The sequence below is a fragment of the Mus caroli genome, chromosome 6 (genome assembly GCF_900094665.2).
Source record: "Mus caroli chromosome 6, CAROLI_EIJ_v1.1, whole genome shotgun sequence".
NCBI classification, from domain to species: Eukaryota; Metazoa; Chordata; class Mammalia; order Rodentia; family Muridae; genus Mus; species Mus caroli.
This window is the reverse complement of record NC_034575.1, coordinates 102,973,052-103,036,723: the sequence shown is the minus strand read 5'-3', so window position 1 is coordinate 103,036,723 and position 63,672 is coordinate 102,973,052. Positions and strand designations below refer to the sequence as shown.

Here is a 63,672-nt window from a genome sequence, read left to right as displayed (position 1 = left end):
CCAGATATAGCTGTCTCTTTTGAGACTATGCCAGGGCCTAGCAAACACAGAAGTGGATGCTCACAGTCAGCTATTGAATGGATCACTGGGACCCCAATGGAGGAGCTAGAGAAAGCACCCAAGGAACTAAAGGGAACTGCAACCCTATAGGTGGAACAACAATATGAACTAAACAGTACCCCGGAGCTCTAGTCTCTAGCTGCATATGTATTAAATGATGGCCTAATAGGCCATCACTTGAGAGGCCCATTGGACTTGCAAACTTTATATGCCCCAGTACAGAGGAACGCCAGGGCCAAAAAGGGGGAGTGGGTGGGTAGGGGAGTGGGGGTGGGTGGGTATGGGGACTTTTGGTATAGCATTGGAAATGTAAAAATGAGCTAAATACCTAATAAAAATGGAAAAAAAAACTATCAGAGAGTGAGAGAGAAAGGGAGACTAAAACAGAGAAACACACAGAGAGACAAACAGGCAGAGACAAAGAGACAAAGAGACTGAGACAGAAAGACAGAGATACTGAATCAGAAACAGAGAGAGACAGAGTCAAAGAGACAAAGACACTGCGACAGAGAGGTGCAAGAGAGACTAAACACACACACACACACACACACACACACACACACACACACACACACTACTAAGGTAACCCCACAAGATTAGAGTTTGGTGTTAGAGGATGTTGTGGTAGGCTATGCTACAATGCATTTGCTTTATTTTATTTTGGGAAATAAAATGGATGCAATATGTGGGCTTGAGGTACAGATATCAAAGTATGCCTTGTTATTGTTACATCTCTGTCTCTCTGTCGTCTCTCTGTCTCTCTGTCTCTCTGTCTCTGTCTCTCTGTCTCTCTGTCTCTCTGTCTCTCTGTCTCTCTGTCTCTCTGTCTCTCTGTCTCTCTCTCTCTCTCTCTCTCTGTGTGTGTGTGTGCAGGAGCACTTGTGGCATTGTACATGTGTGGACAACCAAGGACAACCTGTCAGAGTTGTTCTCTCCTTCCACCATGCAGTGCCTAGGGCTGGAAGTCAGGCTGTCAGGCTTGAGTGCGCTGACCTGCATGTGGAACCATCTCACCTTGATCTTTATTAGTATTCCTAGATCAGACCTTGTTTGGTACCACACTACCCACAAAGCAGAATTTTGTTCAAGCAAATGAACTAGAGATATTCTGAATGGACAAGGGACAAGTCAAGGAGAGAGTTTGTTCCTGGTTTAACAATCCCAACCCCATTATTTGTTTGAATTTTCTAAGCAAGCACTATCTCCTCCCCCCAACCCCTGGAAGCAGACACTAAAGGAAACCTACTCTAACTGTCGGACACTGTCTGGGACAGGCACAGGCAATTAGAAAAGCCTCACATCTGTTTAATGCTCGTGTTTTACATATCACGGCTGCAGAGATTCCATGCGGATGCTCTAGGGCTTAGAAAGGTCAATCAGACTGCTTTTGCAAGCCATCGCTTTTCTCACCAGGAAGGCATGCCACCAGTGATTATGATGGATGTGAAAAGGAAAGGAGCATAGGTTCACCTGCGACCACAGTCATTATGACTTAGCTTCTTTTCGTCATGACACAGCTTGCTATAACTTCACCCTTATCTCCCACTCTCTACTTCTTGAGTCCTTTCTTCTCCCAGGAAAGCTCCAGCCCAGGCCCAGGAAAGCTGTAGCTGGAGGAACAGACTGAAACCTGTTTAAACTGTGAGGCCAAGATGATAATCTCGGCTTGTGTTGCAAAGGCTGAAGCTGAATAAAGCATATGGTTGTATGTCCCCACTCCTGCCCCTGGATGTTTCTTAATGGGACTTTTATTATAAGTTTCAGTAGCTCAGTTTGTAGTTTTATCAGGGTGTATCTTGTTTTGCATGTTATTTCATCTTCCTTTATTTGGACATCTTTCTCCATGACTGCCACTGAAGGATATGGAAAGCTTAGATTCATTTTCACCCACCTAGAGCTTGATGTGAGATGCATCTCTAGAGTTAGTTCCAGGGGAAGGAATTGTGTGTGTGTGTGTGTGCGCGTGTGTTTATCTGTATATCTGTGTGTCTGTTTGCTATATGTGAGGATTAGATGCCTATGATCATTAATACCCTACTCTGCAAGAGAACTTAGTTATATAAAGAGATACTTGTTTTTTGTATAATAGCAAAAGTATATGACACCATGACATGATTCTAATTTTATATTCTCATGAGTGCATATTGTACAACTCTGTGTATATATGAACTTACAGATGCATATATTCATGTTCAGAGAAAATGAGCACTCCACCAAATGCTCATTTTTTTGAGCCATGGAATCACATACTATTATTATTAATATGTTCTCCACAGTGACCATGCTACAGTTATGATAAGAAGAAATAGAGACACACTAAATGGCTCAGAGATTAAAGGTGATTGCTTCTAAGCCTGATGACTTGATTCCAATTCCCAGGACCCACATCATGAAAGGAGAAGAACTCCTGCAAGTTGTCCTCTGACTTCCTCCTGTGTGTCATGTGTGCACATGCTTAAATAAATGAAAGGCAACACCACATTTAAATGAATGGCACAAAGGATTTATCTTATAGTGGAGGCCAGTTACAATAAAATTGGTGAAATCAAGTGTTATTGATGAGTGTGTGAGATTTTAAACAAAAATTCTTGTGGCTTATGGCTTGTGGTTTCAGCAGTGGTGTGGGAGATATTACAAGCAATTTTCCTCTCAAAGGCAGAAAGGGTGATAAGAGTTTAAAAATCCAATGTGCTGAGATCACAAAACTGTTCTCCCTCAGGGTCTCATTGTGTTCCAGGATTATAGGCACAAGCTACTTTGCTGGTATAAAATTCTCCCTATAGTTCCCGAGGGAGGTTATGCTCTCTATCCAGTGTTGTCCAGAAAGATCAGATGACAAAGGGCAGAACAGTTCTTTGCCCTGGATGACATTATAAACCACACAGTGTGTGTGTGTGTGTGTGTGTGTGTGTGTGTGTGTGTGCGTGTGTGTGTGTGAACACTGCAGTGTATGTGTGTAGGATGGAGGATAACTTTGTGGAGTTCTCTCCCTTTCATTATATGGGCTCTAGGAACTGAACCCAGGGAGCCAGGCTTGCATTGGAAACATCTTTACTCACGGAACCATCTCACCTTTCCTTATTTTCCCATGGCGTGAAATACATTTAAGGAAGCTTTCATGGCAAACGCTTTTCAAGATCATGAACTCACTTTCCAAACTGAATCAGTCATGGAGGTGAGAAGCCTGGCCTAGGACTCTGGTACTTCTTAGTTAGAGAGTAGGCAGTTATGGACCCCTGATGCTAACAGCCCAGGAGGAAACTTTGGCCCTGTTACTTATGAAGCTTGAGCTGAGTGGGTTTCCTCACGTAAAAATATGAGGAGATGACTATTTCTTTCTAGTTGTTGGAAGATTCCACATGATACCAAAGGTCAGGTGCTCATTATGCAGAATTTACCATGTTTCTATTGCCCACATTTCTTGCTCTAATTTTTATTACATCCCCCTACTTTTGCAGCTTCTGTTTCTCCCATTTTTGTCTTATGGAATTAGTACCACAAGCTTTTGAGTGTCTCTTGATCTTTTTCCCATTGGCTCACTTTGATGTCCTTCAGAACTGGTTCTAGGACTGAGTGGTTACCAAACTCCACAGATATTTGCCTGTCCTATAAGAAGGCAGAGTATTTGTATAAAGCAGTGCACATTCTTGCATGCACTTGAGTCTTCAGATGTCTACTACATGTGCAACACTTTCAAAATCCACATTGACCCTCAGATCCAAAATGCTAAGTGAAACTTTTTGAACCTTTTTTTTTTCTTTTTGTAACATTAGAGAGTGCTTTGAACACTGAAAGACTGCTCACACTTTTATAAGTGATGTGTTTCATGTTATGGATGATCATCCAGTACAAATCAGAATTGTGTAACATTAAAAAAATAAAAAGGCCAAACAAACTGAAACCTCAAACACATTTGAAGATCTGGTGTTAACCAAGCATTTTAGACAGAAGGGCACTGAGCCCTTAGAATTCATTGGTTTGGAGGGCTAACATCTGTCTCAGGTTGGAATCCTAAGTCAGACCCTGTACTGGCCTCTCTGGTGGGCATTGCTATCTTCAGCTCCACTGTTCCTGCTTCAGGCACCCAAATATACTTGAATTAATGCATGAGCATGTATAGAGTCGAATGACTACACTATTAAATCATACAGTTGAAGTTCTCATTTCTGATTCTTAGAGGCTGCTTGGTTTCAGGATATTGTCCCACTTTCTGAGGCACATTTGAAAGTGCTTATGTTAGCGGATATGAGGTTTAAGTAAATGATCTAGAGTAGTTCCTTAGAGATGTCTACATAGAAAATCTTCCTCATATTTTCTTTCCTAAGGTGTTGCTCTAAATTACACATTCTTGCCCATTATGACAAGGTCTTCAATTTCCTTGAGCTCATTATGTCTTTGTGTCTATTAGTGAGATGTGCTAATATGCTCTGGCACATTCAAATGTCATCTTTTAAGATACCAGCTTATAAGGAATTTGTGATCATTCTGTCAGGGACCAGGATGGATCTCTCATCAGTGTTGTCACACCAGAGCCTCTTGTGTGCTGCCTCTATCTTTAGCCATATGCTTCATCTGCCAGTCAAGAGATGCCCCACTTCCATCCTAGAAGGGTGCTTGGCAGAGAAAACTGCGCGTGAGCTTGTAACTGGCTGATACCTACCCGGAGAGGTCTTGCTATGGACTGTAAATTGGAAAGAATAACGTGCATTTTACCTGGTTGATTTCAGGAGGATGTTTTCAGAATCAGGAAGTTTCGTGATATACACCAACACTCACTTGAGGTATATTTATGAGTAATATCAAGTCTGAGAAGTTCTATGAGATAAGAAACTCACTCAGTTCTGTGAACTTGTGCTGAAGCCACGAGGATAAAAACATTAGTTTCCCTTCCATCTCATTTCTTAAAACCCTGATGTCCAGTACAAAGGCAATCTGCTCTCTCTCTCTCTCTCTCTCTCTCTCTCTCTCTCTCTCTCTCTCTCTCTCTCTCTCTGTGTGTGTGTGTGTGTGTGGCAGGGGAAGACTGTAGGGGAATCATGTATACACATTAGAGTTGTCAAGCTACCCACAGGTTCTTGGCTAAATTCATTTGAGAGCTTTGGATGCTGATATTAAAACTTGAATATAGAAAAGCAGCCTCTGGGGACTGGAAAGATGGCTCAGCAGTCACAAACATATACTGCTCTTGCATAGGAGGTTCAATTCCCAGTAACTACATAGGGCAGATCACATCCACATTTAATTGTAGCTCCAGGGAAGCACATGTCCCCTTTTGGCTTTCACATGCCACTCAAATGTACACACACACACACGCACGTAAACATACACATATACAAAAACTTTACTATCAGCTATTTGCTTGAAATGTTTTTTAAAAAGCAAACTCACTTGTATTTTCCATAGTAAAAAATGTATGTATGCTTGTGTATACATGCCCTGAATATAACCTACACTGCAATAGTCTCTCCTTCCCCATGTTGCTTGTTTCAAGAGAGCCTATACCTTGGAATTACAGAGTACTAAACCTTATAGATTTTTATCCCCCACATATGCATATGTGTCATAACACTGAGCATAGCTTTCCTTTTGAATTTTTTTTAAAGATTGGAAATAGGCTGAGATAGAATTGAGGTAGTATTTCTCAGTTGTACCTTGACTGTTATCGGAAGTTAGAGTCTCTTCTCTGCGAATCAGAAGGCAGAGCATATGTGTTCCCCAGCAGTGTCAGAAACACAAAGAGCTTTTATTTCCCAAGTGGTGACCACAGTAGAGAAGAATGGGAACTGCTTGGGAAGTGAATGCCAAGACAGAAAGCAAACACGCAAACTGTGCTGTCTTCAGAGACCAATAGTGAGAACAACAGACTTAGGTCCTGTTTGCCAAGGACTGGTTGATGATTCCCTTTTGCTATACAAAGACAACTAAAAACAGTAATAGCAAACATTCATGGCTCCACTTTGCTTTTGTCATTAATTAAATGAACAGATTAGGGAGTGCTTATTTTAAGAAATTGTCCAAAAATAAACCCGGGGAATTAGGTCAGAGGGCAACTGGAAGCAAACGGGAAAATATGAGACTAGAACATGGCCTATAGCAGCCACGTCATGGGTAAAGATGAGAGGACTTCCCTTGTCTAACAGGATCTAGCCTGTTGTCCAATTTCACTGGCTGCCTAACTTACCAAACAAGCCAGAAATGAGTAAAAACTTGACTATAGAGAAGAGCACTCTGCCACCTTGTTTTCCATCAAGACAAAACCAACCTAGAGACATGGATAGGATAAAATAAATTGTAGTAAATTTTTAAGCAAAAGAAATAATTACTCCAAACTGGCCTGGGAAATGTTGTTCTTCCAATGAACATTTGGATTCCCCTGTGCTTGTCCTATTTTCAGAATGGAGGAATGGCAGAGTGGGCTTGTTCTGTGCCAGCTCAGAGCATGGCTTTATGGGTAAATGATGTCTTCTTGTAGCTGCAGCAGCCCTAGGCCTTCTGCTTTGGTGATGACCTGCCTCATGGCTTCCAGATTTGCAATTGGGTCATCTGATGCTCAGATGTCTTTAGATGAAGAATGCCCGCAATTACAGAGGGAGCACCTTCAATTCTGTCTCACAGGTGAACTTTGCAGTAAAACAATGCAAGATACTTTGCTATTCCTCTGGATTGCATTTGTTCTAAACCTTAGTCCAGGTAAATGGGAGTTTATAGATATCCTGCATGTAGGAAGCAAGGGCACAGATGGTAAGAGATATAAAACCACTGGGCCTAGAGGAATCGCTGGATGGCAGAGGAGGCTCCCTGAGGATCATACAGCCTCACTGTGCCCTCTGTTTTTCTCATCAGCAAACGAAGTCTCTGCGAAAGGCTTTTCGTTCTGATACTGGCTATATTTTGGTTGCAGTTTGCTTGAAGAATCTGGGATTCTCTTCCCTACTCTGCCTCTGTCTGGAGATGCAAAGGCTGATCTGACAAAGGGTGATTCACAAAACAAAGCTTGTGATAATGAAAGTCCTGTCCCTTTCTGCCTCATCTGACTTTCTGTTTGTTATCTTGTCCTTTCTTCTTATGTGGTACCAGTCTCCACTTAGTCCCTTTCTACAGTTCCGTGATTCCTGATGCAGCAGCGTGGCCACAGAAGCATCCTGGAACACAGCTGCCTCCTGAAACACAGTTTTTCTTTCCCTGTCTTATCAACACAGATGCTCAGACAGGTCTCTTGTCATCTACCTATACTTTTTAATCTGTTCTTTCTAACATTCATAGGATGCTGCAAACCTAATTTCTCCCGTTCTGAGCTTCACAGACATAGCTCCTATGCAGCCGTAAAACAATCAATTGAGATAAAGTGTGTGTAATATTTGGATGACAAATGCTGACCTTAGAAAATCAATCTGCTTTCTAGCAACCATCTTTTCTAGAAGACATCTCCATAGCGATTGATACCTCATAAGCACATAGACAGCTATTAAATGGGATACTATAATAAGTTTTGAAACATTAGGGAATGTCATACTGTAAAACAAATAAAAGACAGAGAGTGATATATCCTATGTATTGTTATGCCTTGGTTATAATAGTATGCTTTTTTTTTTCTTTATATAAAGACCTATCTGGGTTGTACTTTTTCTTTGTATGAACACTTTCTATAACAGCTTTGGTTCAGTGGAATTGAAAATATAGAAATCTTGTTCAATAAAATGTATCCATTATCTTTTTGCAATGAATTTGTTTATTGTACGTGTGTACGAGTGTGGATACACGTGGGTGTGCATACCACTGAGCGTGTATTGCCATGAGAGGACAACTCAAGGTCTGTCTTCTTTTCCACCATGTGAAGCCTGGGGATGAAACTCAGGTCAGGTTTGGAAGCAGGAACCTTTCTTCACTGAGCCATCTCTCTGGCCCAGGATGTCTTAGTTGAAATGGATACTTCTTTCTTTACAAAAAGAAAGCAACAGACTTTAGGACCTGACTGTAAAGGGGAGCATGAAGACCTATGCTGTAGTTGTCCTTTGCATGGGTGGGAAACTAGCAAGAACTAATAAATGATACATTATTGCAAGTGTTCTAAAAAATCAGAACAAACTAATTTATTATACTTCTGTCTTCATTATACACCAAGTTGGTGAGTTAAACACAACAAAATTATCTTTTCTTCTTTAAAAGTATCTACTAAAGATAAAAAGAATATAGTAACAATTACCATGTAGTTCATTACATTAGAAAATCTGATATACATATTTCTATTGCCTGTTAGCTTGTTCTAAGCCTCTTTAACTATTAAAAAACAAAGAGGAAGGAAAAGAAAGTTGTTGCTGAAAGGCAAACATTCAGTTCAGTTGATACAACATTACAGTACAGTCAACTAACATCATTCAACAAAGTAGCAAGTTTAGTCTTAGCTTGAGTTAAAGTCTGTAGACCAGATTGCTACAAAGGATCTAATGCTGCTCCCAAACCATATGTTAGCTGTTGAGAGGCCGGTTTGGTTCTTCATATTGATGGCTTCAGAAGAAAGGGGTCAAGCACAGGAAAACCCCCCACCTGTCATTAATCATTTTTATTGAGCATTGTAGTTAAGACAGCATTAATGAGTTTAGCACATCAACTAAAATAAAATAATGATAATAATAATATAATAATAATCATAATAATGATAAGGATAAAAACCACACACAAACTGGAAGCTGAGAGTCACCACCAGCTGTGTCCACCCCCTTGCGATACGCTATACTAAAAAACTTTGAAATATCCACCCATCCTCTCCGCTCTGCCACAACTAGCAAAGTCAAAAGTACAAAAGTCTTCTTCACCTTGTTACTTTTGCAGAATAAAGCAAAAATGTCTTTGTGCTCCTTACTACCAGAAGCAAAACACCCACTGAGTTACCACATGTAATAGCTTCTGGATGTGTCAACCTGGGTTGGCTTGGTGTCTGCCGAGCCATCTTTGTCCTTGTCACTGTCAGCTTCCCAGAGGTTAATGAGTGGGGGGTACAGCTCGTTCAGTGGGATGGACGAGGTTTTTTGCATATACTTTTTCAGCGAATGGTGGTAATTTTTCCTCTTAAACCTTTTCGCGATGTAAATAGCGATGGATGCTAGACTGATGACGGCGAACATGGACCCCATCACCGCAGCAAGGGCGGTGCTGGTTTCATGGTCAGAGATGTCCAGGGCGAAGGCAGCGGTTTTGGTTGTGACATTGACACATGACTTCTGAGTCTGCTGATGGATGTTGGACACCGTGAGACACACTTCATAATCCGTAGAAGGCTGCAGATGTGTTAGGTTATATTCATGAACATCTACCGGCACCCTGGCTGTGTATGTTATGTGGGGGTTGTCGATCTTCATAGTGGCAGATGACCATTTCAAGTTCGATGTCATGACATTGGAGTTAACTTTCCAGGATACTAAAATCGAATGAGATTCTGTCTGTTTGACATATATTTTCAGCACCTGGGCACCGTCTAGAAGGGTTCCATTAACCTTGATAGTTGCCACTCGAGTGTCTGCTCCTTGGACATTCTGGGCAACGCAGGTGTATCTTCCTGAGTCTTCAATTTGTATGTTTGCTATCTCCAAGGTACCCTCACTACTCAGCTTGTATTTGTCTGAAAGAGTTTCCACGGTTATCTTATTTCCAACGGGAGTGACCCAGTAAATCTCTGGTTCTGGCTCAGCCATGGCCCGACAGTCTAGGAAAAGTGTTGTACCGATGTCCATGTTTAGATGATTAGGGAATGTATCGTGCGATATCATCGGGAGGCACTGCTCACTTGAGTCCTGGATTAGGACCTCCTTCACCTGCTGCCCCCTGTATTCCGGTGGCATGGCACAGAACATGGAGAGGGGCTCCATGAAGCGAATGTTGGTTTTGTTGGAGTTGATCCAGTGGATGACACAGTCACACCTCAGCGGGTTGCTGTGGATGCTGATCTCACGCAGATTGGGAAGAGATTCCACTGTTTTTTGGTACACGGCATTCAAGGCGTTGTTGTTCAACATTAAGCTTTCTAGAGCCGGGACACTCCGGAAAGCCAAACGGTGGATGTATGACAGTTTGGGGTTATTGGTTGCTTCGAGCTTTGTCAATTCTGGCAAGTTATCCAGGGCATAGCGGTCCACCGAAACCAGCTCTCCCATGTTGTTGATTCCCAGTTCTTTCAACCGAAGCATATTTTTAAAGTCTCCTTCTTGGATTTTGTGAATAGGATTTTTATTGAGGTCTAAAAATTTCAAATTGGGAACTTTTTGCAGGGCAAGTTGAGGGACTTTGATCAGTTTGTTGTCATAGAAAGACAGGCTCTCGAGGCTGTCCAAGCCTACCAAGGCGTTTCCGGGAACATCAGTGAGGTACATTCCTGCTAACACGAGGCTTCTCAGGTTGGAGAGAGGTCTGAAGTTCATGTCCAGGATTCCAATCACAGGATTTTCCCCAATCATGAGAATCTCCAGGTTGGGAGTGGAATCAAACCAGCGGCTATCGATCACTTTCAACTTATTGGAATTCAGGTGCAGCCTCAAGAGATTTTTCAAGCCAGAAAAGGCGTTGGCAGAGATTGTGCTGATCTGGTTGTGGTTGATATAGAGTTCTTGAAGGTTGCTGAGGTCTTGCAGACAGTAATCCGTCATCTCTGAAATCTGATTTTCCTCTAGATGCAGGGTTGTGAGCTGGGTCAAGTTTGCCAACCCTACCTCTTTAATGTTTGTAAAGTTGTTCTGGGAGAAATCCAGCTCAGTCAAGTTGAAGAGCTGCTGCAGCTCGTCCACGGTCTTGGCGATGTTATTGCTCTGTAAGAGAAGCACTTGTGTGTCACTAGAGAGGTTGCCAGGGATCCTGGTTAGGCGGAGGTCATTACAATCCACGGTGGTGGCTTCTCTGTAGGTGGACTGTGGGGTAAACCAAGGACGAATTTCACAAACACAAAGCTGGGGACACTCACTAGTCAGTATGGAAGATTCAGTTAATGAAGTTATCAGCAAGCCCAGCACCACCTGGCAAGCTGCTTTCCCAGTGCTCAATCTGGCCATGGTGGCTTGCCAACCACACCCAGTTCCTGACTGAGATCTGAACACGATTCAGTGGCAAGTAGAACAGCAAGCAGATAGTGTAAACATTCAAGCAAGTCTCATTGGAACAGAATTCCGGAGTCTGAAGGTATGGTTTTTCTGAACTTCCCAAGAGGCAGGAAGCAATCTGAAGTCCTTGAACCGTGTCACTCAATTCCAGGCATGTGCACAGGTCCTTGTGGGAGTTACTTCAGCCAAATCAAAGTCTGGAGACGTGTCTGAAAATCAGATCAGGGGAGATGTTATGCTTATTCTGTAGACTGCCTTTTGTTTACTACAAAGGGTATAGTCACTCATATAGCTGAAGAAATGTGTTCAGAATGCTTACAGAACATCCACACAGACTCTGAGCCTTAGGATGCTCTTATTATGGCCCACTTATTGCACTAACACTAGCTAGAACTCCTTTATCTTTATAATTAGAACTGCACATACTTTAGGATAGGCATTAAACACACACTCATACTTGAAATACCCAGGGAAACCTAAAGATACCATTTATTTAAAAACCAAGATTATTTTAGAAAGTGCATGTTTATGTTTCTAAAAAAAATGAACAGACACTCTTAGTAAAACCAAAACATGGATGGTAGTTCATGAAAGATTCTGCGAATCTTAAATTATCTGTGATATTTTCATTAATACCACATTTGTTTTCAGAGACTCTTTCTCCTCCAAATGCTACATTCTGTAGACGCATTCAGCAAGACTGTTCGAAGTTCAAAAACTTATATGTAAGAAATTAATTTAGCAAAGCTATGGAAGGAAAATAGCAACTATATTCTATTCCCCTATATTCTAATAACCATCTGATCTTGGCTGAATAAAGCAGTGACTACTATGCCTCTCTACAAATGTTTTATAAACACACAAATGTATTCAATATGTACATGCTAAAATATGTCTCAAGCAAAAAGAGATGTGTGGAAGAACTCTAGCAGGGTGAGAATCTAACTTCAATCTCTAGCACCTTAAAAGAAATGTGTATATACCTAATATCTATGTTTTAATGAACTCCTTGGAATTTCACTGTCTACTTAACAGCCACAGGCCAAGGATAAGTTGTATTGTCTCTCAATTTATTCAATTACAAAATAGGGTTTCTCAGCAAGGAGTCTTAGATTACTATTGAAGAACTGAATCTGTGGCAAAGCAAAAACTAGAAATTTATATAAAACCCTGTGTGTGCAGTATTTGGCACATATTAAATGCTCATAAAAGTTGTATTTGTCATGTATTGTCATGTTGTTGTGTTACTATGCATGTGGTCTTAGCTAAATAGTAGTTCTCAGAGGACAAGTATCTGATCCTATTGACTTAAGTATTGGTTTTAACAAAATCCCAGGTAGAGTCTGTGTCTTGCTAGTTTATATAATACCAGTAGTTATTGGCTCTGGTGTTATGAATTCCAAAAATAATACAAAAAAGCCACTATATAGATAACTGGCAGTAATTTTGCTTTTCTAAGAGGAGACTGGGCACTTGCTAATTACACTAAGCATAGTTACATGTTTCCTTATATTTTTCTCTTATAATGCACTTCAGTTTGAGAACTGAAGAACTTCAGTTGGAGAATTTTAATCCAGCAACACAGCTGCTCTGGCAGAGGATGACATCCAAAGAACTTCTAGGTGTCTATGATCTTTACAGAAAGCCAACATGCCCTTGAGTACAGGGTGATTTGGTTGAAATACAGACATGCCCTTACTACACACCTTTAATCCATAACAATGAAGGTAAGGCTCGTTTGTAGAAGGAAGCAGTCATGTTTGAAAATGATATCTAATTGAGAGGCAGACGAAGTGACAAATTAGAACAAGATTTGAGAAAGTAAGTCAGAGATAGGACATGCCCAACTCTTAGGAGAACAGCACAGGGGAGAGAGACCATTTAAGAGTAACAAGAGAGAGAAAAGGTGGTGTGTTTCTGAGTGTGTGTGTGTGTGTGTGTGTGTGTGTGTGTGTGTGTGTGTGNGAGAGAGAGAGAGAGAGAGAGAGAGAGAGAGAGAGAGAGAGAGAGAGAGATATTTACTGGGACAGTTTTATAGAAACAGGTTACAGAGAGAAAACACTAGACACAGGTGAAGATATAATGAGCCAGAGAATGAGGAGAAAGAAGATTAGAACATATTGCCAAAGATAGTACGAGGCTAGGCAGACAATTCAGTTAGAAGCTAAGAGAAGCCAGATTTATTCCATCAGCTTGAATTAAACTGTATGGAGGCTAGAAGCTTCTAGGCCTAGGCCTAGGGATAGTTAAAACAGGGAAAGAACACTCTCGGCTCAGCCCAGTATTCACTCAGTTTGTGTGTGTCTCTCATCTCTTCCCTTCATCTGAAGAAATAAAAGCAACATTTACATTCAATAACAGACAGACATTGACTAGAAAAATTAGTAAGAAGAATGTACACAGCTCCAGCATTCAGAACCACAGCAAGGCCTTACTCTGTGTCAGCATCCTTTTTACTCTGTAAAGGACATGCTTGAACTGTAGCAAAACCCACAAGAATATAAATAGCCAGGTGAATCATATTTTAGTACAAAAATTATAAAAATAACTAACAGTTGTTGTTTTACTATGTAAATCTTGTTACTAGTCTCACAAGGTAATGACCATAGCATTTAGATTGTGACAAGTAAGAGGTGAAATGAATTTGTGTGGCTTTGATGCTAGAAGCTTTCAGGCCTATGGGGAAAGCTACTAGCATTGTTCTCTCATTCACCCCCAAATATGGTTACCTTGCCATTTATTGTGTATTTGAAACTTTTCAAAAGTATTAAACTACCTGATTTGGATGTTTGTCAGTGAATTCTATAGAATAGAGCCATGCAAATAATTTTTTTCAAATATCATAAACTGCACAAATTCATTCTCTGCCAGTTTCTGTTTAGATCAGTAGCTCTTAACCTTCTTAATGCTTTGATTTTTAATACAGTTCCTTACATTGTAGTGACCTCCAAACCTAAAAATGTTTTGTTGCTACATCATAACTGTAATTTTGCTACTGTTATGAATCATAATGGAAGTATCTGATGGGCAGGATATCTGATATGTGACCTCTAAAGGAGTTATGTCTCTCAGGTTGAGAAACACCGATTTAGATCAATTTTACAAGTTCAAGGGCATTATAAACTTTACAGAAGATCTGCTAGAGTGTATTCCTCTATCTTAATTCACACTAGAGAGGCAAATGTAAAATCCATCTTTCAGAACTCTGGGATGGAATAAAAGAAAACTGTTATGTTTTGACTGAATTTAAAGAAATATGTTAGGAAGCAAAATATGCATTAAAATTATTTTGGAAACTCTACAAATAGTGTATTGCTATTGAGAAGAGCATTGATGGGTCTATAGTCTCACTGGAGTTATGAGAAATACATCATTTAGATTTAATTACAGAATAAGACAATTATATTCAAGAGTTCAAATTTGTCTTTGCACATACATAGCCCCAACCAACTGACCAGCCATGAGCCTCAGAAACCAGAGATCAAATTTCATATGAAATATGTCTCCCAACCCTGAATAGTTAGTTCTCTTTTGGTAGTGCACAGTGACACTTCTCGAATACAAAGGAAGACACAAGATATCTAGACCAATGGGGCAGTGAACCCAGAACTAAAAAAAAATCTCTGACAAGGACTGCACAATGGGAAAAGCACAGTTCTTTAGACAGAAAACACTGGCTGAACTGGATATCCACATGGAAAGAATAAGGCGGGGACTGTAGTTTTACATTGTCTTAAAAAATTAACTCAAATTAAATCAAGGGCCTAAGTATAGCCTAAAAAATATAAAATTCCATGAAGAAAGCAGAGAGGGAAAATTTCAGTGTTGAGTTTCACAGTTATTTGTTGCATATGACACCAGGAGCTTTGGTACAAAAGCAAAAATAGACAAGTAGGATGATTTCACAGTTACAGCCTTCTCTGCATGGAATAAATCAACAAATATAATGGCAGACTAAAACATATGAGAAAAAATGTGAAGTTATCTATTGGGAAAGAGCTTAAAAAACAGTATTAGTAAGTCCAACAATTGAACAGTAGCCATAAAAACAAACAAACAAGCAAACAAACAAACACCATAACCTAACTAAACCTGGGTAAACAACTAAAACAGTTCTTCAAAGAAAATATTCAAATGACCAACAAGCAATAAAAAAAGATTAATATCACAGATGATAAGATAAACTTAGATGATAACCATAATGAGTTATCATTTCATGCACATTAGAATGGTCACTGTCAGAATGTAGAAAACAGACAGAGAAAATAAATCCTTTATGCATTGGTAAGGATGTACAATAGTGTGGCTATTATAGAAAACAATGTAGGATGGTCTCAAAAAATTATAAGCACAATATGAAATTCTCAAGAATTAAAAAAATATATATATAAAAATTATATTATCATGTGAGGCAACAATTCTACTTCTGTGTATGGACACAAGATATCAAAATGCCTTTGCTTACCCATGTTCACTGCAAAACTGTTTATATGTCAGGAGTTGGTGGTAACCTAGCTATCAGTCAACAAGACTGATAGAGAAAAACATGGTATACACAATTGACTTTAAGCATCCATGGTGTTCGCATCACTGACTCAATCAACCTTGAGTGGAAAGTATTCAGAAAAAGTGTGACTGTATTGGATAAGTACAGATGCTTAACATTATTTACATAGAATTCAAATAACTTGAGTATTATAAGTAACACATAAATGTTTTAAAGTATTCCTTACAGGAAAGTATGTACCAAATTTTAGGCAAATACTTCATCATTTTATGTTAGGCATTTTAGTATTCATTATTTCTTGCTGAGTCATCCTCTGACCCATTCTCCTAAGGACAGGGGATTAACATACAGATAATAGATTTGTGTGTGTGTGTTTCTGTCCACTTGACACAAACTAGAGTAATTTGTGAAGAACATTTAATTGAGGAGATGGCTCCAACACATTGGGCTAGAGACAAGTCTGTGGAGGCATTTTCTGGATTAATAATTGATGTGGGACAGCCCACTCTGAGCAGTGTAATTCCTGGAAAGGTGGTTCTCAGAGTATAAGAAAGATTGTTGAACATAGTCCCCGGGAGTAAGAGGGTGAATGATAATCCCCTTGGTCAGTGCTTCAGTTACTGCCTCCAGGTTTCTACCCTGCTTGAGTTGCAGCCTTGGCTTCTCTTAAGGATGGACTGTGATCAGGATATGCAAGCTAAATATACATTTTCTTCCAAGAGTTGTTTTTTGGTCAGGGTCTTTATCACAGAATCAGAAAGCAAATTAGGAGAATCATTGCAAAGCCAGACATATGGTACAACATGGACAAATTTTGGAGACATTGACAAACCAGACACAAACAAGTACTGTATGACTCCATTCTTAAGAAGTACGTAGTGTTGTTAAAATCTTAGAACTAGAAAGCAGAAAGCTAACTACCACGAACCAGGTGAAGGGATTAGTGTCTAAGTGGTAGCTTCAGTTATGGATGCTGAACAGTCTTAAGATACTGAGTTAAACTGAACATGGAAATGGGGTAGAGTAAATTTAATGCTGTAAAAATGACAGTAAGCACATTATAATTTAGTGTAACTTTTATCACATACATGAATTAACTATTTTAAATTCTGTAAAAGTAAAAATGGCTTGTGTAGATTAGTTAAAAACAAATGTACAAAACAAAAATCGGCTTTATTCTGGGACTGGCTGGTTAAATCTGTCAAATGTGAGAAGAAAATGTTCTGCTAATTATGTGAATAATGTTCCACAAACAAAATCTGGCAGTTTCAGGAAACAATCCCTTAAAGAACAAACTGTAGCCTTAAAGGCTCAAACTTGGCAAGGGACACATTTCAATAGAGGTCTTTAAAACAATTAGAGGATTACATCTGATGCTCTTTTCTCCCAATGAGGTGTGTGTGGGACACTCTGCTCTGAATATAAAATCCCAAGGGAAATGGAAAAATGCAGAAATACAGAAATGACCCAAACTCTCATCTTCCCGATTTGTTTTAGTTTACCTTCAGATGGAGTTGAGAAAAAAGGAATACACATTTGCCATAGAATCGTAATCACACATATCTCTAGTTCTGCAAGAAAAGCTAAGCAAACAAAGGCTCTAGGAATGTAGAAAGTCTCTCTGGGGAGGAGGAGATCAACTTGTCTATATCCAAATGCTGACTTCTCTATTTTGCAGATGTATTGCCTGATGCAAACTCCTTGAAATCTTTTTTTTTAAGTCCCTGTTCATAGTTAAAATTAAGGCCATTTATATATTCCTCATACATGAAAATTATTTTAAGTAAGTAAAGTAACCTATGTGGAAATGTTTAGCCTAAGGTCTAAGAAACAGCACCACTCGTGGTGGGCTCTCAAAACTTACTTGGATCTCTGGCCTTTCATTAAGTCATTTCATCCCATTCTCAGCTCATGAGTGGGAAGTAAAGAATGAGCAAAGGTTGTGAGGACCTGGAGAATGGAAGATGTGTGGGAGCATCCATACAACGATAATTTACCACTTCTGTTTTCAACTAGTGTTAACTAGGATTAATAGCTAGAAAGCTACAGACCAAATACTGCACCAGACCTCAATGAATGTCTGGTGTGGGCAAACAAATAAAGTACCAATGGCAAGCCGAAAGTGAATGCAGTGCAGTGTAAGATTGCATTGGGTGCATGGCACATCCAAGGTTGATCCCCAGTACTACAAAAACAAACAAACAAACAAACAAACAAACAAACAAACAAACCCAACCAACCATAAATTCAAATCTTTTGAACCTCCAACTTGGAATTATCACCAACCCTGGGTACTCTAGTTACAACAATGGAAAACTACATTTGATTCCCAAGTGAAGATAGAATGACTTAAGTCCTCAGCTTTTACTTGCACACTTTCTTTGATGTACAGATAGATGGTTACGATATAGTTCTGGCAGGCTAGAGAGATGACTCTTCAGCTCCTTGTTGCTCTTTCAGAGGACCCTGATTAAGTTCCCAGCACCAATATGGCAGCTCACAATGGCTATAACTCTAGTGCCAGAAAGTGCTGTCTGTGTTTGTGTCAACTTGACACAGAGTCTTCTGCGAGAAGGAAAACTTCAATTAAGAAAATGCATCCATAACATAGGCTGTAGGCAGGCAACCCTGTAGAGCATTAAGTTATTGATGTGGGAGGGTCCAGCCCATTGTGGGTGTGGCCATCCCAGAGCTGGTGGTCCAGGGTTCTATAAGAAAGTAGGCTGAGCAAGCCAATAAGGAATAAGGCAGTAAGCCACATCCCTCCACAGCCTCTGCATCAACTCCTATGTCCAGTTCCTGTACTGCTTGAGTTTCTGCCATGAATTCCCTCTTGATAGAAATATAAGCAAAATCAACCCTTTCCTCCTCTTCTTGCATTTGGTCATGATGTTTCATGTTTCAGCTCATCAATAGCAACCCCAAGAACCTTCCATAGGCACCAGTCATGGACATGGTGTGAGTACATACATGCAGGCAAAATGCTCATACACATAAATATTCAAGTTAAATATCATTTGGCTCTCTCAAGTCTGCCAGTCTGGACTACTGCAGTGCAACCTTTATATTTTCTCATAAGAATAACTTCAGTAATGATGAAGTGCGATTTTGTTTACTATAGCCATAAAGGGTTAACAAAAGGATTATTATATCAATACAAATTACCCCAGTAGCCCCTCCCATGTGGAGGCAGTACTGATTTGATAACATGAAGTCAGCACTGTGGGCTGACCTTCTGGAAGAATGTTTCCTGGACCTGAAGTCCATGCTGACTTCTGCTGCACACACAAGTGCTTACTGTTAGCACTCTCAAGGACTTTAAGCTTTCAAACCAAACAGGAACCTAACTTTAGAATTAAAAGTAGGGTTTTGAGAAAGCCTTGGTTTTCATTTCAGCCCTGTGACCTTGGACCAATTACTGGAACTTCCTAAGTCTTGGTTTCTTTCTCTTTTTGAAAATGAAAATCATAAAATCTATTTTGCAAGCATAGTGAGAACTGAGAGAGCAGATGTAATGCTTTTGACAGAAAGCCTGGCACATCGCAAGCGCCCAGTAGTTGTTAGATATTATCTTTATAGGTTTGTTGCCTCTTATTGAATCTAAATCTTTTTATTTGTTTGTTTGTTTGGACATTGAGGACAGAAGGAATCATTGAATAGGTGTATCAGCAGAGGATGCCCACTGATGTTTGGAACCTAATGTAGATGGATACCACAGGTGGAAACAGAGAAAGAGATGATATAAAATCCCTTATAGGGCATCCGTCTTATTTCCCTTCTAAAGGAAACAGGATGTGGCAAGTGCATCTGAACTGTTTATACACATTGGCTAGACATTAATTTTTCAGTCTTTTTATTTCATCTTTGACCCTTTCTCCTCTTAGATTTCTTTGTCTAGCCAGTTTTCATAGTGATATTTCTGGTTCAGACACTGTCCAAGGTGGACCACTCTGTCTTGTTAAAAGTCATCACTGTTGTTAAATCCAAACAAGAGGAAAAGATCTTTCTCTACAAGGCATTAGCAAACAACAAAGCATATCCCATCACAAGAGCTGAAGGGAGCTTGCAGGGACTCTTTTGCATAGAGAACTCTCCCTAGAGAACTCTCTCTGGAGTCCACATTATTCATCAGCTAGCAATGCAGCAGTATGCCTCAGTGAGCCAAACAGCACAATGAAATACCTGCCAGAGAAAGGATTCCTTTTCTCTTCTCCACAAACTTTCTAGGTGACCTTGAACAACTCCTATAACTAAGTAAGTAGAGGACAGAAGTCCCCATAGCTTCCCAGGCTGAATGAGACTCAGGATCCATTGGATCTATCCATTCTTGTGATGCCTTAGAAAACAACCCTCCCAGCTATTTGCAAGAGGAGTCATGTACCTTCTGCCCTCTGCCCTCCTTTCCTTTCTTGTTATTAAACTATGAGGGAGAGATGGCATTTAATTTTTCAATATTTTCAAATTCAGAATTTCTTGGCTTTCCAGGGCCAGGAATGTTAAGGTTGGAGGATCTAACACAGTAGAAAACAGTGGAAGAGAGAGTAAGCCAATCTCATTCAAACATTTTTTAGCTCTGCAGGCTGCACAGCGTCAGCTCTCTGAGGCCTTTTATAGCACGCAGGCACGTTGTAACTTCTGAGTTATAGACCAACGTGATCACTGATACTGCTGAGTTACAGGGAAAATTTGATAGCTAAATGATTAGATAGAAACGCCTGGATATTATTTGTAAAGACTGCATGTGTGAAAACCCACAGTTGTAAACATGAAGGTGTGAAGCTTTGCTCTGAGGAAAATGTCATTAGATTTAAAAAAAAAGACATTTTGCCCCATTTTTACTTTTTTTGGGGGGGCCCTATTAAAAAAAGAAATGCAGATATAACTTTAGATATTCCCTAGGTGATCAGAATGACCCAGTTATTTGGTAGAGAGACAAAGCAAATCCCAAATGCTCCAATTCAGCATTTCTGAAGCTCACTTTAAATATCTGCGGTATTTTTTTCTGGCTCTCAAAGCAAAATATAATTGTTCTTTCCCACATTTTATTTTTTTATGCTGTAATTACTATTTAATGGACTCCCAAATTCTCTGGTGGGTTTGAGTGGTATAAATACACTAGTGTGCAAAGAGGATGGGCACAAGTAATCTTTTGATTCTCTTCTTTCTCCTTCTTCTTTCAGGCCAGGGCAAATTCATCACCCTGCAGGTGCAGCCTCAGCCAATGTCTCTGGGAAAAGCTCAAAGGCGCAGCTGGTCTCCAAGCTAAGCATAAAAGCTGGGGTCACAATTCATTCAGCCCCTAAGAGGAGCTGAGCATGGCCAGCACCATTAGTCCTTTGAGGAGTGTTGGCCAGGCATGGTAAACAGGGCAGGGCTGGTCTGGGTGGACTGAAGAATTACCAAAGAAAATTATAAGAAAGGGGGAAAAAAAAGCCCAAAACAAAACAAAAGAAAAATGAGAAGTCAATAGTCCAATGCCAGCTGGCAGGAGTTTAGTCCACGTGGGTGGCTTGGCATGGTGGACAGGAGCGTTGGGGAGAGAGCAGCAGCTTCAGACTGTGACTGGGCTCCCACTAATCGAAGGCAAGTCAGCTGCTTCTCTGCAATCTCTGGTGAAGCCGAGTTGGAGGAAGGCTTCCGAGATGGCCAAGAGCATCGTAACCAACCTTTCCTTTCAGGGCACATATGTGGAGAGGAACTCTGACTTCATTCCAAAGCTCCAGCCACCTGCCTTTTAGAGAATGCCGTCCCCTCTTTATTTCTTAAAAAAAAAAAACCAATAAATTACATTTATTGATTTGGGAGGGGTATGCCATCCTGTAGGTGTGTGGATCAGAAAGCAACCTAGAGAAATTGGTTCATTTTCAGCCTCTGAACTGAGGTTCTCAACCTTGGAGGCAAACACCATGTCTCTAAGGCCTCTCACTGGCCCTGAATTCCATACTTCTTCACTTAGCATATGCTAAGGCTGTACATGTTCTTTTGCTTCTCCTTCATTCTCAATCTTGAAGGTCACTGGCCCTTAGTGTCCTACTAACCAACTATGTATTAGTAACACATGAAAAATACCACAGCCAGATTAGCAATAGTTTTGTGGTTTCTGAACCCTCTCACCATTACCTCCCCTTTAATTTGCTTAGGAAAATCAGGAGTATGGTAGATACCTCAGTTATTCATGCAGATGGCCAACAATTTAAAAACAGTAGTCAGGTCAGCTAAACAATGTTTATTGCTGTTTTTTTTTTCTAAAAAAAAAAAAAGCACACCATAGAATTGATCATAATTGTTGATCTGTTTTATATAAGGAAAGCCAGATTACAAGTTTAATCTTCAAAATGCATAAATTAAAAACATTTGTATTGATGATTGCCCATGTGTTGCAAAATGTGTAAAGACACAGAAATTCAAATGAAAGACAGTTAAAGAGAATATGAAAAATGAGGGGGGGGGCGGTAAAAAAGCATGGATTTAAGACTGAAGAGCCTCAGGAGAAATGTAACATGTCATAGCTAACTTTTATAATAGCCTTAATTCAGGGATGTCCCATGCATGGTATGGAGTGACTAAAATACAAACAGAGTAAAACATTAGCTACAGTTTGCAATTTTTTTTTTATCCATTGGTAGCTTAATCCCATAGCAGTAATATTGAGAGGAATTTTTAATCTTTAAGAGGTGGTTTTGGTGGGAGAGTCTTAGGCCATTGTGGGTACTGACCTCAGAAAGAAATATTGGCTCTCAGGAATTGTTTAAAAACCTGAGTCTGACCCCTGACCCTCTGCTTCCTGATCTATCACATGACCATTTCTGTCTCTAATGATCCATCATGAGTCTCCACTAGAAGCCCAGTCTTGAAATTCTATCCTTCAAATCTGTGAAGTATACAAATCTCTTCTTTCTAATAAGGTTCTGAAACAGCAACAACAGTATACTGTCTAAAGGTCCTGGTGTTTCAGAAACAAAGTCTAAGGAATCAGTGAGTCATGGAATAGGGGGCTTAGGACCTCCTGCTACTGGAGCCCCAAGTCCTCTCTAGTTCTCAGGTAGCATAAGGTTTATAGCCGTGGAACTCCAGTACTGGACCAAAGTCTAAGCAATCCGAGTTTTTCCCTCTCGTGTTTGACTCTGCTTCTGAACTGAGTACGCATGTCTATTTCCTGCAGATACTCAGGCTGAGCAGAAAGCAGATGATGGGGAAGGATCCATCCTAGGATTCTAGATGAGCATTGCTTCTTTCAGATTCTGACCTACATGGGCAGCCCCTTATGACTCTTGGCCCTGGCTTCTTCAGAAAATTGAGCTTAGTTGTTTATTTTTAAAGAATATCCAGAGAAGTCTCAAGAGGAGGGCACAGTTAGGTTCATGCTCTAGCACTACAAATTGGCACAAAAGACAAATTACTTCACTTTCCTGGGTCTTGGCTTCCTTCTCTGCCAGCAGGATAAATTTATAGCTCATGTGTAGTTATGCCTCATGTGCATGTTGTGAGAACTGTATGAAGGAACATGTCTTAAGCAGTGTTTGGTATAAAGCAAGTTTCCCACAACGTATTTTCCTTTAGAGTTACCATTATAGAAGATCTAAGTCCAAGCACTGCAAACACTAGTTAGTGTCTACTCCCCCCTACGAGCATATTAATGTGTCTCCTGAAAAATTATCTGGAACAGCTTTTCCTCTTTTTCTACCTGACACTTGCTTGGCACCTATTTTTCCCTTATAACACGGTAGGAGGGTAGGGACACTAAAGAACTGACTCAGGCATGCGCTTCCAAGTGGTCTGTTCGGAAAGATACAATTAGAACGTCGTTTGACTTTAAAGCTTGTCATCTGACATCACCTCCCACGGGCATTTGATGTTCCCAAAGGAGCCCTACCCCAATTGTGCATCAGCTGAATGGGCATACTGAAAATTATCAGTACAACAGACGGGTTTCTTGCACTGGGGTTGGGGTGGGTGTTGAAGACAATGCAGATTTCTCCCAGATGATTTATCTCAACAAACCACAGAGAAGCCTGGAATGCTCTCTATCCCCAGAAACTTCTAGAATATTAAAATTGTAGAGCATAACCAGTTTAGTTTCCATTGAACTCAAGATGGGGATGTGGCCACTCCCAGAATTTAAATCAACTTTATCATAATGTATGGGTATAAGCCAGTGTCTTCCTGGGCAGGTCTCAGGAAAGGTCAACTTGCCAACTTCCCATGAATTATGATTGCCTCTTGGGGACTGGTGAGATGCTCTGTGGTTAAGAGCAGTAACTGCTTTTCCCAAATGACCCAGGTTCAATTCTCAGCACCCACACTGTAGCTCACAACTGTCTGTAATTACAATCCCATTGGACCTGAGACCCTTACACAGATATCCCTCAGGCAAAAGCACCAATGCACACAAAAACAAGTAATAATGTTTCGTATTAGGAATATTAAAAATTCGGTGGCTCTGTGGAGTTTGATATTACCCTGAATTGTTGGTGATGTATATAGAATGTATTTGTTATTTTAAAAAAAGAAGAAAAGAAAAAGATTGCCTCTTGAAAGCCCTCCCTTCCCCTTCCTACTTTCAGAATGCATTTGCAAAAGTGCCTTTATTTTGAAGATAAGAAACAAGTCATAAAATGTTAATTAAATCTTCACATTTTAGTTACTTAGGATTTCAACTTTGTAGACCAACAGGAAATTTCTTTAAAGAAGTCTCCTCGGCATGTACTATGTTAAAATGCCTTTATATGCCTCTTTGTTGCAAGAGTGGTTGGATAACGGACAAACCATTCACATTTCTGGTTATTGTTAAAAATAACGTTGTCAGCGAGTTTCATTCTCTACCCATCTACCAAAAAACAGAACATAAAACAAAACTAACAACAGAAGGCAGAGATGGAAGCCCACCCTATCTCCTACCCACATCTCAGCTCTTCTAGATGGAAGCCATAAACTAAGGGGATTAGCTTGCAAGTTTGTGAAAAGACAAGATGACTCTCTGAAGTAAGGAATCATTTTCTAACCTCGCAGACACTCTTAAAACATTTTCTTACAAAAGAAACAACAAACAAACAAATATCCCTCTTTCAATTTGTACAGACATGCTCCACCCCATCCACACATACTTGTGACTGAGAGAAATCCTCTCTCTAATCCACCCTTTTCTTCCAGTCTCTGCTGAAATCAGTGTCAGTTTTCATCGGTACATCCACCATGATGGTACTGACCAAATCTGACTGACTGAATTCAGTTAAAAAGACCTTCATTATTTATAATGCTACAGGGCCAGGAACATGAACCAGATCTTGCCCTGAAAGAGCTTATAGTCTTATGAGATAGAACAAGATATACATATATACCAGTGATATATACCAGTGATGCTAGAAGACAACATATGTCAAAAGAGAGGAGTGAATATGTTGGTTCTCTGAAGCATACATCAGAATTGCCATCCTGTGACCACCCTGCTCCATCAGTACCATCACACACTGACTCCCTGCCATGACAGAGACATTCTGAATGTACATATCCCAGCATGGCTGCTCTTGAGTACCTATTCCGTACTTGAAATGTGCCTGGTGGGAACAAGAAATGGAATGTTTATGCTTTATTTTATTTTGTTTGACTTCAATTATGTTTAAATAGCCAGATGTGACCAGCAACTACCATTACAGACAGCCTGGCCATCATTCTCCAAATCCAGCTGTTCATTAACCTGGGATCATTATATAGGCTGTGAGTTCTGTTGCCTCATGGGAATTTGATCAACTACATCCAGATGGGTTCTGGAGATGCACAGGGTCCCCAATAGAGGATCTAGAGAATGGATACAAATTGTTGAAGGGGTTTGCAGCCCCATAGGAGGAACAACAATATGAACCAACCAGTACCCCCAGAGCTCCCGGGGACTAAACCACCAACCAAAGGGTACACATGGAGGGACCTATGTCTCCAGTCACATATGTAGCAGAAGATGGCCTTGTGGGACATCAATGAGAGGCAAGGCCCCTTGCTCTTGTGAAGGCTCAATGCCCCAGTGTAGTGGAATGCCAGGACAGCGAAGCAGGAGTAGGTGTGTCAGTGAGCAGGGGAGGGGAGATGGGATAGGGGTGTTTTCAGAGGAGAAATGAGGAAAAGGGATAAAATTTGCAATGTAAATAAAGAAAGCATCTAATAAAGAAAAAAAGAAAAGAAAAAAGAAAAGGTGAGATTGAAATGGGATACGCTACAAAGTGAATATGACTACTTTTCTTTAAACATAATGCTTTTACTGTTTAATGTGGTGTGTGTGTGTGTGTGTGTGTGTGTGTGTGTGTGTGTGAGAGAGAGAGAGAGAGAGAGAGAGAGAGAGAGAGAGAGAGAGAGAGAGAGAAGTATATATCTAAGGACATCTTGTGGAGTCACTTCTACTCTGTGAGTACTGGGGATTGAGACTGCTTAGGTTTGGAGTCAAGCACATTCCCCTACTGAGCCCAGGGCACTATTAAGGAAGATCGAAGTTGAAAAGGCCAGAGAACATAATGTTAACTATGAGGATCTGCAAGCCAAATCCCCAGAAGCTTGGAAGGGGCAAGCTAGCTTGAGGTTGCTGACACTGCAATAGCTTTATCTTGGTCTCTAGTCTCCATAACTGTGAAACAATAAATTTCTATTGTTTTAAACCATCCAGTGTGTGGTACTTTGGCCTTAGGGAACCAATAACATGTGTGGTTTTAATACACATAATAATTAGTTTGAGGCCATTTAAATTACTTGTCTATGATACTCATTTTATTAATACTTAAGGCACCAACTGTTCTTGTGTGCCTTCTCCCAATACACACTATGGATTAGGAAAGGAGTCTGTGCTCTGCACTGTCTGAGGTTCTCATGGGTACAGATAGGGAAACCCAGTTCTTCATTTCAAGAGCTCCAGTAAACTCAACGACCCCTGCCCCTTTATTTCCAAGGAGTTCATGGCGAAACCAGCAATTATTTATGAGCTGTCTCAGGCTATGCTTAAACTATTCCTTCCAACATTTTGAAAGCCACATACCAGATATAACTTGGAAAACTCTTAAATCAGGACTGACAAAAGATATTTTATTTTTCTTTCTGGTTAAATCAGTTGTACAATTAAGGTTTGTTATTCCATTGAAAGAAATGGGCTATTTGCATATCTTGAATTAAAGAAGCAATTTAACATTATTGAACTGAGGAACTGACAGGGGGCTAAACAGAACAGAACCAAAACCAACAACTGTGCTGTTTATATCGCTGCTTTTAGCAATAACAATGATATTAAAAACTATCATGAAACTGACTAATTTTAGTCTTTTGCAGACTATTTTAATTTTCATCTTGTAATGTGTCTACATGAAATAATTGTTTTCAAATTAGTAGCCTGAGTCAATGTTAAATATATGCCACATCTTTAGTTTGGCAACAATAATGAGCCTGCAAGGGCCAGCTTTGTTACTTTAAATTCTTCATAGAATATTGCTCATTAGTTATAGTTTAGACATGGATGCAGCTTTCCCTGTGCTGTATTAAATAAGTGGGACAATGGAGCAGATGGCTACAATACCTTTGAACACTCAACAGTATAGCAGAACCTATGACAATACAAGATTCACCATGGTCGATACAGAAAATGCCATGTACAGTCTGTTAATGCTATGCTATAGAGTTCTACATGCTCACCAAGCTGAGCACCTCCTTTAGACTTCTTTAGAAATCTCCCTTAGCAGATTTGATTTCACTCCAAGGCAGAACTAAAGATTTGCCTGTAGTAGTAATAAAAATACTCTCCTCAATAAAATACACCAGGCTTATATTTATTTTAGAATCCTTACTGCATTTATTTCTTTGCATTACTAGGGTTCTGCACTGTCTCCGATCATTTTAATCCAGCAGTTATCTGACATTTTAACTTTTTTTAAAAAATGACATATCTAATGAGATAGAGACATATCTCTGATGTAGTATCATTCTCTAGAGTCTGGCTGGCTACTTGAAAATTTCAAATTTCTAAACTTTAGAGAAAAGTCAAGAATGTATGTCTTCCACACTGAAGTGTTCCTTTAAAATCTGAAGCGAGTGCCTGGGCTATAGCTTGGTTGGAGTAGTTGGTAAATTGCTTGCTTCACATTCATGCAACCTTGGGTTCTGTCTCCAGCACTGCATTAAGTAGGTGTGCTGATGCATACTGGCAATGCCAGCACTAGGGAGGTGAAGGCAGGGAGATCAGAAGTTCATAGATCTTGGCTACTAAATAAGTTTATAGCCAGTCTGCAACACATTGACCCTTGTTTCTAAGTAAGGAGATAGATAGATAGTGTCAAATGTATGAAATTATATGTATGTGTCGCATAAAATCTTCTGTTGGTCAAGGTAAAACATAGCAGTATTTGGTGAATATCAGTTGTCCTTTGGCTTGTGTGGAAGCCAGCACACTGAGCTGTACATTTTAGAGCAGCAAAACAAAGCCAGCTGTCCCTGAACTCTTAAAATAAACTTAATTTCCAATGCCTCCTCTAAACTATTTTTATATAACTTGTCTAATAGGATGTGAAGAACTGTGTGACTTTATCACATTGAGTGAATAAAGGAAACTCTATGCCTATAACTGGGAGGAATCGTGTGTTGCAATGGGTAAAGTCAGAAGGCAGGGCCAAAACCATAGAGGGACATTGGTGTGGAGGAACATGGTTGGGGGCGGGGGACCTACTCTATTGGTTCTGTTTCTTTGGAGAACCCCGGTTCAATGATCTATCATCTACCTATGTATTCATCTATTATCTATCTATCTATCTATCTATCTATCTTCCATTTATCTACCTACCTATCATTTATTTCCCCATTTACCTACTGGTTCTATGTTTTTCTTTGTTTGTTCATTAGAAAGCCATGACTAATTGAAGTGTCAGAATTCCCATAGGACAAGGGTTGAGTTTAAGCCAAGTTTGCTAGCTTTTGTGATTTTAGTATTTCATGTGATAAAATACTAGCTTCATGTACCTAACTGGATTTTAGTGAACACTGGGACACACTGCAGTGTTGTACTCATTACATAAAAGAAATCTAACTTTTAGTGTAAAATCTACAAAAATGGTAGGCTTGGGAAATTTGCAAATTTAAATTTCTGGTTAGCTCAAGTTTCCTAGAAAGCTTGTAGTTTCAACCTTTAATATTTTCTTTCTTCTCCATTAAAGTTTATTTTTAACATAATTTTCTTTAAAACGATGATAATGAATTCCTAATGGATATATTTATTTAACTAGAGGCCTTGTTATTTATTTTCTTACAAGTTTCCATTTTTGTTGCAAAAGTAGACGTGTATGTGTGTGTGTGTGTGTGTGTAAGGGGTATCTAGTTAATGAGAATTTCTGTTAATCAGGTTTTTAAATTGTTTTTTTAGCAAATTATAATCAGGTGAAAACTACTTCCATGAATTTGAAACCATTTCTTATTATAGCATCTCCTTGATACAGCTGTGTCCCCCATCTTTATATGCATTTGAAACTAATGGTCCAGTGCTCAAGAATGCTCAGAGCACCGATGACCTGGGCACCATAAACCCACCAGAGCACTTTAGTGGCTGGTCCTTCATTATGCAGCTAAGGTCTTATCGAATCAGACGGTGCAAGGGAACAGCTGAAAACATTAACATGCCCACAGGTACTATAAATCACGCTGCCCATGCATTCTCTTCAATTCATGAGTTTTATTAAGTTGTAAGTAAAAAGAATAACCATCCTTGAATATCCAGTCTAATTCTTAAGCAATAAACTATAAAGTAACCCAGTGTTATTAGAAGATCATCTTTATTACGTACTCAGCCCCTAGTTTTCTAATAGAAATTACAGTTAACATTTTGAACTTTAAGAATAAAAGTCATTTTAGCAATGATGCAAAAACTAAAGTTACCTCTTAAATAAAAAGGTTCTTTCTTAACAACATACCATTTGGACTAATATCTCCTTTTTTCTGCTATTCTCAATGTGCACTTGGCTTTCTTTTTCTGAAACAACCATGTCATCTCATGAGACTTTTCGGATCAAGCTATTACTGGAAAAGAAACAGCAAATTCATCTTGTTCCTCAGCAGGTTTGGGTGAAAATCAGAAAAAAATCAGGCACAACACAAAGACATTGGGGAAGAATTTTAAAGGAACTGTGTATGAAATCACATACATTTACACTGTATCTGTTTCCTTTCCATCCCTCTGTCCCTTCCTTCCTAACCGTATCAAGCCGAAAACATTGCTACATCTGGACAGTTGGACTTGTCTTAACTACAAAAATTCATTCTCTTTGTTTTGGTGCTTTGCACCAAAAACTTCATTGTCATCTGATACAATCCATGATAACTATGCACCTTACAAATTTTCTGCAGGATTTTAGGTTTAAGGACAAACAAAACTATGGGATATTCAAATAATTCAAATGCTTACAACAATGAAGGAATACACATACATGCATATATATGAACATCTATATATTCTCTGGTGCTGGGGATTGAACATGAAGCCTTGCACATGATATACAAGTGCTCTGTCACTCACCTATATTCCATTATATTTAAAATGTTTTTATACAAAATTTCTCCAAGCTTGTTTTGAATTAATTCTGTAGCCCAGGCTGGCTTTGGACCTGTGATCTTCCTGGTCCTTGATTCCTAAGTGCTTGGATTATGAGCTTGCATTACGGAGTCTGGCTGAATAAATGTTTAATATTATTCAGAATTGTATTTAAAATTGGATAACAACAGCGGATTTTAAAAGAAACCCAGAAAATTGGTCCCTCCCTTGGAGAATCCAGTACTAGATTCTAGCATGTTGGCTAAGAATGCAAACATGTAGCTGTGTGGCTTTTATGTCTCAAAACCTAGGGAGCACACAAATTAGTATAATATTTGGGACTGATAAATATTACCACCAACATGTGCTCGTATTAGGTGCTCCATGCATCCCAGTTTACTGAGGAATGCTTCTGGAGCAGAGGAGTGGAGGAAGCTGCACAGTGTTCTTCAGAGAGGGGAAGGTATGTGTGAAGTAGTGTTTTTGGAGCTAACTGCTTCTTTCCAAATCTAGTCCACAGACACCCTGGTGGCCTAATAGCCTACAAATTGGAGCATCTAAAAAGAGGGTCAGCTGCTCACTAGTGAATAGCACTCTACTGGTTAAAGTCCACAGCAGACACCTGGAATAACTGTATGGCCCAGGAATTATGTAACATCTGGGTGGGATTTAGGTTGTGCCACAAAAGGGATGGGAGTCAAGACAGAGAAGTAAACAAAGGGCTTTGAAGAGTTTGCTAAGGTATTTTTCACTTACTTCTTATTGGGGAAACTATGGGATCATTTCTCTAATAAGGATCAATCTACTAGCTATGTCAAAGTTGAGGGGAAGAAGCAAGAATAAAGAGAAATCTTTGGGAAGAGGTTAATAGGTCTCTACACAAGCTAAATAAAAATGTAAGGAGACCTGGCCTGGGCATGATAGGGAAAATAACAGGGGTGTGGCAGTGATAGTAACAAAAAAGGGCCACATTTGAGGAGTATAAGGGAATGCAACTCCAGCAGCATCTATTAGGCACTACAGTGGACGAGATGTGAATAAAGGAGGCGATATTAAATGCAGAGGCCACTTGTGATAAGGGTGGGTCCCAGGCTAGCAGACAGCCAGGCGAGCACATTTTTGGAAGTGAGTTTCCACTGGAGTGACAGAGAATGGGAAATGATAGTTCGGGTTTCTCCTGCTCTGCACCCATCCCCACTGGGCCAGCTCACAGTGTTGTTCCTCTTATGCAGAAAGCAAACTCTGCCACAAAGATGCACTTGATTCAGGATATACACACTGCTATTTCCTCTTGTACCTCAGGGTGAGAAGGTCCAGCAGACATTTGAGTGAAGACAACAAGGAGTTTGGAGTGAAATTATTCTCACTTTTAGTACTGAGATTGAAATATAGGAGGCTATTTCATCAGTATCTGGCTGGACCCTTAAGATTTCAGGGTGTAAGGGAAGAAAAGGTGAGTAGCAAAAGGGGTCATGTAGCAAAAATATAAAATATAACTGAACATTGCTTAAAAAACAATGACGTGGAAAAACCGGGTGATAACTCAGTCAGCAAAGTGTTTGCCTTGTAATCCCAAGGACCAGAGTGTGATCCACTTGAGTGTTTAAAAGCTAGGAGTGGTTGGTGGATATTTGTAATCCAAGCACTCAGGGAGGCAGAGACAGGTGGATTCCTGGGCCTCCATGGTCAACTATCCTAGACAACCTGGTGAGTCACAAGTTCCATCTAAAACATTGCAGAGAGAACTGGTCGACCTGTAGCCTCTGCAGGTACCCACACATGCATTCCCATGTGCATGCATAGCTTCCTCCCAGCTTTTGCTCCTATATATTCATGAACATGTACATACACACACACACACATGCACACACACACTGATTATATCTCTACCATCTCTTAAGGTAACTACTTGGTGACACTATCTGATTATAGTTATAAGTAGATACAGCAGTGATGATAAAATGATTATGGGGGCAAATGATTACTTCCTCATTCAGTGTGACAATGAGAGCTGTGAGCCATGGTGAGAGGGATTAAGCAGGGGAGTAGACCTTATCACTAAGGACAAATCTCTAATGAATACCTGTGGTCATTAGTGCTGAGGAGAAGGTAGTTTGCATGCAACTTTCACAGAGGAAAGTTAGGGGCAACATAGGTGCTAGATTGTCAGTTAACTCAGCTATACGAAAAGGAAAGTACAACAGAAAGGGGTAAGATGGCCATGAAAATAAGTCAAAAGTAGAAAGCTAACTTATAAGATACTGCTACATTTGGCACTCATTTTTATTTTTTATTCTTTTAATTATATGCTATGGTTTGTTTCCTGATAAGATTCAGATAAATTAATTGATACACCCAAGGCCACACATAGTACAGGAGAGAACCCCCAACCCCTGTGACCATTATACTTAGATCAGGACATATGCTATAACACACATGTCAGACACTGGCATGAGACAGCCAGCAAGGAGTCCATGCTATTCTGTTACAAAGCAATTCAAGCCTTCTGCTCTTTCCCCTCCCAGGACTACACACCATCCATTTTATTTATTATTATTAATTGTTGTTGTTGTTGCATGTGTGTATTCCTGTTCACAGATACACACACTCATGCATGCATGTTGGCTTCCAGATACTGACATTTGAGTGTCTTCCCCCAACTCTCCCTCCACCTTTTGAATTTGGAGACTGGGTCACTGATAGAACCATGAGTTCACTGATTAAGCTATTGAGGACAGCCCACAAGACACACCTATTCTGCCTCTCAGTGCTAGGGTTACAGGACTGCACAACTGTCCCATGCCTGGCTTTGCCATGGGTGCTAGGGATCTGAACTCAGGCCCCCATGCTTGTGGAGCCATATCCCCAGCCCCACCTCTTCTCAATGTCCTCAAACCCTTCTATTCCGGTTCTTCACACCAGCTCTGCCATCTCTGGTCTTCCGTCATGCTATTCTGTCTCCTGCTCCTCAAGCCCACCAAGCTCCTTCTCACCTCTGGGCTTTCACTGGCAAAGCTCTCCCTGATCCACACACCCTTTGCCTGGGTAGCTCTTAATAGTCCTACAGGCTTTTGTTCAAAGATTGCTTCTTTGGAGAGATCTTCTCTTAAACATCACTAGGTCATATTCTTCAGGACCCATGTTCACTGGACTTAATACAGCCATGCTCTCATATTTACATATGTAATGGATGGATCGCTGCTTTTCTCTTCCAGCAGCTGGCAAACTCCACATGGGAAGGCAGACTGGATCAACCACTTTGCTTGCCACTGTATCCCCATCTTATGGGGGGAAAAAAAGAGAATCTGCTCACAAATGGTGCTGTCACTGTTTGCCAAATGACTGAACTGCAGACTGTCAGGTTCTGAGAACTGTTCCAAGTCCTTTCCCAAATATACTCCTATCTGCAGATGAGAGAGGGTGGAGAAAAAAAGCAGTCTTTAAAACCAACCAAGACTGCACAGCCAGTATGTCTTATAGGGGAGAGGCAAACCTAAATGCATCTGGCTTCATCTTCTGTTTTATTTGATTTGCTCAAGAGCATTGACTGAGGGTCACTTAATTATTTTGCCTTGCTTCCACTCGCTATATCTCTTTGAGTCTGGAAGCTCATTTAGGATAGAAATAATACTGTGTAATTTTACATATCCCACACATTGCCTTCCTAAGAGAAACTCTGAATTGTATGTTCATGTAATGAATGCCTGGATTAATGACATTCTTTAGTAATAATATCATGAAAGCTTTCTCAAATTGAGTTCAATGTTCTTTAACAACCTCTCTGAGAGAGACACGCACCCTAACATCTGAGTGTAATGCAGGCATATGAAGGACTTATCTTCTATCTGAGGACAGAGGAAATACCTCAACATGGTTTAAAGATGCAGCATTGGCAAAATGAAACAGACACGCTATGGACATCTCTTCTACTCACTGAATATTTGCTGAGCGCATTTTCCCTATGCCAAGTACTCTTACGGGTGCCAGGAACCAGAGACTAAGTTGTGGGCTTTTCCCTTATGGAGCTGTGTGGTAGCGACTGTGTTACAGTGATATAAATAAATAATCTTAAATTAACAGCATGGCCTATACTTGAGTGAGGCGAGAACAAGGAGGAGACTCAAGAAAAGCAAAGGCAGCATGAGTAACTCAGACTAGGGGGAAACAAGGCTAAGAGTTCCTGTTCTTCTCGATTTATTGACACACGCTCGGCATGTTGGGCTTTTTCTTTTTTCTCCCCCACTCCCACATCTACAATACCTAACTTTCATGTTGCTGCATGATCCTCTCTACATACTTAGAAAATCCTACTCATTAGCCTCCAGAGGTAGGCAAGTAACCATCTGTGAACAAGACCAAGAGCTAAGAGTGTGTATAAATTTCACCAATGACCAGTACATTCACCCACTATCAAACAGACGACCTGTTTATGAGATAAACAAGACAATATATATGCGGCTCTCACAGAATTCAAAGACGATATTTCAGATTCCCCCATCAGGTGCCAATGAAGATCTGCTAGCTGTAACTGGAGAGGCTGTGAAGTTAACCAGACTCCAGTGAAATGACTGCTCTGAAGCAAGCTCACTTCCCTGCCCCACTTGTCTGACGTCCTTGTTTACTTATAACAGTGTCCATGGAGGGTTTTCCTGCATCTTATAACACAACGGGTGGACCACAGTGTGGTAAATGACCCCACTGTGCTATGTGGACTTTCCAGTCAGCAGAGTCATCAGCCAAATCAGCTTTATTAAATATACTGCCCAGGGTATTTTGTTATAGCTACAGGAAATGGACTAGCACAAGATATGATCTGAAAATAATAACAACAAAGGATTGAATGTATGCATCTACTTGACAGTTCTTAAATGTAAAGTGCCCTTATGCTCAACAACAAAAAGTGCCAACCTTGTAAGCTAGTGACTTCACAGAACACCTATTCTGAAACTTCTTGACCCTTAAATTATTGTCTCAGAATTAGCATCCTAAGAATGCAGACATATAGAAAGCAGAAAGGTCAGTTGTGGCATAATCCCTCTTCTATGCACTGCTACTATGTACTAAAGACCATTTACTGTGCACTAAGAGAAGGGCTTTGTATGCACATTGGTGGTACAAGGCAGGTTTTACCATTACAATCCCGATTTTGCAGATGGGGATACCCAGGCTCAAGGAAGTACCTCCAAGCCTCGTAGATTGTTTTAAACTTATTTTTTCCTAATTCCAAAAATTGTTATTGCACCTACCCTACTGACTTTGGGCTGTACATCCTGAAACACTCCTGCACTGACTGGCATGCTGTTCTGATGTGTCACTATGACTGTGGGGCACCTTAAGTGAGTACAGTCTTTAGAAACAGCTCAGGTAGTTGTTTTAAACACTGCTCACAGCTTGAAGCTCTGGGAAAAATCATTTAACACTCTTCCCCAAGATTCCACAACTTACCTCTGCAAATGTTAAACACAGTAATCTTTTTCAGTGTTAAATACTTTATATCTGCCTTTTCTACATGTAACAGAACCGTGCCTTCAATGGTTTGGTTGTTGGTGTCTGTGTGTACATGATCATGCGTATGTGTAAATGGGTGGGAGAATGTATGCTCTTGTGGTGTGCATATAAATGTGGAGGTCAAAGGTCAGAATTGGATGTCTTCCTCTGTTGGTTTCCACTTTAGTTTCTAAGGCAGCCGTTTCACTGAGAATGCAGCTCACTGGCTGAGCTAGAATGATTGGCCAACAAGCTCCAGGTATCCCGGTATTTTGGCCATCCCCACTCTGGGATCACAAGAAGTTTGGGATCCAGACTTGGGTCTTAATGTTCATACAGCAGGCACTTTACCGATTGAGTCATCCTCTATCCCCTAAGTTGCCAATTTTGAGAAACCAAAATTGAGTCAGTGATTATACAACAATATACACTGTGATAATGATCAGAAGAACATAATCTTCAAAGATGCATTTTCATCCATTCCAATTACTTTAGGTGTAGTTTAAAAATTCGTGGTTAGTAATCTCAATATAATTTTAAAAGACAGTTCAATAGTTATTAGGTAAGTAAAATATGAAACTAGATTTGAAAATTAAAAGCAGTAAAATATTTTGTTTTATTTAAGTGTTACTTTATGTGAAATTATAGAATACTGTAGAGTATAGATAGGCTACTGGAGTTCACCTAGTCTAGTATTTTGCTCTAGAGCTGCAAACTAAAGAGGGAGAGATATATCAAGAGCTTCCCGTGTAAAGATTTATAGTGAGATGGAGCCAGGTTCATATCTTGACTCTGCCTCTCACCAGCCCTGTAAGTCACAGAAGAGGGTCTTAAAATGCTAGGCTAGAAAGTAGAAATGCTATAATTGTAATAAAGAATTCTCCTCAAAAACCTAACTCAGTCATTCATCCATCCATCCATCCATTCATCCCCTCATCCAACAAATATGTATTAAGATTGCACTAGTGTTGCTTCAGGCAAGTTATTTAGCATTTTCTGCCTTTGTTGCTCAAAGAGCCATAAAGTAAGGATCTATATGACAGTGTCAAACAATCTATGTGACAGTTGTAAAAAAGTTATTGTATATAAAGTGTTTCTGGTTTCTCCTGGTACAGTGCAGAAAGCTGAGAACTAGTACTGGAGATTATTATCATTCTCCTACTACCCTGTGTGTTGGGGAAAATGATGGACTCTGGGGATATAATTTAGGAGCCCTATGTAATATTTTCCTTCCAGTTACTAAGCATCTCATTTGCATAGACCCAATCTCTCATTCTAGTGCTCAGCTGCGAGAACGAAGCCATTTGGAAACTTCTTCACGATGGTGTCTGTTTTGACAGTGCTATCCTTCGTATATGAAAAGAAAAACACTCCATATGGAAAATCTGTGCATAAAACTTCGTGCTTTCCTGAAAATATCTCTGCAGACTCAGTTGGCCTCCTGGGTGAGAAATGATGAGCTTGTGAGTGCATGAGGAGGTTAGCTGTGTCCCCACAGAGTAAAGCAAAGTTAACTGGTCCTCTGGAGGATTGAGCCTTGCCTGTCGTCCTGGGCACTCAGCACCCTAATCAGCAATAACAAGACACAGAAATCCAGTTCATTGTTCTCGGTTGTTCTGTGATAGCCAGGTGAGTTAATGAGAATGCAGATTCCATAACTCATGTCTGATGAGTTCATGTAGATTCCCTTAGCAGTGCCTCGGAACTCTCAGGATGTGACAGAAATTCTATGTAATCTTACTTAAGATTGTGTGTATCACAGAGAATGCATAAAGCTTTGAGTGACCATATAGCTTAGCTCTCTTCTCCCAAGAAAACATTACCGTATCCAAGAGAAGCAAAGGGTCAATATACCTTTACGGCCTTGAAAGAAAGCTCTCTTCAAAACTCACTTTGATGTGCTAGTCTTACGAACAGGAAATGAAAAGGCATAAGCTTTTAAGTATGCAATCTCTGTCTCTCTCTCTCTCTGTCTCTGTCTCTTTCTGTGTGTGTATGTACATACATATGAACGCACTCGGGTGCATTCACGCACATCTTGGTCATCATTTTCTCATAAGAAACTGAACTACTCCTGCCCAGGAAAAGAAACAATCAAATCCAGAAAGCTACATTACTGAGGCCAGCAAGATGGCCTAGCATATAAAGGTGTCTGCTGCCAGGGCTCTGGCCTTTTCTTCAGGTTATTATGTACAAGTTGAAGCAGTTCTTCTAGCATCTGGGTGGTGTTTGGTCCCTGGGATCTACATCATAGAAGGAGGGCTGAGTTCTTAAAGTTGTTGTCTTATTTCCACACTTTATGGCATGGGTGCACAGGAGGGCACACTTGCAAGTGTGTGTGAGCACGTGCACACACACAGACACAGACATACACAGATACACACACAGACATACATACACAGACACACAGACACACACACACACACACACACACCCCAGATCATTGCCCATTTTCTCAGTAGGTCATCCTCTCTTTGTTTTTTCTTCATTTTCTAACTCTGCTGTCATTCTCTTACAAGCTTTCTTGCCAATTTATCCCTGGTATTTTTTTTAAGCTGCTGTGGTCAGCTTAAGACCTTAGAAAGTGACATCCCCAGCCCCCATTCCTCTGCAGGGGGTGGTAACCCAGTTTAAATCCCTCTGCTTAATTCCTCTTCACTAAAGCATCCCAGCTTTTGACTTTGGTAACCAGGAGCTAGAGTGCTGAGTCACCCTCATAGAGTTACCTGTCCTACAGTCAGAGAGGAAGAGGCAGTGGGCATGAAAGAAGCAGAGAGCCTTGGATCTTCTCGCTTCCTTCACTCACCATGCTACCTTAAAGACAGTTTCAACCAGGGCTAAGAAGCAAACCCTGTTCTTTTACAGAAAAATATCATAGAGATATGTTAAGTGACTTGCTCAGCATCACAAGGAAACTGTTCATGGTTCTTGTTCCTTTAGTTATTAGAGGAAAAGAAGAATGATGATACTTACCATTTCCAACTGTCACATGTCAAGTGAGATGAATTTTATGATCGTGCAAAGTTTAAAGTTCAAAGACATGAGGCATTCTTAGCTTTTATTTTCAACTCAGCCATATCTTCCCTCTATGCAAGCTTTTGCTGTGTTACTTATTGCTATAGACTTTCTATTTTGTACCTCGTGTGTTTACAAGACACACTGAGTACTTAGAGTCCTATAAGGAGCAAACAAGCAGTCTCCAGTCTGCAGTTCTTCATACACTAAGGGAGCCTTTCCTCAAGCAAACCTGTGCTATATCCACTCAATGGAACTAGACTTCAAACTATCTTTTGCATCCCTGTTTCTGATGATACCTCATTCTTCACATTAACTGGTGTGATTCGCAAAGCCTTTTCTGGCCGCAATTATATGAATTAAAATACATCGTGAACTTCCACAGTACACTTTGCTCACTTGTCAGGGTCCTTTCTGGAATCCCAGTTGGATATAAGTTCAGTGGAGGCAGAGGCAAAGTCTATGAGAAGATGGTTTCACATTCAGGGTCCTATTGATGTCAGATCAGGTAAAAATCTTCATTGAAGGAGACCAACTTAAGCATTTCAGAATGCTTACCACCTTTGGCTTCTTCACACTAAATGCTTTCAATTGTTTTAAAGATAGACTTGAACAATTTTCCAGATACCCCGTGTATATGTGTGGAGCTTGCCACTAGTGGAAATCTGCTAAGACTATCTTTTTCATTCTGGGCACTGAAAAGTACCAATGACTACAATGACTGATAGACACAAGACACTTGTGCTAGATTTTGATATATGAGCTGTATCTTTACTTGGGTTCAGGGCCTAACATGACATCTTGCATGTACCTAGTGTTCAGATTGTACTCATCAGGTGAACTGATGTTTAGGAATCATAGCCAGCTTCCTATTTCTTCCTTCAAACTCTTGCCCCTAAAAGGGTCTCTCATGCCAGGGAGTATGAAGCTATCAATATTGGGGGAGATTATATAAGTTTGTTTTAACTTAGGTTTATGGGTATTTTACCTGCATGTATATATGTGCACCACCAATGTGCTTGGTGCCCATGGAGGTCAAAAAATGGGATCAGGTCCCCTGACATTGGAGCTATAAGTGCTTGTAAGCCACCGCATGTGTTCTGGGGACTTAATCGGAAAACTGCGGTTTTCCTCAAGAACAAACAGTGATCTTAACCTTGGATCCATCTCTCCACACACCCCCAGAAATTTTTTTAAAAGAAAAACAAGAACAAGAACAATAAGAAGAAGAACAACAATAACTAGCTTAGCTGTAGGGCTAAAGACCAAAAAATCACCTTGTAGGAAAAAGGTGCTGTTGTTTTCTTGACCATTAGCTATCAAAAAAAAAAAAAAAAATCACAGCATCGGAGCAGGGTCCTTGCAGTAACAATCCTAGAAGCATTTAGCAGCTTCCCTGGATCCTTTACAACAGCACTGTGACAGGGATAGAAAGCATCAGGATATTTGCAGGACATCATACATCAAGGAAGGTCATACGTCCTGGCATTAGTATCAGAGCTGGGAACTGCTCTGAGCTTTCCTGACTGTGCACTGTACTTGATTATGCTGATTATGATGGATACAAATGAAGACTCACTACTATTGTGATATAACAATGCAGGTTAATGATATTCTTTATTCCTAAAGGGGGAAATTACAGACATGAAACCAATTAAGCCACCTTTCTCTCTTTGCAAAGCTGTTTTAGTTGTCCTAAATGAAGATCCTCACACTGTGCTCACTGCTAGTAAAGAGAGACTAATTTGTTCTCCTATCTCAGATTTTTACTGTGATAGGCACTGATATTGGGGCTGGGCAGGTTTTCCCTTCTGAGTTGAAAATGACTATGTTAATATGCTAGCTCACAAAAGGCAGTACTAAATGGGAAAACCAAATATTTTGAAATGAATATTCAACAGTTGATCCCTTTTCAGAGGTCCAGCAATGGTGCTCTTGGAAATCTCTATTAGGTAAAGGCTCTTGATTGCCCTTTCCTGAACATGGCTATAGGAAGGCTGTCCTCCTGTGATTGACAAGGTGGCTCCAGAGAACAATGGGACACTAATTTATGTGTTCCTCAAACTTTAAATAGTTGTACTTTAACTCCAGGGCTTCAAAATATCTGCCACAAAAACCTTTCACATAGAAGGATGTCATGTCACATGTACATTGTTAATGTAACTATGGTAACCCCCCAAAAATGCCACCAATGTGTCTGTTTCATATACAAATGAGGTGACAGCTGTGGAGTTCATGTCTGACTGTAGTATAATAGACGTGAGCTAAGACAGCCTGGGTCAGAGATTACAACTCATTTACAGTTATCAGAGCTTTCAAATAACATCATGACTCTAAGCTAGAAAGAGAGTAAATGGAAAGTAAGAAGCCACTGGAAAAGAGGGCTCTACTCCATAGCTCTCAAAACTAAGTGCCTTAACCTAATGCATTTGTAATTTTAACAGGTGCTCCAAAATTAGGGTTAGCAGGACCTCTGATGTGTATTCCAAGTCAGCACCTATTTTCTCTGCTTCTTAGGGGCCATATTTCAGTTCAGTGGGTGAAAGAATTCCATCCAAGTTAAATGTTTTATGGTAGTAATGGTACTGGATGAAAAGCTTCTACAATCATCCTGACTGATTGTGGTAGTTAGTCCTTTCAACCCCATTTGCCCAGATACTCTATGTTACAACTAAGGAATCTCAAAGTTGGCAAGGTAAGAAGGACATACCAAATCATTTAGGTATAATTGGTAATAGCCTATTTATCAACCAAGTAACTGGTAAAATCATACAAGGTCAATAAACCATTTATTATGACTATATCTCTTCCTTGAGACATGCAAACTAAACCCAGAATGGTGATATGAAAGATATGAGAGAGTGAGAGGGAGGGAGGAGAGAGAGAAAGAGAGAGAGAGACAGAGAGAGAGAGACAGAGAGAGAGAGAGAGAGAGAGAGAATGTTTTAAAGTGAACTTCATTTAAAACTTTAATGGCAAATAGTTCACTTGTGCTCTCTAAAATCTTGCAATTTACTGAGTTTAGCCTTTGTTCTTCGAGCCAAAACAAGAGAGACTACATGTTTTTCTGACTTCATCTATATAATTTTAATTTTATTCTGAATAAAATATTAATCAAAGCTCTATTCATGAGTTAAAGATATTTCCATTGTTCTCAGAAACCAAAATATGATTCTAAAATGGAAGCAGCTTTATCTTCAGATTGGTTTAACCCAAAATAGATGTTCAGCATAATAATTTTAAAAACTTAAATACAATATTGGAGCAGCCTTATATTAGTGCCAGAATGAATCAGAGAATAACTATTTGCAGCTGAAAAAGAAATTGCAACAAAGAACCATGAAAGCCTAGTAAAAGCAGTATCTATGCCTGTAATGTATCATACTTTATAGACAGTTTATGGCTTATTTAAGGTGACATAAAAGTCTCTAATATGATAATTGATGATTATTTATAGTTAGTCGAGAGGAGAAAGAAATATAACTGTAATGGTAGATTTATTTCTTAGAAGTATCTTTAAATATGTTATATTCTCTGGCTATGTCACTGAGAGAGAATATTTGTAATAGAACAGTTCAGTTGAAGAGTCCAGCAGTATCAGAGTCTACACAGAAGCTGAGGGGCAGTTTTCTCATGTTTGCCTTACTTGTTAATACACAGACTCTCACAGGAGCTACCTATGACTATTTTGTTAGAACTACCGCCTGTGGTTGGCGCTGGCTTGTGTTTCTTTTATTTAACAGAGTAATCTTTTCTAATAAGCACCTTACTGCTTTTATTTACAAAGGAATGTTCACTCCGTCTTTCCTGCATGAGACTTGTGCAATAAAGATCTCTCCCAGGGAGGCCAATGGTTTGACAGTTCAAGGCTGTGATATTGTGCCATCTTAGTTTGATTTCAAAACTATCCTGTGATAATTTTTACAACAAAGGGGCACGTGGGCTCAGAAAAGCCATCGCTCTCTCTCTCTCTCTCACTTTTTTTTTAGTCATCCCTCAATTCCATCGTGAGGACAACAATGCCAGGTTTGAAAGTCCCAGAAGAGCTCAGCATACCAATGCTACTTTCTGACTTCTGCATAGCTTCTAGACACCAAATGCACCAAGCCACAAGATAACACTTCTCACTCAGATTGGACTCGATTCATTTTTTTTTTCCTACGTGAAGTAGGTGGCTTTAAAGATAAAGGACACTGGACAAGAGTATAATTATAATAACAACAACTTCAGAAAACATGGGAAACAGCATGCCAACTTTTGTTGTCCACTCCTATTCCCAACCAAGCCCCTCAAAGTAATATGGTCTTTCTGTCATATTTTATGTCTCCTTTGGTGACTATATGGAACACAGGGGCAAACGTTGTTCCGTGAATACGCTTCTTTTTCCCTTCAACAGTGTTTAGGACTGACAAAAGAAGAGTTTCTGGTGCTGGCTTGTCAGGGGTTAGGACTGCAAGCCTCAGATGCAGCACAGGATGTCCTGCTTTTGTTCCATTGGTCTTAACACTATCAGGAGGTGAACAACATAGCAGACTGGCTCATACTATACAAGACAGAAAGGTCCTTGCTTTGGGAGTCCATTGAATGACTTCCTCTGCTCGCTGTTCTGTACTGAGACGCCCTCACACACAGAACCAGGTCTATTTCCTTTGCTGGAATTGGATGCCCATCACCTGCAGTTCTCTAACTTTAGCACCTATGGAACCCAAATGAGGTTAAATGGACAGTGACCATTCTAGTAAGGTCTTCCAGATGATCAGTGACAACTGCCTGTTCCTACATTACTTATCTTACAGGGCAGGGAGAAAATGTTGGCCAAGGCAAAACATCATTCAAAGAAAAGGAAAAAGAACTTTAAAAGTTTCGAAGTCTGTGAAGACATCACTTCAAAGCCCTGGAAGTGGATTGATTAAAGTTACCGCCTGCAGGGAAACAGGCCCTATATGTAGCCGGCACATCTACAGCCAGGTAAGAGCCAATGTGGCTTTCCATATAATACCACACTACAATTTTGGCTCGGGAATAAAGGTATCAGCAAGCCATGGAGTCCCCAAACAGAGAAACTCACACTGCGCCTTTATTCCACGTTCTTAAGGTCTATTGTTAACTGAAGACTCCTTGTCTTTTCAAATTCCTTCATGTGAATGGATGAGGCCAGACATCTGCCAGGATCCCCTTACATTTGCATGCAAATTAGAGACTTCATGACACACAGGGCCTTGGAGCCAGTAATATCACTTGGACTCTCGCTTTATACAGGTCAAAGTATAAATCTTCGTGAACTTTCCACTCAAGTTCTGCCTTTTAAAAATGAAGTAATGATCATTCGTGAGTAATATTAATTGCCTAGATGTCTGTGGTCAATTGAACTACAAAACAAGATAACAGGATAGACTCAGAAGATCCTACAGGAAAAAGTCCAAGTCAGCAGTTGTTGTTTCCTTGGCAAATTTGAATGCATCCACATTTGTTTTATTATCTGGGTCTGCGAATGAACATACTAAGGACAGGATGCGATCTAGGAGCTTTTGCCTACGTGATTCAGGCACTCGAAGGCGTTTACACTCTGATCTCTCACTCTTTGCTCAGTTGGCTTTGAGGCTATTGCTGTGGATACCGCAGACAAGGTCCCTCTGGAGCAAGTACTACTACGGAATCTTCCAGCCTGCGCATCCGTGCCTGCTGTCCGGCAAAAGACCCAGGACGAACTTTCCAATCTGCCCAGTGTGCAGGGCACCTCTTGGCTGCTAGGCTTTCGGTGGGGGGGGGGGGGGGGGGGAGGGGAGGGAACCCAGCCAGCCAAGGACTTCCCTCTGAGGTAGCGGTGACCGCAGGAACCTAGGAAGCACCAGTAGGCAGCAGCCCACACCCCTCTCCTTGCAGCACAAAGGACACTCGCTGGCAAACTTTCCTAGTCACTGACCCCAGAGCAGAATGCCTGGAAAAGATCAAGACTTCCCTGAAATTTCCACGTCTATAGCAAGCCTCCTTAAGGGAGCTTCCTCTTCTAGGCTCAAAACAGTTTTCTCCTCCTTGCACCACATAATAGTTGAGTATGTTCTCCCCAATGCTCTGACTTCAGTATCCTCAGTGTTTTGTTAATTACACTCCTTGCTCTTTATTCTTAACATCGTAGCCTCTGCCGAGACCTTTTCCTCTCCCCACAACCTGCCACCTTTCTTTCCTTTTGACCCCATTCCCAACTCCCTGGGTCTTCTGTCTGCTCTCTTCTCAGGCCCCCAGCTTCTTTCCCTTGATCACAGCACCAAGCCTCTCTTTCCCCCTCTGATGGGTCCCTGAGATCCTGGGGCCTCAGCTCCAGTCACTGCCTTTTGCCCATTTCTATCTGGCCTTTCTTCTCAACTATTGCTCTTGCTCGCCCTGCTTCATTTTGAAGGCAAGAGGGTGATCGGTAGATTCTCCTTTCCCGACTTCGTTTTTCCTCCTTGCTCGAGAAACCGCGCCCCCTTGTTCCCCTTAGCCCTGAGATCTTATCCCGAGGTTTCTCAAACGCTGTAGGGTCCGCCAAGCTGCCAAGTTTGTCCCTACTTCCTCCCTGCTGCCTCCCACACCTCCCGCTGCCTCCCACACCTCCTGCTGCGGCCCAGTTGGTCCGGGCACTTACCCTAAGGCTGGGCTGACAGGGGTGTTGGGGTGCGCACGGAGCGGGTGGTGGTGGCAGCAGCAGCCACTAGCCGGAGGATGAGGACCGGCAGAGCAGCGCCTCCACCCAGCCCGCAGCGCGCACTGGCTCCTTGGGGGACCCCCAGCAGAGCACCAAGATGCAAGGCGAGACAGCCCCGGGAGCAACAGCTGCTGCGCGGGGCTGGGCTAAATCGCGTTCTTGGGGGTCGTGGTAGAGACAGGCGGGAATAGGAAAGAGGGTAGAAGAAATGGGGTGCAGAGGGCGGGGCAACGAAGGATCGGTCTCAAGGAAGGCGCCGGAGGCTCCTCGGAGTGCGGTGGCAAGGATGCCGCTGCCTGGGAGGACGCCGCGGGCCCCGGTCCCCGCCCGGCAAGCGCTGCAAACCGGGGCGCACGGCCCTCGCCTGGCTCCACGGCTTGCTGCCCGCGCCCTCCGTGCGCCCCGCTTTGTGCTCCCCGCAGCCGGCGTGCACCTGGTGTAAGCAAAAGCGGTCAGCTGATGGGCTGCGCGCCGATTGGCTGCTCAGCCGTCTCCTCCCCTCCCGCCCGACCCCCTTCTCGGCCTCCCCCCTCCCGCCCTCCCGCCCGCTACGCCCGCCTAGGCGCAGTCCCGCGCTGGGGCACCATCTGTAGCCCGCCCAACAAAGGGGCAGCTCGGGCCCGCCACCCTGGGCCTGCCAGATCGCTGCAATGCCACTACAGCCGCTGCAGGGAGCAGAGAGCCACTCCTTTTTTCTTTCTTTTTCTTTTCTTTCTTTCTTTTTTTTTTTTTTTAAATAGGAACGAAAGACTGTGACTGGGAGAGGAAGACAAGGACAGGGGAAGAACCCTTGTAGGAACGCCATAGTCTCCATGGGACTGCAATGGAGTTTTAAGTATGAGTTCTGACCCATCCTTTGGAGATAGTTGGCTATGTGGTGCATACATACATACCCGCAGTTGAAATGGTTTATGCCTTTGCCGAACCCAGGGTAGTTCTGGGACCCTTAATTGCACGGCAAAGCCACTGTGAAATTCTGGAGGCTTTCTGGAAACAATTCTGAAACTTTGAAACTGTAGTTTCTGTTTGGTTAGGTGTGAAACTTGTGTTCACATTAGCAGAGGATTGATTGAAAGTGCAGACTGCAGAGCGGTCTGAGGGCAAGGGTGGTGGGAGGCAGGCAAGAGTGTGGAAGTGAGGGTGGAAGTGGTTGAAGACTAGACCTGAACCAGGGTCTCAACTTCAATGTGCTATTGGGGGAATCAGCTTTAAGAGAGAGAGAGCATCATTAACTTTGAGAAAGAGAACCTGATTTTATTTCCCCGGGATACTCAAGTCAAGAAATTCTGGGGAATTTGGAAGACTACATTATCGCAGAAATTACTTTTGAAGTCGTTAATGCTAGGAGAGAGATTCAATAACAGTAATCCTGCATTCTTGATCCCTATAGCCCCCCCCCCGCCCCCGTCCTGCATAGATATCTGAAAGGTGTTTGCTTACACTTGTCAATCTGCTTTATAACGTCCCAATAGTATTTTGTAGCCACTGGTAGTCAAATGGGGTACCTTAATAGGTTCTAGGGAAAGACACTGTTAGTATGAAGGTTAGATAATGAGTGAATTGTAGAGATAGCCAGACAAAAGAAAAAGAAAAAGAAAAAATAAGTTGAGTTTAGATTAGACTAGATTATCTGTGTTTTTTTTTTTTTTCTCTTCATTTTTCATGTAGACTGCATGTAGGATAGAGTTTAAAAGGAGTTACTGGTAGACATAGAAACGTGCATGTGGTCTTTCAAGAGGACTTAGAAAGTCTGTATCTTCTTGGGAGATGGAGAGAGATGATGCTGCACTGTGTGATGCAGGGTGGCTCCTAAGCCGCGGAAAGGTGGGGCTTGGATGGAGAGGGTTTACTCCAATTAGGGTCCATGTCCCCATGGGAAAGTTACTTTGCCGCTTTAAGCCTTAGTTTTCTTGGCTCTAAAGTGGGACTAATCACAATCCCAGGCCCAAGGAAGTGTGTTGCTTAAGTGAGAATAAGCAAGTACAATCCCTGTAGATGTCTTACTGTGTGGCAGATAGTAAGCACTGACAGACATAATCAGTAGGCATGATGTAGCTAGGTTTTACAGATTAAAAAAAAAAAAAAAAGACATCGGGTCAGATGGGGGATTGTGATGCCAGCGCTGTGTACTCCAAGGAACTGGCAGAGCCAGCAAGAGAAATGCTATCTCTGCCGTTCGAGTCATTTCTTTTAAACCAGCATATCATTTATTTACACTAATTTCTCTTTTCCCCAAAGTAAGAGTGAGGAAGGAAGCATAACCTACTTCTACTTGGTCACTGCATTTCTTTGGCTCCAGTCAGAGGAACACTAGGAAGACCATGTGTGCCAGCAATGGGGGCAGGAACTTAAAGCTGGAGAATGGTTACTGCTGAGTGGAGGTCCAGAAGACATGGTGATGATAAAGTTGGGGGTGTGACCTAGTTGTTGGATATTGGATGGATTCTTTAGATTGTTAATGGCTCTACATTTTACAAACTGTCATCTTATAACTGTGCAAAGGGTGTTGGCAAATACTGTCTGTGCTGCCACTTAAAAGCCTTTGGCCATTGAGATGAGTGAAGCAGAGAGTACATGACTAAATCTAATTTGTTCCTCGCTTAAATCCTCTAGTACATCCCTAAATGAAGCCGTGGTGAATCCATCCTGTTCTTGGGGCCAGAATTTATTTGCTGGTCAAGTAAGTGCTTGGAGGGCACTGATGAAGACTGGCATCTTCAAAATGGAATGGAGTTACAGAGAGAGGAATGAGCATCCTCTTGAGGCCTGGGTCTTCATGTTAATGCAAGCAGTTACTCTAGCGTTTTAGAGTTGGCTATGTTGAGACACTACAACCTCCATGGTGTTCCTCTCATTCATTCTTGAGTTTTATTTAGCTTTGAAAAGCAATGTTTTCGGTATTCCTCTAATTATACTAATCTATGTGGTCAATGCAGAGGAAGGAGAGACAGCACTGTAAACGGTGGCCATATTAGAATATTCTTTTAGTGAACACTACATTTTGAGAACAAAATAGGTATATGTCACTTAAAAACCACATTTTTTTTAGAAGTCAAAAACTCTAACTAACAGGACTCTATTCCTTGCACTCTCGAGACTAAAAGATTAGTCTCGAGATTAAAAGTATTAAAACAACTGCCACTAAGCTTTGAGAGTTTGCTGCATGTGAAACCCTCAGTATGTAAGTCTTGTGGTCAGCATTAACTTTCATGCCAAATGTGTTATGTGTCTAAAAACATTGGAAAATGGAATGAGTTTTTACTAATACACACAATCCTTGTTCTTTTGTTTAAAAAAAACTATAAAGTCATTCTAATACAAAAAGTCACTAATTGAAATTTGTAATTATAGTTAGTTTTAGCATTTAAGGGTGATTATTTGAGATGAAGCTAAGGAGTCTGAACATCTGCAATTTGCTCAGAACTCTCTCTGCATTAGGTCTAAGAGTCTTACCACTCAAGAAACCCCCTTCGTCTTGGTTAAATGAAGATATTAAGCACTTTAAGTAAAACTAATGTTAATGGGTTTATAGCGATGAGTACAGGTTCAGTTAAGCCAAAAACTTGTATATTTACCAATTGGTATTTTATGCTCTACTGAATAAGGGATTCTATTTCCACATGCAGAATATAATTGCCCTAGAGACCGTAGCCATGGTCTCTTCTAACATCCTTATTATGTACATAAAGAAGCCAAGCCCCAGGAAAGCAATTTTGTCAGACTTTTGAGAATGCCTATACTAGAAAGACAGACCATACACCCATGGAGGCAGGGCCCATATGGCCAGATGCTAGGTTTATACCTAGCATGTAATTGGTACCCAGCGACACTTTTGAATGCCTGATTTGCATTAATTAATAAACTTGTGTAGTTATATAATTGAATCTCATTGTATCATAGGCATTTCTTCGTGCCATTAGAACATCTTCCATGATTGGATGCTTAGTGATTATGGAAGTCCACAAGTCTTCTCTTGGTGAGAAATAACAGCTTTGTCAATTATTTGCTATTACAACAGATATTCTTACAACTGATAACCTCATTTTTTTGTTATTGAGCTACAGAAATTAATCACGATTTAGGCTACCAATTTAACATTAATTTAAAATTTCAATCATCATTTATCTTTATGTTGTAGATCTTAATAAAAACAAAAAAGGAAATGTTTTCTTTACTTTTGTAAGTTTTAGTTAGGATTTTAGAAACATATTTCTTGGTTTTCACTTGCTTGTCCTCCATTCTGAATTATCTTTCAGCTGTAAAAGGATGGCTAACAAAAATTAAGAAGTAATTTTTTGCCAGGCAGTACACCTATATGTATTTCCTATATTGAGAGAAGTAGTGAAGCAAAATGGTTAAGATCCTGAAACAGTTTAACAGAGCAGTGTACATTTGCATAAGTCATTAAGCACTCTGAGCCTCTAACAACACTTATACTGTGGGGTTTGTGGGGACTGAAGAGGTGCGTGTGTGCCTAGCACATAGTAGGGCTTCATTAAATACTGAGATATTCATTAGTGTAATTCTAACAAATAAATGAGGGAATATTAGTGGCTTAAATAAGGTAAGTCTATTTCACCCTCTGTAACTGTGTCCCTGACTTGGTGACTTCCTCATGGTCAATTCAGGTCCAAGATATTTCTACACTCTAACTTTCTTTTAAGTCTTCAGAATCCTCCCCCTTCACACAGGATGGGGAAAGAGTAAATAAAGAATCTTCGAGGAAATTCTGTGGTCTGCAGTAAGAAATGGCTCCACGCTCCTCTATCTAGATTCTATTGGCAAATTCTCAGTTAAATAGCTACGCTGGTTGATAAAGGAACAGAAGTGGTCACTACCTAATGTGTCTAGAAGGTAAAAGATCTCTATTAGAAATATAGTAGCATATATCATAAATGTAAACAGTTATCCTAAGATAACTCATTAGTTTACTTAGTCCCCAGAATAAGTTTGGTAAGAGAAGAAATGATAGCTCAAATCAACAGCAAATAAAGGGATGACTGCGGCAATACCAGCGTGGATAGAGTGGATAGAACAGAAATTGGCTTAGGGCCTTACCACTCAGGATTTCTTTTAAAACTTGAGCCTTAAGAGATGCTCAGTGGTTAGGGGTGCTTCCTATTCTAGCTGATGACCCGAGTTCAGTTCCCAGTTCGAATATTAGACTACTCACAGCTGCCTGTAATTCCAACACTAAGGGATCTGGTGCGTTTTTCTGGCCTCTGAGAATATCTGTCCTTACATGCCTGCATAGGGACATATACACATAATTGAAAATAAAATAAATAAAACAGAATCTTAAAAATAAAAAAAAGGTCTTGGCTGATTGCTAACCTATTCGTTATCTACACATTGCCTTGGCACCATTCCCAGAGTCTAGGCAAGGACAGAGCGGCCTGTCTTCTGGTACTTTACCTTTATACACTTTTTGATTTCAGTTCACATTAGTTCCTCTAAGAAAATGCTTAGAAATCACTATACTAAAATTCACTACCCCAATTTTCTTTTCTTTTTTAAATATTTATTTATTATTATACATAAATTCACTGTAGCTGACTTCAGACATACCAGAAGAGGGCGTCAGATCTCATTATGGGTGGTTGTGAGCCACCATGTGGTTGCTGGGATTTGAACTCAGGACCTTTGGAAGAGCAGTCAGTGCCCTTACCTGCTGAGCCATCTCACCAGCCCCCCCAATTTTCATAAAGCTAACATCCACATTTAATTTTAGATCTGGAGCCTAGGAGGCTGTAACAGAAAGGCTGGGACATAGGAGGAACATACAACCTGTTTTATGTACATTTTATAAACATGCTCACAAAATTTTCTCTTTATTTCATCATGTAGTCTGCCTGCCAAGTTTGTCCCCATTTTTCATGGACTTTGTTTTCTTTTTATGAAAAAGGACTCTCATGCTTTTTAAAGCACGTGTGAGCACTTGAACAGTGTCTTCTGATAAATCACTAACCACATTCCATCTCATAAATAACAAATACCTCATCTGTGGAAATCCTCCCTGTCCTGCTTTCACTTCCCATTCTACCCTTGGCTATCCCGGCTCAGACGTTACCTTTACCTGAGCTGTCTTGTAGACCTGAGACTTAGTACTTAAGTTTTATGAGTCTGAAGAAAGAGCAGTCCAAGTAGACATGCAGTGTAAAAATTGTAACTTAGCTAGATTTAGCAGCAAGGTTATTGCAATTCAATTCAGCAAGTGCCATAGGGTTTGGGATCTGAGAAAGAACTTAAGATATCATCTACCTTGACCCATTTGTTTTATAGATGGGCGACTGAGGTTTCCAGGAAGTGCCTGCTTCTGTGATCTCAGAGGATCTAGGAAACTTGACTGCATTTAACCTCTATAGAAGTCTGCCAGGAGCAGAGCCAAGCCTGAGACTGAAGTTTCAGATTAGAGTTCTTTCTTGATTATTTACAGAACTTCAGCTGGATCCTTAACTCTTTTTAATGTTCATGCATATTTTCCCAATCTCCTTGGCTTAAAAATTGTCCCATAATTGTTATATTTTAAGTCTGTCTTCTTCAGTATTTAAAAATTATCATACTATACATATAGTCTGCTCGATTGCTGTGTGTGAAATCAAGACATCAGGTAACAACCTCAGACAAATGGTAGACAGACATACATGCAGGCAAAACATACATACACACACACACACACACACACACACACACACACACACACACACACGAGAGGTGGGGGGAAAAGAGGGAGAAAGACAAAGTGGAGGTGGGGGTTTGGGGAGAGGGATTGAGAGAAACTTTTCAAGATGGCTCAGCAAGAGATGGTGTTTGCTGCCAAGATTGAAAACCCGAATTCAATTTTTGGACCCATATAGAAAGAATATCTTGTGTATTGTATGGAGCCATCACCTGTTAATTAAAAAGTCTGTGGCCTATAGCTTAGGCAGGAAATAGAAGTTGAAACAGAAAGAATTCTGGGATAGAGCCAGGTGGGAAATTTGCCTGGCAAGATGTGTGGAAATGGATGAAAGGTACCTGAGCATAGGTAACCAGCCATGTGGGAGAATGTGGGTTAAAATGAATGGGATGTTTTAAGTTAGTCACAGGAGAGCCTAGCTACATAGCCAAGGTCTTTGTAGATAAAATTTGAGTCTGAGTCTTATTTCTGGGAGCATATGGCTGGGAGGAAGAACTGGACTTAACTTCTACAGACCCACATGATGGAAGGTGAAAAACAAGTTCTTCAAGTTGTTCTCCGACCTCCACAGGCATATGGGGGTACGCATGGCCCCATAAATAAATACATGTACTTTTTTTTTAATGATGAGGGGAAAACTAATAAATGAGAATGTGAAGAAAATGGAGCCCTTATACAAAACAGATAGGAATTTAAACTATTACAACCATTATGGGAAGTAGGAATGGAGGTTCCTCAAAAAGTTATCAATAGAAAAGCATAAGATTCAGCAATGGGGCAGATAAGTGTATAAACAGAAGATAATTCTGTTTGTAAAGGCTTTCACCCTGAAGGGTGTTTGAATGTATAGGCTCTGATATATAAAGTACTTAGGTATAATAGTCCAAATATGTTATTGCTTAAGGTGAGATCTTAAATGACTCTCCAATGGCACATATATGAAAGGGAGACACCAGCTTGGTGCTATCGGAAGGTGCTGGAAACTTGATAGGCTGAGTGAGAGGTCTTCTGGTGATAGAAGGCAAGGGCTTCAAAGGAGGAATAAGACCCAGTCTCAAGGAGCTGGATCCAGCCTCTTCCTACCCCTTCTTTCTTGTCTTGTCCATGAGGTAAATGGCTTTGCTCAACCACAAATCTGCCACAATGCGCTGCCTCCCCACAGACCTGCAGCAACAAGGCACATTCACGGATTTGAAATGTTAAGAAGTATGGATCCAAACAACCTCTTTCTCTTTAAAAAATTAATTTTCTCAGGCATTTTTACAGTAATGAGAAGCTAGCCAACACAGTTACACACTTTGTATGCACACCTGTTTAGAGTCAGGGATCAAAATATCATTGATCAGCCTTGCTTGCACAGGCACCCTGAAAAGTCAGAATAAATATGTGTTCAGTCTGTATTCACAATTTCTAATAGTCTAAGCAGTCACTGTATAAATGATGGAATCTGTAGATAACTTTTTAAAAATACTGTCAGGAGTTTTTTAAGTTGTCCTAGAGGTAAGCTTGCAGAATGAGGTTCCCAAGGATTCTGGCAGCCTACAGCTTGGGATGATGGCCAACAGAGAATGTACTGACCAATGCTACCAACTCCATTTCACCTGAGTTCCTGGGCAGAAAACTACCAAAGAGCCTGAGAAAAATGACCAAGTGCTCTGTAGGCTCAGATGCCTGAAAGGACAATAGGATTAATGTGCTGGAAGCAATTGTCTATGGCACTTTTTTCCCCAACATAGATCAAGTTTCATGTTGATAATGATGATAACAATGACCATAATTTAGCATGTATTCAACATGTGCTAAGCACATACAAATTTTTCATAGGTCCAACATAATTCTCACAACAATCCCATTAACTGGGTATTATTATCACTGATACTTATCAGACAAGCTAACAGAGATCTGAGTGAGGATGGACATCTTGACCCAGGTCATCAATTTGATCTCTTCAGGACCATAGTCACTTAACTGTTACATGATCTACAGTCTCTGGTGCTTTCTGCTATAGTGCACTAATCTGAAAATCCTCTGACATTTGAGTATATACACATAGATACTGCAGTTTGGTGAGGAAATAACTTACAATCTCAAAAGCTGAAACAGACTGAATTAGTACCCTAGAAGCTGTCCCCAGGTACCTGAGTTCTTTCTTCAAGGAATGGCATTCATATTTTATCACAATAATGGTGACATTTACAAAAATAGCAAGATTTGAATGTTGGCAGCAGGGGATTTGGAGAAATTTCTAATGTAGAGGCAACAAAGTTTCCGTTTGTAACACTAGTATATAAGAAGGACCAGCCAACGACAGCTTGTTTTTTTTTTCCTTTGGGGATAAACTTGTGTATGGGACTTGTTTGGCCAAGGCCACGTTTTGGAATGTCATCTGTTGAACCTATAAGAACTGGACACTAGATCTTTACAGTTAATACCTTCATTTTTTTTTTGTCTCAAAAACTTGGCATGTAAAATAAGGCATAGACCCTTGTGAGGTTCATATTTTATTCTTTCCCCTGGGTCTCATTGGTTAAATTAACTCATAAGGAAATACCAGGCTATGGTTAAGCAGCACTCAAGATGTACTAGGAGCTAGAGAGAACAAAATGAAACACAGTAAAATGCTGCCCTAGGTACAATTGTTGCTTATCACACTAGGTAGGCAGAAACCATGTACAGGTCACCAAAACGGTGCTGCCGTTGTCCTTGCTGGGAGATCTATAAGGATAGCCTGTAGGAATCTGTGGATGTAGCTTACCTGTCCTTTATATTGTAACCACACCTAGCTGCTCAGTGCTAATCCAGCTAGGAAAGAGCAGAGCTAGACACAAAGATATTTAAGCAGCACTGGGTGGGGCCCATGGTCCCTGCCCTCTGTGCTCACTGAAAGTGCCCAGAGTGGTAGCCCTTACTCTGTTCTTTCCTGGCTCTTTGGGTATTGATCATGTCTCAGTGGGTTGCTCATCACTCCCTGAATAGGCTTACAAGATCAAATTAGAAAACCATCAAACTAGGTAAATTTTAAAGTTCTCTTTGATGCTGACATCCCTTGATTCTATGGATTTCCAAAGTTAAGGTTGAGGTGTTTAAACAAGTATTTCCCTACATTCTTTATAATTACCAATACTCAAAAATATTATATTCAGGGGATGCGGCTTTATCTGCATTTATGTTTTAGTTGAAATCTTAATTTCCATATATCAATGTAGAAAATCCAACTCAAACTACAGGAAAGGGAATGGAGTTAGGGGAGGAGGTGGAAGGAACACTTAACAAAGATGTTGTATAGTCTCTCCTTTCCGAAGCTTGTATTTTGGCCTTTCAAGAGAAGTTTTTTTTTTTTTTTTTTTTTTTTTTTTTTGAATCAGGCATACTTGCAGATGTAGTTAAAAGAAAACTGCTCGCAGGATTTGGCAGAGATTCAAGTTTATAAGCTCCAAACATAAAACTCCAAGATCAAAAGAAAAAGTAGGCAAATATAAACTACCTTGAATTATACAGATAAGTTTATATAATCTCTCACTCTTTAATGTCTCTGAATCATCAAATAATAATAATTGAAGTTATCACCAAGTCACAAAAACATCAGAAAGCAGCAAAGTTCTATTTTCTATCTTTATTTATGTATTTATGGGTTTATTTATGTATTTATTTATGTATTTATGTATTTATGTATGTATGTATGTATTTATTTATTTATTTATTTATTTATTTAATGTACAGGTATTTTGCCTGAATGTATGTCTAAGCACCATCTGTGTATCTGGTAGAACATGGAGGCCAAAAGAGAGTTCATATCCTTTGGAACTGGAGTTACAAATGGTTGTGAGCCACAATGTGGATGCTGGGAATCGAATTTTGAACCTTTGGAAGAGGAGCCAATGCTCTTATATACCAACCCATCCCTCCAGTCCTCCATCTTCTAAATTTAAAACAGTCATTATTATTGGGGCTGGAGAGGTGGCTCAGTGGTTCAGAGTACTGACTGCCATTTCAGAATACCTAGGTTCAAATCCCAGTACCCTATGACATCTTTCAGTCATTTCTAATTCCACTTCCAGGGAAACTGAATCCTCTTCTCCCTTCCATGGGCACCAGGCCGGCAGGAGATGCATAGAGATATGCATGCAGGCAAAACACCTTTACACATTATATTAAAACATTTAGGATACTTGAATTATTCATTATTATTGTACATGTGTGTATGATGTCTGTGTGGAGATCAGAGGACAGCTTTGTGGAGTCAGTTCTCTCTTTCCACTTTCACATGTGTTCGGTCACTAGGCTTGTACAGCAATCACCTTGCCCATTCAGCCATCTCCCTGGCCCCAAATTTTATTTATTGTTACTGTATTAGGGCACATGCATGCAATAGCACACATTCGGAGATAGATGACAACATTTTAGAATTGATTCTCTCCTTTCACCCTCATCTGGGTTCCAGGGATCCAACTCAGGCCATCCAACTTTCTTAGCAAGCGTTTTACCCTTTGAGCAATATTGCCAGTCCCAAGGTACCATATTGTTAGTCATGGCATATCTGTCAGTTATTTTATAACCTAAGATAAGCTATGCTACTATACCCACAACCTTGGGCTCTAGATTCAGGGTCTTGATTTCTAGGAACCTTTGTTAACGTACCAATAAAATGGTCATGCAATGGTAACTGTATCAAGGATACATCATAACAATGCATGCCAAGACATGACAGGTGCTATGTGATAAGATCACTTGGCACCTTGTCAGTTATGTTCTGTTATCACAAATGCCTAATGTGATCAACTTATAAAGAGAAAAATTAGTTTGGCTTCTCAGTTTTAGAGGAGGTTCCAGCCCATCATTGAGAGGCCTTGTTGCTGGTAGAACTTTATAGTGGGGGTGTATGTCAAGACAAAATCTCTCATCTCTTGGCCAGGAAGTAAAAGAAACGCATAGGTCTGGGCTTCCTCTGTTCCCTTCTAGGGTATGCTTTCTGTAGCTTGAAGATCCACCGTGGCACACCTCTTGCGAGCTCCTCTACCTCCTAGTACCATTTAGCTGAGAACCAACCTTTTATTGTATGAACTTTTGGGGGATATTCTGGGGTCCAAGTTCTGGAAGAAGTCTCTTTTGATTTCTGGCCTTGGGGGGCCCAAATGGTATTGTCAGATGAGGAGAGGAAAGTAACTGCACCTTTGTCCTTTGAGAAAAGACACATGCTGCTTTCCCTCAACCCCCTATTCTTGGCCATCAGCAAGACACACTTCTTTTCCTTGGAGTCTTCCTTAACATTGAAGCATCATCCCTGATGTTTATTATGAGTGGTTTTTGTCTACCATAGTTGATTCATTAAATATTGAGAAACATTAGTGACATGTAAAGTTAACACATGTGAAATGGAAAAATAGACCAATCTAGGCACCAATTTGAAGAAGTTTTGTTAAGTTTGTTTTGTGTTCTAAGGACTGCTTTTAGCTCTGGGCATTAGCTAGGCCAATAGGAAATTATTTTTAAGAAGTATGCATTAGGATTGACTGTGCTCACAAATACAGTAAAAAACAAAACAAAACAAAACAAAACAAAAACTACACATAGTAGAATTGATGTATCAGTTTTTTGGGGACTGAGGGGTTATCTGAGACATAAAATTTTGTTTCCTTCAAACCAACTCTGAGTGGTTTCCCAGAGTACAGTATTTCGATATTGAAAACAGGAATTGTGTGGCTTAACTAGAAGAGCTTGGTAGTGCTAACAGGTTTTCTTTTTTCCTATTGGGCACTGTTCTAGTTTGCTTTCCCATTGCTGTGATAAAACACTTTGACCAAAGCAACTTGGGAGAATAAAGAGTTATTTGTCTTAGATTCACAGGTCATAATCAATCACTGGGAGAGAAATCTTGGCAGGAACTGAAGCAGAAACTGGAGCAGAAGCCATACAGGAAGGCTGACATACTGACATATGCCCAGGTCTGCCTAGGGATGGTGACACCCACAGTGGACAGGGCACTTCAACAACTATCAGCAACTTCACAGACATGGCCATGGGCAAGATGATTGAAGCAGTTCTTCAGCTGATATCTCCTCTGTCCAGGTAACTCTAGGTTGTCTCAACTTGAAAATAAAAAGTAGCCATAATAGACAGCCTTTTTCTATTCTCAGCCTTGAGAAATGCCATCCTTGAATTTAAAATCAAAGACATTTGGGCTGGGAATCTAGTCCGCCATAGAGCATTAACTTAGCACATGTAAAGCCCTGGGTTTGGTTCTGACTACATATATATAATAATATATAATCAATATATAATATATTAATTAATATACACATAATATATTAGACCTTATGTTTATATATTAGAATAAACAATAATTATAGATACATTGGGCCAGCAAGTGACTCAGTGAGCAAAGGCATTTGCCAAAAATGTCTAGTGACCTCTGTTCAATTTCTGAAACTCATGTAAAGGCGAAAGGAGAGAACTGCCTCTAAGTCATGGCATGTGCACCATGACATACATAACATGCATACACACATGTGCAATAATAATAATCAATCTATTTAAAGATTAAAGTGATTCCAAAGAAAACGCTCTGAGTTGGGATCCTGAGGTGACTAGGATGCATGATGACATGTGGAAAGCTGTGGAGCCGAGTTAGGCTAGAGCAGAGTCTGGCTTTACTTCTCAGCATTGTGATTTCCTTGAGACATTGTGAGCCTCTCTGAACTTAGTGTCTTTCAACAGTAGATGTCCTTAAAAGTAAGAAGCTCTCTATCTACACGTTTATCTGTGCTAACATCCATCATGTATGCTATATAGCCCTGAAAATGCTATTTGTGTTTCAGCTAAGAATGTTCCAAAGTTAACCAAATTGTTAGCTCCTTGGCTGCTAGCATGGCTATGTCTTGGGTGTCTCCTAAAGGCTTATACACCTTAGTATAGTCAAATTCTGAAGAGTACAGTGTTCTGAATTTGGTATGCAGTGCCCTGGGGAACATTTTTTATTATCATTTTAAACTACCCATCTACCATCATGAATGTTAATTTTATATAGATTAAAGGAGCTAGCTCAGATCATATCCTTTGAAGTCCCTTCTGTGCCTAAATCATTACAATTAAATCCCTTTATCTGTGTGACTCCTTGTCTTGTGCAGATTCAATGGCAGGAGAAGGTGGCAGAGGAGAGGCAGATGCATTCCTTGCCTTGCTAACGAGGCAGAAATCCTTCCATGCCTCCAAGCTTGAGAAAGCACAGTTGAAATGTCAAAGCTAACAGTATGAGTCCATGAGTTTATAGGCAGCAACAAGCAGCCTCTTGCCACCCACTTGTCCAAATAGAAGTAAACTTTGTAATTTCAGATTTTCTGTTAACATACTGCTAGTCTGCTCATTTAGAAACTTCCAAGAACTTTCTTTTAAAGTACCAGTTGGAAAAGAAAACATCAACCATCAGTAACCTTTACTCTTCTCATTTTAACGCTTCTCTTCCCCTTTCCTACTTTTCTTTGTCTCCTAGTTCTGGCAGTTTCTGTGACTGGCTTCATGCCAAATGTCATCTGATATCTTGCTGATCTTGTTGTTTGTTTTGTTGAGACAGTGGGGTCTCATGTATTTTAAGCTGGCCTTTAAACTGCTTTGTAGTAGAGGTGCCCTTGAACTTCTGATTGTCCTGCCTTCACCTTTTGACTATGGAGATTATACATGTGAACCATATTGTCCAGTTTCTGCCATGCTGGGGACTAAAATCAGGGCCTCAGAGATACTAGCAAACCAATTGTGCTACATTCTCAGCCCTTCATCTGGTATCTTTAACTCATGTTATCATATGATGGTTGCAGAGCTCTCTACTCTGGTCTCTTGTCTATTGTAGCAGCTGGGTCAGGTGCTCTGGCGTCTAAACATACAGCATATTCTGTCAGCTAGCTCATTACCAAGATGTTGAGCCTCGCTTTGCATTAGGGTGGAAAGTTCTGTTAAAACTGTATAATGAACATCCCGTCCTCCTCTAATGCTTAAAGGTGCTGGCAGGGTTGTGTCTGGATTCTAAAAGGTGATTCTCTGATCTCTGGAAGATTCTGGAGGGATGAGGGAGGGTAATTGAATGTTTGTAATTTCCCAAAGAGCTAATGTGACCCCAGGTTTCATTAGAAGTACTGCATTTGAAAATGGGAGCGCTTTTAGCTACACATGCGCTATCTTCAAACTAAATTATTCATTTCTTCAACTAAAATGCATGACACCTAGTCTGTGAAAGGCACTGTGCTGTGAGAGATATGAAAATAATAAGTAGCACAGCTAGGCAGACATAAATCCTATCAAATGAGTGCTCTGTCTGGGGACTACTGCTGCTCTGGTTTGGCTCATGGAACTACCATAGATTTTTAAGCAAAGCAGTGCACAGCCCACATGCCTGTAGAGGCTTGGCAGAAAAGAGGAAAGTGGCCCAGGAGAAATGGGGCCAAATTGGAGAGGATGTGCTCGCCCTGCTTAAAGTAGGCAGCATTTGTTCCCTTCTCTTAGAGTGTCATAGTTTAGAATTTGGATCTTGTTTTGCCAAAAGTAGCTAGACATCCAGATTGTATGAGAAGTATATTAGCATAGAGATGTTCCTCAGCTTTTGATGGGGGTTGTGTCCTGATAAATTTATCTTGTTCAAAACATCCAGTTAAAAGTTCATCAACTAAACCTAATCTATTACCCGTTGTAGCTTAGCAACACAGGGTAATGTTTATTCCCCTGACTAAATGGCTAGTTGTGAAATACAGCTTATGGATACTATTCTATATCACTGGAGAGGTTTATGCTGGATTGCATTAGCCTGGGGAGAGACTAGAGTCAATGGTTTCTATTGAATATATATATATATATATATATATATATATATATATATATATTCCATACCACCCCCCAGAAAGGTGAAAAGAAATATCAAAATGCCATAATTTGGATTGCTATCTGTATTGTCAAGATAGCAGCTTGATAATGTTCTTTTGTTAAAATCAGAGGAAGGGAGAGTTGAGAGATGGCTCAACAGTTAAGAACACTTACTGCTCTTCCAGGGACCTGGGTTTGTTCTTAGCAGCCATATCCAGCTATTCATAACCACCTGCAAATCCAATTCCTGGGGATCTGATATCCTGTTCAGTCTCCTGTGTGCATGTAGTGCACATACTACATATCTTCAGGCATATATACAGCACATGCACACACATACATACACATACATACACACAAAAATACACACATACTTGATACACATGCACACATACTTGCATACATTCATACACATAGAATACATAAATAAATCCTAAAAAAAAAAGACTGGGGGAAGGAAGGGAGGAAATGTAGGTTGAAAGATACAACATTCTAAATCCATAGGATGAAAAGTAGTAGAAAGAACTAGTACAGCAGAAGGCTGTGCCTTACAAGAGTGTATGTGGTCAGGACTTTTGTTAAATAAGTAAATTATACCTGTTCTTGCAAGGTGGCAAGATGGTTTGCTATAACCCATTTAGTATATATGTATCTTGTCATATGATATACTCTAAATATATAACAAAATATATTTTAAAAAGAAGAAAAATGAGTTAATTGATAAGTCTTCTCTATAGGAACAGTAAACTCAAAGTTATAAAAGCTCTTTAAGGCAACTTTCTTTGTCTTTGGGCTAACCTATGTTGATACTATAACAATATCTCTAGAGCATCACCACCAATACAAAGAAGATTATTTTCTTTGTAACATGACAAAAGAAACACATGTGACTGATTCTTAGCAGAGAAACTCTTGAAGAAGTTTTGGAGCTTACCAGTTGTTGGAAATTTAGTTTCTTGTATAATATAATAACATCCTCCAATTCTAACTCTTATTTAATGATTTGTGCATTGATGCTTGCAATGCCTTTTGGGGCCAGAAGAGGGTTTTGAATCCCCTGCAACTGGAGCTACAGACAGTTGTCAGCTACCTTGTGTTTGCTGAGAATCTAACCTTTGTGCTCTACTATGGAAGAGTAGTCAGTACTCTTAACCAGGAAGCCATCTCTTCAACACCCAATTCTTAACAGAAAGTTTTATTTTTATTTGTGTGTGTGTGTGTGTGTGTGTGTAGCTGCAGGCTTTTTGGAAGCTGAAGATTTTACTAAAGTCAAGTCATTATTCAACCAGAATTGATGTTGGGAGTAAATAAAAAACATGCTCAAGATCTTACGTTTGGTAACTTAGTGCATCAGGAGGTGAACCCAGCTGTCTTCTCTTCATAGCAAATTCACTGCAGCTATGAAATACATTCACAAGTGTTTCCATCTCAGTTGTATTAAATTTTTATTAACTTTTACCAAGAATGTAGTTAATCTGAGTCCAGATATTTTTAGCAAATCAATTTAAGTTTGGAGTTAACACTTAAGAGTTGAAGAGACAGTACAGCAAACAAGTTCCCATTACCTTTAAAGTAGGATAAAAGTGCAGTGGACACTCGTGATTTCAGCAAACTAACTGGTGCAGCTAAGTAAAAATGTTTCTCTTTTGCATAGAAATGTCCTACATGGGTTTGTGGTCTCAAAATCTGGGGTTCTTGCTCAACATTTGAATCAGGAACATGAGTAGGCATATGAGTAGAAGGTAATTTTAGATGGGTCCTTAGGATGTGATTTTTTTTCTTATTTGGGTTTTATTGCTAAGAAAAGACTTCATGATCAAGGTAACTCTTATAAAGGAAAATATTTAATTGGGGCTGGCTTACAGTTTTGGAGGTTCAGTCCATTGCCAACATGGCAGCTGGAAGGCAAACAGTGCTGCAGGAGACAAGAGTTCTATGTCTTGATCCACAGGTAACAAAAAGGGACTCTATTCTGCATTGGGTAGAGCTTGAGCACTAGGAGACATCACATCCCTCCTACAAGTGACACACATCTATTCCAACAAGGCCACACCTACTAATAGTGCAACTTCTCTTGGGCCAAGCATATTCAAACCCCCACAAGGCATTTCAACCAAACACAGCATAACAAGTTACAGAAAGAGTAGACACCAACCTGAGCTTGCACAACCCCACAGAAGAGGGGGAACAGGAAGGTAGAATTGATTTCTTTCCACTATTTAATTTTCTCTTCATAGTTTCCTTTTCAAACATTCATGTGATAAATGTAAATCATGCCCAACTTTCATTCCACTCTTTCACCACATCCAATCCTATGGAAATTCTCTTCCCAGGATGCTTCCCTCTCATTTTCCTGTCTTCATTTTGTGTACAACCCAGAATTGATTTTGGAGTGGGTGGGTTGGTGAGCAGGGGGAGAAGGGAAGGGATAGGGGGTTTTCAGAGGGATAACATTTGAATAACTAGGAAAGGGGATAACATTTGAAATGTAAATGAAGAACATATCTAATAAAAAAATCAATTAGGATGTGATCTTATCCAAAAGGACAAATGAAGCCATGGGTAACCCCTCTCCTATGCCTGGCTCTCTGTTATGTCAGTGTATGTCTGGTGTTACAGAAAATAAAATCAAATGCAATTCAAACAATCAGATCTTTATTAGCATCTGTTGCATAATGTCAGGTCAGAGCAACTTGAAACTCTTATGCCTTCATGAATACAATTGTCTTCCTTCCTTCCTTCCTTCCTTCCTTCCTTCCTTCCTTCCTTCCT

General features: G+C 40.3%; 1 protein-coding gene across 1 annotated transcript; it reads right to left on the bottom strand.

The window, feature by feature from the left end:
• Window positions 1-8,125: 8,125 nt before the first annotated feature.
• Lrrn1 (leucine rich repeat neuronal 1) lies at window positions 8,126-45,835 on the bottom strand. Its single transcript, XM_021165408.1, has 2 exons — window positions 45,318-45,835; window positions 8,126-11,353 (listed from the first exon to the last, which is right to left on the bottom strand). The coding sequence occupies exon 2, from the start codon at window positions 11,094-11,096 to the stop codon at window positions 8,946-8,948; it is 2,151 nt and encodes a 716-aa protein (XP_021021067.1). The 5' UTR covers window positions 11,097-11,353; window positions 45,318-45,835; the 3' UTR covers window positions 8,126-8,945.
• Window positions 45,836-63,672: the final 17,837 nt, after the last annotated feature.

Coding starts and splice junctions, on each gene's coding strand:
- Lrrn1 (XM_021165408.1), bottom strand. CDS start 11,096: ATGGCCAGATTGAGCACTGGGAAAGCAGCTTGCCAGGTGGTGCTGGGC.